General features: G+C 34.9%; 2 protein-coding genes across 2 annotated transcripts; both read left to right on the top strand.

Annotated features, from left to right (window-relative positions):
• Positions 1-19,415: 19,415 nt before the first annotated feature.
• Positions 19,416-21,021, top strand: LOC136222856 (F-box protein FBW2-like). Its single transcript, XM_066010553.1, has 2 exons — positions 19,416-19,771; positions 20,445-21,021. The coding sequence occupies exons 1-2, from the start codon at positions 19,416-19,418 to the stop codon at positions 21,019-21,021; spliced, it is 933 nt and encodes a 310-aa protein (XP_065866625.1).
• A 23,983-nt stretch (positions 21,022-45,004) lies between these two features.
• On the top strand, positions 45,005-46,230 carry LOC136222057 (beta-galactosidase 11-like). The gene is made up of 6 exons (XM_066009534.1): positions 45,005-45,265; positions 45,342-45,579; positions 45,657-45,751; positions 45,830-45,938; positions 46,013-46,092; positions 46,185-46,230. Exons 2-5 carry the CDS (start codon positions 45,382-45,384, stop codon positions 46,082-46,084), a joined length of 474 nt encoding a protein of 157 aa, XP_065865606.1. The 5' UTR covers positions 45,005-45,265; positions 45,342-45,381; the 3' UTR covers positions 46,085-46,092; positions 46,185-46,230.
• The last annotated feature ends 25,859 nt before the right edge of the window (positions 46,231-72,089 follow it).

The following is a 72,089-nucleotide window of genomic DNA, read 5'->3' as shown; positions in this document are numbered from 1 at the left end:
AAAAATCATTGTAATATTCAATTGGAAGCCCTGGGAATCTAACCCATGTCAGAATTCTATTCACCGAGCAATCATGTGGATTAAAATTAGGAACCCAAGGTGTTAACGCCAGAACCTGGTTCGAAATAATATAAGGACCCCCACTAATGACTGCATTATAATCCTCAGAGCTTGTAAATTTGATTACATAGTAATCCTTTTCAAGGTCTGTAATGCTAATTTTGCCTTTCTTTGCCCACTGTGCATGAATTCTTTGAGCGAAGTAATTAAAACTGATTCTCTTACCCAACACTGTAACAATTAGAGCAAGCTTCCAGTTGGCTCTCAGAACCCGCTTCTCTGCCGAGGAGAGACGAATCACCGGACAGAGCGGGTCATCATGAATATTGTCTTCTTCATCTGAGTCTGACCAGACCTCTTCTGACTCTTCTACCATAGTATCTTCCTCCAAATTAGGTTCATCCACCACCACACCCATCACTTTATCTCTCCATGAAAATTGTCCTCTTCCTAAATTGGAGTTAAAATTATTTGCTAATTTCTCGATATGGTTCATTGTCTCCATTAGGTTGTCATTAGAACTTAATTCAATCCTTGGATTATCCGGTTTATTCCTCTCCACCATTACATCTAACAAATGATTAGTAATATTATTTATCTTGCCCTCCTCAAAAATTGGGCCGTCACCATTATTCACCAATTCTTCACCTCCACTTTCCAACCTTACAGATGAAATTTTGCCTCCCTCCAACAGACCCTGGAAACCACCTCTCGCCACCACCGCAGGACCAGAACCAGAACTACCGAATCTCTCCATCACGCCCGCCGCGCCGCCAGCCAAGCTCCGTTCCTCACCTTCCATCACGCCCGTCGCACCGCCAGCCAAGCCGCGATTCATACCATCCGCCTCTTCTTTTCCACCATCCATCGCCCTCCCCTCACAATCACCTTTTCCAGCACCATCCACGATCACCCCAGCATCTCCGCCGCCCTGAGTCGCTGCGGCCGCAGCCCGCTTCTTCACCATCTCCAGGAACCCTAGACCACCGCACAAAACCCTAGATCGCCTCTCGCCGCACAGAAAGAGAGAGAAAACTTTAAAGTATACACTATTAATTTTTGTGAGTCAATAACAAAATAATTAAATATGCAAATAAAAGGAGTATTTTCAATATATTAGGAATTCGACCGAGACGAGAGCCCAGACATCCCAACTAGGTTGGCACCCTTGGGACTCGACTAACCCAATATTATTAAAAAATAATAAAAGAATACAAAGAGAGATAGAGAGAGTCTAAACGGAACGTAAATGGGAAACATTAAAAAGGTCCTCAAAAGTAAATTGTTTGCAGAAGTCTGGTGCAGATGGCCACTAGATGATTTCAGAGGCCATAACGAGCCAGACAGTCCGCGGATTGGTTTCCTTCTCTGTAGATGTGTGTAATAATGATTTCCATTGCCGAGCAGAGGTTGAGACATAACAGCCATTCATGTCGAAGTTCCCAAAGGATGTTGACCGATTTGGTACGTAGCAAATATATGGAGGTCGCAGAATCAGATTCTATCCATAGCAGGTGCCAATTCTTTTCCAGGCGAGTTCAATCGCGAATGTAATAGCCTTTAATTCTGTAAAAAGCGCATAAGAATTCGGGATTGGGAGTACAAAGCAACCCGTTGGAAATCCTCTTGGCATTCTGAAAATTCCTCCTGCACCCGCCGGTCCTGGCGAGCCCAAGGCCGAGCTGTCAGTGTTTACCTTAATCCAGCCCGTTGGTGGTGGTATCCGTCGAACGTGAATGTAGATTGGCTCAGGTGGGGGCCTCATCCTATCAACGAGAACAGGCCAGGCATTTCGTTCTCCTTGATTAGACCCCGCAAACGCGTTTTGGAATTTTGGATTGAAGGGAGTTCGCCCTTGAAGACGGCACCATTTCTGGTGTGCCAGATGAACCACGGGCAAGTGACGATGGCAATGTTCCATATTCTACCAAAGGTGCGTCTTACCACAAGGCTTTGGAGACTGCTGAAGAACTCGTTAACAGAGCTTGCAAGGGGTAGCGTGACATTAAATTCATCCGCTACCGAGTTCCATAGCGCTGAACTGTAAACACAATCAACAAACAGGTGAAAGATAGTTTCAGAATATTTTCTGCATAATTCACATCTTGAAACTAAAGCAAAGCCTCTAGATTGAAGAACGTCTTGTGTCGCCAATTCCCCATGAAGAAGTTTCCAGCAGAGGATAGAACGTAATTTTTATTCTAATTAAATCTAATTAATTTAGTTAATTTTTATTCATTCAAAATAACATCTCAAATTCATTTATTTTGGAATTGAAATTATGAGTATAACATACACGTAATTATATTTATTAAAGTAAAATTAATTTTACATATATCAAATCTACGCTAAATAAAAATATGAATTTTTGAAAATATTTTGAAAATATTATCGAATAATAAAATCGATTTTACTAATTCATATATGTAAAATAAAAGTTAATTAATATAATAATTTTTTTATAATTTATCAAATTTTTTGGTTCGAGACTCGTCAGACACCCTTTAAGTGGATTATCTTCCAATTAAAGTTTTTTTTGTACACTACAACTCAAAAAAGTCAAACTTGAGTAATGGAAATAAGAATTAATCACGCTTATCTTTAATGAAATATGGAATTTTGGTCTATTAAGTAAGAAATCAATAAACATTCCTTTAAGAATAAAACGTAAATTATATGGAAACAAAATTTAACACATTATAATTTGAGTGATTAATGTCAAATGTAAACAGTTGATTTACTCTATTAGGAATTAAATTGGTATAAACAAATTGACTACAAAAATTATACCAAATAAAATAAATTAACATAAGCTTAAATACCTTAATTAACATAATTGATTAAATAAATGTAACAAAGCCTAGTTGGCCAATCTAGAGGAGGAAAAGAGTTCGGGTCGTATGCCTAGTGTTTGCCACATGTGCGCTGCACATGTGCCTCTAAATGGGTCAATCAGAATCCTTCGTTGTCACTGATTAATATTTTATCAAATGTTAGAATTTAACTTAGGAATTAAAAAGTGGTGAAGCTCTTAGCCTAGTGGTTGAGAGCTTACTTATGTCTTGGAATGTCATGAGTTCGAATCCCATCCGGGTCTCGCATTGCGCAACCTTTAAAAAAAAACTTAGGAATTAAAAAGAGTAAAAAAAAACACTTTGGCTGTTCTCGAGACTCGAGTTAGCCAGTATTTGGTCAACGAAATGTGGAGGACATATGAGGTGGTTATTCTGGGAATCTCCGTTTGGAGGGAAGAGTTAGAAATCATACTTTTTTCATCTCTTCATTTATATATTTGGTTCTTTACCTTTTCGGGGGTGCCAACCTGGTTGGGATTCCCATTGGGCTAGGTCCGTATTTCAAAAAAAATAATAATTAATATCTATATAAATTAATAAAATTTAGTAGTCCCAACATTATTAATTGAGAGGTTTTACTATATATGAAAAACAAACTCTCTAAACCTAACATATTACTACATCACTAATCGATGACATGTCAATCCAAGATTTTTCCGTATTATTTCTCCCCCTAATAAAAGCGGAATGGTAAAATCACATTAACAAAAGTAAAAAAAATTAATGTTCTTTGTTAATTGTGTAAGATGTTTTAGTGGTTATACTGGTTTTTAATTGTCATTAAAATGAACTAGTTCGTCATGATTAATTCCTTTAAATGGAATAATATGCATTATGAATTCTATGAGGCATTTTAGTGGTTACCTAGTTTTAACTTTGTTTTAGGAAATATATTTTAAAAATTATACAAATGTTAACTCTTAAAAAATTAAAAATAAATGTTTTGAGTTTGGTAACATATATTTCTTGAAAAAATATTTAATACCTCTATAAAGATATACTTGAAAAAATATTTGTTCAAAAAATAATCTATTAAATATTTCGAATATTATATATGAAAAAATAATTGATTAAGTACTTTAAATATCTTTTTGTCCCAATTCCATAAATTTAACTCTTATACTATCCACACGACTAAATTTAGCCCCCCCATATATAAATTCATGGCTCTACCACTCCAATTATTGTTAACTTTTGAATGCAATCATAAAAAAAATACAGGCTAGTGAATGAAATTAAACAAGAACAAGTGCTTGTTCAATACAATTTGGGTAAAATACATTTTTCTTTACATTTTAATATTAACATTTTAATTTTTTATTATAAAAAAAAGATTAACAATTTATCAAAACTTACATAAAATTATGTATCCGATGGGTAAAAAGTCGGAAATTTAATGTCTGGAGTTTGGAACTCAAGATAAGAAGCAATTGATAGATAGTATACTTAAAGTGAAGTTCTCAAATCTCTTCTTTGTAGCTTGTTCTTTTGTTGTTAATGAGTTTTTTTTAATACATGAGGTCACTTTGTACTTGGCTAATAATCTAATTGCCCGCTGAAGTTTAAGAACTATTTTATTAACCCTAAATATATTTTTTATTTTATTTTTTCACATTATATGTTTGTGATATGTTACTAACCAATGACAAAATTCATGACCGATAACATAGTTTGATAAATTATTTTACAATTGATCCAACTTGTCAATGTGAAGAAAAAAATTACTCTTGGCTGTAAATGTAAATTGCACCACTTTAGACTTTACGAGTAAAATTGCTCACGGTGCCACACCTTAGTGTATATTAGTAAAAATGGGGATATATTTTTATCACCGCCGTGTTTGAACTGCATGTTTGAGATGGTTTAATATTATCAACCTCATGTCTCAATAGTAGATTAAAGTGTTAAATGACAAATGTCTATAAAAATTGCATTATTATGTCAGGCCTTTTAGTTGTTGGTTGTCATTTAAACCATAAACAACAAGCTAGGCCAATAAAACATAATACTTAGTAACCACTAGCCTATTTAACTCTTAACTTATTTATTATATATTAATATTAGTAACTCTGCCAATTAAAATATATTAAATAATTTTTTCTTAAGTACTAAATCAAAATAATAATTATTAAGCTTTGAACCAAACTCACGTTCCATTCCAAAATTAGAATATACAAGAATTACAAATAGATTAAACAAGACTAGTTTTACATGAAATGAATCTTGAAAACGAGCACATTCATCAAAAAAATCTTCTATTGCTCCTATCCCTTCCTATCTGATCATTCTATTGATTTCACATTTTACTCTTTTGTTTTTCTTGGTTTCTCCTTTGTTATCAGCCATGAAACTACTGTTGTCTCTTCTGTTTCGGTTCATCTTGATGTTGTGCTGCTTCGAATCATGAATGCAGCACATCATCAAGATGAACCCAAATAGAAGAGAAAACAATAGGTTCATGGCCGATAACCAAGGAGAAATCAGGAAAAATGAAAGAGTAAAATGTGAAATCAATAGAATGATAAGGTAGAATGAGATAGTAACAATAGAAGGTGTTTTTTTTAATGAATGTGCTTGATTTGGTCACAATACTATGTTTTTGGGTATATGCATAATAATAAAGGAAAAGTATAAAAATAAAGCACGTGGGTTGGGTCATTTTCAAATATAAACAGTGAAAAAGTTTGCAAACATGTAGCCTGAGGCTGATTCCGTTTAGGGATGGCAACAGGTAGGGTACCCACAAGTAATGTCAATCTGAAACCCTTACCCATTTATTTTTTAATTACCTATATCCATCGCATTACCTTAATGGGTATATGTTTTGTATCCTATAATAAACGGTTAAAAAGTTCGAAAAAATGTACCATCAGGCTGATTCCGTTTACGGATGGCAACAGGTAGGGTATCCAAGAGAAGTGCCAATCAGAAACCCTTACCCGTTTATTTTTTAATTATCCGTATCCATCACATTACCCTAATGGGTATATGTTTTGTATCCCATATATGTACTATTTAATTTACGGGTATCCACAGGTAGTCTTACTCGTTAAAAATCAATAAATAAAACAAAAATATTACAAATTTAATAAAGTATAAATTTAGTAAATCATCTATTTAAAAATTGAAGAAATTGAACTTTAATAAATGAGAATATAATGGTCTCACTCAATGGTTGAAGAACAAAATGTGTTTTTTTTTTTTAAAAATGCACACAATGCGCTTACAATTAAAGAAGAAAGAAAACCTCCTACAACCCGGATGTGATTCGAACCCATGACCTCCATAGTCATAGGTAAACTCTCTAAAAAATAATAATATTTTTTTATATATAAAAAAATGATGAGTACTGGGTACCGTATGGGGTATTTCCATACCCGTCCCATTATCCTAACGGGTATAGTATTTGTTGTCATCCCTAATTCAGTTACCAAACAAAGCCCAAATTGACTAACGGTATTAAAAAAGTGAAATGAAAGTCAAAGTCAAATGACAAAATAGTTATGGAGATACACATCTTCCTAAAATATGCCTAAACTCTCCAAAACTTTCCTTACTAAATTCTAAATCAATTATGGCAAAAAAAGGAAGCATCATTGAAAAGGACTTTAAAACCTTCCTTACTAAATTCCAAATCAATTATGGCAAGATAAGGCATCAACATTAAAGACTATGGAGACATTTTAGATGTTTTTTTTATGGAAATATGAGTCTCAAAACTCCTATAAATATGGACCATTAGTAGTAGCTCCAAACACCATTTTTACATTGCTTCTAGCTCATTTTCATTATCTCTAGCTTTCACTTTCATTGGTTCTTTGAAATTATTTTCTTTATTTCATTTCTAATTATTTTTTTAGTGTAGAAAGGGTTAAACTAATCCATAGTTTGGACCTTGCAAAACTAGACTTTGGTTTGTATTCACCTTGTTTTCTCAAGTAGTATATTGACTTTCTCAGTTTCTTTCATCTTCGTCTTCTTCAATTTCTATGATTTCAATTTTAATATATTTCAGCATGAGTTGCCCTAATTCTAGTCCAACAACTTTACATTTTTTAGCTTCATCATGAGCTAAATCCACATGGTCCAGGATGGAGGTAAACATAGCCTAACCAAATATGAATCTTTAATGAGTTCCAATATTATGTTGCAAGAAGTTAGCAAAACAATTAACTAAAAAATATTTCTTTATCTCTATTTGAGAAACCTAATCAAGTAATTGCATAGAGAAGTTGAATTGTGAAGCCTAACCAAGTAAACAATTCAACAAAATATTTTAGTTAATTATCTTCTGATAGGGGTATTTTATCCCTATCTTTTAGCGTGATTTGCGGGTTGATTTTAGAAGAAATAAATAAGTTTAATTACAAAAATAAAGTGTTTTGAATAAAATGACGAAATAATAATAAAATCCGTACTTTCGGTTAATTTTCCTTGTTTTTGATTAGTTTAGGAAATAAAAACATCAAGCTAACTCTTCTCTCAAAAGATACTATTTCAGGTACAAGGAAGAAGCAAAATCCATACCTATACGCGGGGCGTATCCTCATTTACGCGGGGCGTACTTCAAGCTACGCACGGCGTATATAAACCAAATCAAGCAATAAAATGCTAGGAGCTCAAACACGCGCGGCGTATATCACTATACGCGGGGCGTGGTCGAGAAAACAAGACCCGGATTAAGTCCACATGCAGAAAATTATTAAAGGAATGGGTCATTATGATCATGTTTTTCCATGATTTGCTCCATGCTTGAAGGAATGGGTCATTATGATCATGTTGCTCCATGATTTGCTCCATGCTTGTAGGAATGGGAAATATGCATAAAATCATGTTGCTCCATGCTTTGCTCCATGCTTGTACCTTATGAAATTACAATCTCACCCCTAGTTTGATGTATAAATAAGAGTGACTAGCACTCATTTACACACCTCTTTGGATAGACAAGTTTCATATTTTAAGTTCTTGCTATTTTAGTTTTAAATTCAGATTTTGTAGCAAAAACTCTCCCACCTTGAGAGCTTGTTCGTTCGTTCCGGCATTTCCTCGAAGTTCTGTTCCACCTTCGTTCACCAAGCTCGAGAGTTCCACCTCCAAGTCCTAAGAGACGGCCTTGAGTCCGGTTAGCTAGTTCCGAGGGTGAATTCTTCCATTTTCACTTGCTAATTAGCTTGTACTCTTCCTATGTACTAGGCTTGGTTGTATTCTATATTTTTATTCTCCATATTTATAATTTATGATTCACAATCTCTATTTCTTATATGTGTTGATACTTGCTACTTGTTTTGATATTCATAATTGATTATTGTGTAGGAGGACACGATTTCCGACGCCATTCGGGCTATCTTTAGGGGTTATATAGGTGTTGCCCTACCGGAAGTGACAAACCGGAAACCGTAGGAATTGACAAGCCACGGAACTTACGGGCCCTAATTTCTAATCCCGAGCATTAGACACGCCTTGACTAGGAACCACGTAGTCTAAGAACTTCACGGGCGGTCACACTACACGTAGTCGTCATTGCAAGAGTAAATCATTAACCGTATATATTTAGAATCATTGTTTATCATATTTATATCTTATCACCATTCATATCACTTCGTAGAGTTTTTGTGACGTAATTTCGTCTCACCTATAGTTAGGAGTAGTTTGTAGTTGGTTACCACATCAACCCCAAAGTATTCACCGCTTAGATAACGTATAAAACCGAGTCGTCTAATACTTGTAATTATAAATCCCGTGGATTCGATACCCGGTCTTAACCGGATTATTACTTGATACGACGGGGTACACTTGCCCCTAAGTATTCGTAGCGTCTAAGTAGAGTTAAGAGCAATTTATAAAGACCACATCCATAGACATAGCACATTCACCGCAATACACATTTAGTCGTCACTAGAGAAAAGCTTTACCTAGATCCTACGCGCCATCAAGTTTTTGGCGCCGTTGCCGGGGATTTATAATTTCTTGCAATATTAGACAAAAACGTTTTATTGTTAGTTTAAGCATTTGTAAATATTATTTTCTATTTTTGTGAATAATTTATCTCATCGTTACTAATGATTTTTTTTTTCATGATATGATGCCATATACTCGTCATTTGTGGGACGACCACAAGGATGACGGGTGTTCGCACCAACAATCCTCGCAATTCGATGTGGTAATCTCTATACTTAAAGATATTCAAGTGAGATTATCTAATAATGAGGCATATTGCAGGGATTTGGTAAATCAAGTCGCTAGATTGACGTCTCGTATCAATTCAACCGCGGACGAATCAATTAGAGATCCCAATCCGGGTGATCAAAATGCGGAGCTTGAGTTAATTGAGCTCTCTCAAGAGGAGTCCCCAAATTATGTAGGTTGTCTCAACGGCGGGGAACTGGAAATCCTAATCGATGAGCCGGTTGTGTGCGGGCCCATGGAAATGCACTCAAAACTAGAAGAGTTTGAGGTTCCTTCTACCTCGGAATATTTCACTCTTTTTGAACTACCTAAGAAGTCAAAAAGGGAGCAAACGAAACTCTTCAATAATTTTTGTAAATATAGTTTTTGGTTTTTGTTAAATTTCTTTGAAACTAACAACCCATTTTGTAGGTACGGATTGTTTATTCAAGAATTTGCATTTCTAACGCGAATGGAAGCATACACCTAAGAGGAAATTCTAAATCGAGCTCACCGACTATAAAGTAGCGCTTCTTGGGAGGCAACCCAAGCTCGAATAAAGTTTAATTTTATGTCTTTAATTTACTTTTAAGTTATTATTGTGTGCTTAATTATTTTTTCTTACATTTCATTAGGTGTTCGTGTAATTTTGTGTCAATTCGGTGGGACGATCTGGAAGAGAATCGTAAGTATTGACGTTGGCAAAAAAAAAACATTAAAAAAAAAATAATAATAAATAAATTTAAAAAAAAACAAAAATGAAAAAAATGAAAAAATTATTTTATTTTATTTTTATTTTATTTTTGGAATATATAATATATTTATGTTGATTTAAAAAAAAAAAAGTGCTGCTGGCCGCTGTGGCACGCGGGGCGCGCGCGGCAGCACGCCCCGCGCGCAAGCGCTGCCACAGCTCCAGGAGCTGTGGCACGCGGGGCGCCCGGCAGTACGCCCCGCGCGCAGCGTTGCCACAGCTCCAGGAGCTGCGGCACGCGGGGCGCGCGCGACAGTACGCCCCGTGCGCAGCGTTGCCACAGCTCCAGGAGTTGCGGCACGCGGGGCGCGCGCAGCAGCACGCCCCGTGCGCAGCGTTGCCACAGCTCCAGGAGCTGCGGCACGCGAGGCGCGCGCGGTAGCATGCCCCGCGCGCAAGCGCTGCCACAGCTCCAGGAGCTGCGGCACGCGGGGCGCGCGCGGCAGCACGCCCCGCGTGCAGGCCGCCCAGCGCTGGACACTGCCGCTGTGCGACGCCCGCCGGCCGCAACGAGTTGAAATTTTTTATTTTTTATTTTTTTTTTTCTTCTCTAATTTTATTTTAATAAATATATATATATAAAAAATCAAAAAATAAATTAATTAATAAATTAATAAAAATATTTAAATTAATAATCTTACACCCAATTTAAATTTTAAATTTTAAATTTTAAATAAATGCCAACCGAGTTCGAGAATTGATACCTCGAATACTTCACAAGTCATTACTTTCGGGAGCGGAACATGTCATATCCACCACCATCGGAAGATGTTTGAGGGAGTCTTCTCTACCTTAATCTTTTTCTTTACACCTTGTGCTTTAAATTTATTCCGCAATGTCGGAACTTATTGCATTTTTAAGTGTGAGGAGGGTTAGGGTAGATAACCCTCTATCTTTCAATTTAAATTCTATCTTTATTTTTGTTTTTGTTTTCGTTTCTTTTGCGACGTCCTTGGAATAGACGTCATTTTAATAACGCGGAGGGTCGTGCAACCCCGCACTCACCGTTTGTTTTGCACTAACAAAAACAAAAATAAAAATCAAATAAACAACAAAATAATTAAACTAATTTATCAATTCTTTAATTTTTCCCGACATACTACGTCCCTCGGAAATAAATTAAAGTTTCGTTATTTGTCCTTAAAATAAAAAGATGTCGACACAAAGGATCGGTTTTAGTAAGAAATTTTAGTCTTAATTTTGAAGTTTTAGAATTTATGCAAAGCCTAGATTCGTACCAAACAAAAACATTGAGTCCTAACCCATATGTCATCTTAATAATGAAACTTAAAAAGGCAATAAAAACGGGATGTTCGAGAGTCTAGCGAAGACTCGATAGTACACAATTTAAACCCGAATTTTTGTGAGGTATTTTTTAGCCTAAAAGAGTTCGTACGAGAACTCTATTTCTTTCACAACTTTTCGAGAGCTTTGACTCTCTCGACTCATAGAGTTTGCACCTAATGCCAGGTTTAGTACACTTATTTTCGTTAAATGGCAATAGATGATGAAACGAACTCACTTAGTCTAATTTCTTTCTTATTTTTCTTGTTTTCATTAACCTCTAGGAAACCCCCTTTGAGCCTATTAACCAGCTTTTTATTTTTAATACCCTTTTTAACATTTAACCCTTTTTCCTCTAGATTAAATACCGACAAAATCAAGTCGCACCCGAAATAAGCCAAGGGCCTTGACAAGTAAGCACCAAAAAGTCTCGGAATCGTTTTTGTGCCGCTCTCAAAACAAAAAGAAAAAGAAAAACACAATAAAGAGCAAAAAGGCATTCTCAAGCTCCACCCGAGCAATTTCGAGTATATTTTATGAACTCGCCAAGGTCGAAATAAAAATACGGTGCGATCATTAAAACGGTATTTAAACTCGAGTTCCCAAAAACTAACCACCAAAAAGCCACCCACATTACAACCCCCTCCAGGTTCTTTTTTAATATTGCCAAGACCATAACATAGGAGGAAAAACCCGGATGAAAATGCAAACTCAAAGTGATCTCGAGTAAGTGCAAAGAAGAGTGCTAAAACACCGACCCATCAAAGTTTGAGCGTAAAAGCGAAATCCCTTGGTGAGGTACTATCAGGTTCTCAAAAGATAATCAACCCCGTTAATATTGCCTATTAATTTTGATTATGGAGGTTTCCAACAAGTTTTGGTCACACGATTGTTTGCATAAGTACTTGCTGAAAACTTTGTATAAAACTTCAACTTTGAAATCACGCACTTGGTAAAACCAACCGTCGGTTTGTTTCTTAATAATCTCAATCCCTTGTCTTTCGATTTCTTTTACTTGAGGACAAGTAAAACTTTAAAGTCCTAGGAGGTTTGATAGGGGTATTTTACCCCTATCTTTTAGCGTGATTTACGGGTTGATTTTAGAAGAAATAAATAAGTTTAATTACAAAAATAAAGTGTTTTGAATAAAATGACGAAATAATAATAAACTCCGTACTTTCGGTTAATTTTCCTTGTTTTTGATTAGTTTAGGAAATAAAAATATCAAGCTAACTCTTCTCTCAAAAGATTGTATTTCAGGTACAAGGAAGAAGCAAAATCCATACCTATACGCGGGGTGTATCCTCATTTACGCGGGGCGTACTTCAAGCTATGCACGGAACTCCATTAAAAGGGTTTACGGCATTCTGACGTCTGAGTGTTTCTGGTGGATTAGCAGGCGCTCACAGTTGAATTTCTGGAATAGTGACTGGATCAATCAATATTGTATCTCGTTGTTTCCTCTGTGAGGCTGCTATTGAAAAACTTGATCATATTCTAGTCACCTGTTGCTTTGCAACCGAAATTTGGAGAGGGATTGGTTCTTTATTTGGTAGAGAAATCGCAACCACTAATTTATCAGATTTGATTCACAGCGCCTCCATCCAGCGGTTCAGCTCACAAGTGAGGGTCCTCTGGTCCGCAGCAATTATAAGTGCAGTTGGGATACTCTGGACTGCCAGAAACAAACGTTGCTTTGAAGAACAGCAGCCTAGCATCTTCTGGTGTCTTCGCAGGCTTTGACAAGCTATTCGAGAAGCAGCGAGCTTCAGACAAGGATCTTGCGGGAATTCTCTGGTTGAGAAGCAGCTGTTAGATCAACTTGGTATCGAAAATCAATCGGCGTCACTGTCCTAAAATCATCCCGGTCTGCTGGCAACCCCCGCCACTGCGATGGACAAAAATCAATACTGATGCATCCGTTGTGAATAGGCCAGGTCAAGCTGGTTGTGGAGGGATTTTCACAAGCTCGGAACTGAGGTTTCAAGGGGCGTTTGCTTTCGCCTTGGATCCAATCCGCCCGTATGTGGTAGAACTTACAGCTGCGATGGTTGCATTTGCCATAAAAACACCCGCATCAATAGGCACCCCATCTCAACTAAAATCACCCCAACACCCATAAACCGATCCAAAATCTATAAAAAAGAAAAAACTAAAAAAAAAAAAGACTATTCCTCTCTCTCATGCTCCATGAAGTCTGGTTCCTCTGCTCCTATGTGGTCCTCTCAAGGGTCAAACTTCGACCGAAGCGTCTCTCCTCCATAGCTACTCCCAACGGCAGTATCCCTAGTTTGGCGCATATGAAATCTCACCTCGAGTTGGCAGGGGCATACGCCCGCATCAACTTCTAACCTACACCAAGATGGTAACTTTAATCGGGGGCACGGCCCTACAATCAGATCAACATCCATCTCACTCCGGAAGCTTCTCCATTAACGAAGGCATCGGGCATGAACTCATCATCAAATGATTAGCATAGAAATGGCCCGTGAATATAAACCCTCTGTGCTATCCAGTATCATTCACAATCAAGAAAGAAAGAAAAAGAGAAGAAAAATTGAACAAAAAGGTTGGATTGAAAACCTCCAAAGAGGCGATCCAAGCAAAAGGAGAGATAGAGAAAATCAGTGAGATATAGAAAAGATGAATTGAAAACCCCTAGGGGCAGTTCATGCAAAAGGAGAGATAGAGAACATCGGAGAGATCCCGTTGAGTTAAAAACCCGAAAAGGGTAGCTCAGGCAAAAATTAGGGAAAAAATGAATACGTCAAACTCTGGTTAAAAGCGAGAGCCCCTTTGACACGAGCTCATCAAGACCAAATCCTTATCCTTACAACCCTTGGTTTCAAACTTAACCTCGCCCTCATCCTCGCACTCCTTGGGGACGGCCCGAAACATCATTTCTCGATCTGAAGCTACAAAAATCCTCCAAGCCTATGAAAAGGGAATCCATCCGAGCATTTGATCCACATGTACATAGTTCGCATACACACATGTCCATACATCCGCATAAAGCAAAACACATAAGCCACACTTATGCACATTCAAACACACGCACAGTCACCTACACACACACATAGGTGTTTACATGCATCCATAGACTAGGCTACATTCATCCATCTATATGCATCACTACACACCTGCGGTCGATTTAGAGACCAGGGTTGCTTTTGAGCCACCTGACTCGCGGTCGCAGATCGGAGTTGCTTTTGAGCCACCTGACTCGCGGTCGCAGATCGGAGTTGCTTTTGAGCCATCTGACTCGCGGTCGCAGACCGGAGTTGCTTTTGAGCCATTTGACTCACGGTCGCAGACCGGAGTTGCTTTTGAGCCATTTGACTCACGGTCGCAGACCGGAGTTGCTTTTGAGCCATCTGACTCACAGTCGCAGACCGGAGTTGCTTTTGAGCCATCTGACTCACGGTCGCAAACCGGAGTTGCTTTTGAGCCATCTGACTCACGGTCGCAGACCGGAGTTGCTTTTGAACCATCTGACTCACGGTCGCAGACCGGAGTTGCTTTTGAGCCATCTGACTCACGGTCGCAGACCGGAGTTGCTTTTGAGCCATCTGACTCACGGTCGCAGATCGGAGTTGCTTTTGAGCCATCTGACTCATGGTCGCAGACCGGAGTTGGTTTTGAGCCATATGGTATAAAAATGGAAATAAGGCGTGGTTGGACACCAATTTGGCTCGAAAGTGACTCAACTTACGTGGTGGGGATTATACGTAGTCGTACTAAGGAGGTTCCCTGGACCCTTCAGCAGGATTGGTCTTTCTGTCTGCATCATCTCAGCTCGACTGCCTTGGTTGCCTCTCATATCTACAGAGAAGGAAATAAGATTGCCGACTCTTTAGCTAATTATGGTAGAACAACAGACGCTCTTGTTTGGTGGGATGAGCTCCCCAGCTTTTGTTCTTCTGATTTCTTTTGCAACCTGGCAGGACGGCACACTTACCGTTTCGCCTAGGTGGTTTTGTGTATTTTTATCTTTTCTTTTCTCTTTAAACATCAAATCTTATTTTTTCTCCAACCCAATACATCATTTATTACACTAAAAATAATATTCTTCATTTTATTCCATTTTGCGTAACACTTTTATTAATGTTTTATTATTTTTTACATATATCATTATTATCATTAATAATCTATGATAAAAAAATTAATTCGAAAATTAATTAAAAAATAAGAAAATAATATTATTTAATTTTAAATAATTAACAATATATTTAACTATAAAATATAAAATATAAAAAGAAAAAATAAATAAATAATATTAATCTAAATTAAATAATTTATGAAATATAATTTGAATTAAAATAATAATAATATAATAAATATATATATATATATATATATATATATATATATATATTAAAACATTTATTTCCACCAAAATAAATTTTGGTGGAAACCAAAATCAACCATTTTTGGTATTCTATGCCATTTTGGCATAGAATTTTGGTGGTGGTTGGAGACCAACCACCACCAAAATGGCATCTCCAACCCTCATTTGGTGAGGGTTGGAGATGCTCTAAGAGGACCAAAAGACTTGATTTGATATTCCTCGAGAACTTCCTCTCTTTCTTTAACCTTTTTCCTTCTTTCTTGTCTAACAAAACATTCAACAAAACTAGAATGAATTCAAAAACTAACCCCATGAAATTTATTATAGTTCAAAACCCCTCTTCCTCTCTTTCAGATTCAACCGAAGTAAGTTTCTTTTTCTCTATAACCATCACTTTCTATTCCTCTTCTTGTTTTTATCTGATCATTTCTAATAAAAACAGGAAGGAGAATAGAAAGTGATGGATAGAGAAAAAGAAACTTACTTGGATTGAAACTGAGAGAGAGGGAAAGGGTTTTTGAACTATAATAACAATCTCACGTGGTTAGTTTTTGAATATGTTGTTGTTTTGTAGGGTGTTGTGTGTTAGACAAAAAAAAAAGAAAGATTAAAAGAAAGAGAAGAAGTTCTTCAAAAAGATGAAACTAAAAAATTCTTCAATATCTCAAATATGATATAAATAGACGTAATGGAGTTGTATATGTTATCAGACACTGTATTATTTTTTATGTTGTGAAATTCATACATGAACAGAAATAATTCGGCTGTTAAAGAACTAAGACAATGTTTATTATCTGTTGTAAATGACAAAAAAAAGTTGTACATATAGCACATTTAAATGAACATGTGATGACTCCGATGACATTAATAAAGCCTATCAAACTTGATGATATTCCAGTTGAAGTAGAGACCCCAAATCCGCACTACTACCATGTATGCATCTTCTTTCCATCTTTTTGCCTTAACTGCCCACAAACAATTAACTTCATATTCTTCTAAAAGAGCTTATATTGTATTTTTGCTTTAACTGCCCACAATCAATTAACTTCATATTCTTCTAAAAGAGCTTATATTGTATGTGATATATGATGCAGTTTGCCTTTTTCACTAGTAGATAAGTGGGAGCAATGGAAAAACTTACTTGGGTAACTGACCTGCACTATTTTTTCCTTTTTCACTTAATTTGAAATACATTATTTGGAGAACTTTTACTGTACATCTGGAGCAAGGATGGATCCAAAGGGGTCAGGAGTTTGGGTACCCATTGTTCATCGGAAATGCTAGAAAATTTCATGGATGTTGTGTACAGAGCTTTGATTGTTCCCAATGTTATAAAACTCGGACGGGTTGATTTAGCCAGTCGAACCAAGAATCGACATGAGTCCAGTCCGAGCTGAACTGGTTTGTTGAATAGTGACCCCAGTTATTTTGCTTATTTGTTAAAAGAAAATATTAAAAATGTTTATGAAACAAAAATAGCAAACTTTAATAAGAATTTGCACATTTAAACATAGATTGAGCAAAACATCCTCTAACACACCCAAACGCCTACAAGTAATGTCCTCAAAACGCAAACAGGCTTTAGATGTTGCAGATCCATTGAATGTATCAACACCAACGAACAAAGATGAGGCAATTGAACCACATTTTATTCATAACCAGCGGGAAATGCCTAACTGAAATCATCAAGAGAAACTTCACTTTACGGTTGTACTCACAAGGTTTGATCAATTTCTTGTCCGGTCTTTGAACGTCCCAAATCATCAACTTGGACATTAGATTCTCATAAAAATATTGGCTGATTTCACGTCTCTGATGAATGATTGCTTTAGCGTACCCATATGAAGCTAGTGAAAGCATAGTGATACCAAGCTGGTCTCCTCAACATTGTTGTGAAAACGCTTCTATATGTGCCATATGAACCTTTCTTGCTTTTGTTTTTGCACGTGTCAATGAGTCAGTTTGGACATTGTCATTCATTTGAGCCTATACTGCTTTCTGGTGGCAATAAAAGACATATGGGCTAGCTCATTATCGTTCATTTATCTCCACATATTTCTTTTCAAGTATTAAAGTATCCAAGGCATATCCGCTAACTCATTATCTGATGGTGGACCGAATTTACACATTCTGATTTGAAGTGATGAGGAAAAGAAACAAGAGGGTTCATTTCTTGGAAATATGGATTAATCTATATTATGAGGTACAGAGTTGACCAACTAGAAGCATATAATTGTGGTTGGTTGCGTGCTATAATATTTCATTACCTTCATAGGGTATGCTAAAGCAGTCATTCATCATAACATGAAACTAGCAAATATTTTTCTAGATGACAATCTAATGTCCAAAGTTGATGATTTCGGACATTCAAAGACCTGACCAGAAATTGATCAAACCATGTGTGTACAACAGTGAAGGGAAGTTTCTTTTGATGATTTCAGCTAGCGGTTTCTCAAAAGGGGCACCCTTTGATTCAGACTCTTGCAACGTCTCTACCAGATTTTGGGGAATAACATCTTTATCATTTATGCTAGAAGGCATTCCGTGTTGATTATGAAAAAATTGTGTTTCAACTGCCTGAGCTTTGTTCGTTGGTGTTGATACATTGGATGGATCTGCAGCATCTAATTCATGTTCGCCAAATGATGTATTTCAAATCAAGTGAAGAAAAATAATTAATAGGCGGGTTCGGATCAATTTATTCTTTATTGATTAATCCCATAGATATATAGTAGCATCAATTCAATCTAAAATCAAATTTGGTTGGACACTTTAATTAGGGGTAATTCGAGATCAAAATAATTAGGTCGAAAAAAGTGTCAATTTCAAAATTAGCATTTCTTTTAGGGTTTCGTTCCACTAATCCCATGAGAAACGGACCAACAGTCAAAACACACAGCAAGGTTGTGGCCCCAACCCTCTTTTGGCCAAATTTGCCCGTTTAGGACCATAAAAATCTGATTTAGTTATTTTCAGGGGCTTTTTATTGTTTTTTTTTCTACGAATTATTTTTCACTTTTTTGACCAAATTGATGAATTTCAACCATTAACCTTAGTTATTGACCTAATTAATTAATTAATGGTTGAATTTAATATATAAGCTCGTCAATTTTAATATTAGAGAACTTAATATACCGAAAAAATTAAAACTAAAACACCCAAAAAAACCCTAAAACGTGTATTTGCCGTCACTACAACAGATAAACTTCAATGGTCGGATATTTTTTTAGTCAATTAAACCTTTCTATTTTTAAATTCAACCCCTAAACTATAACTTAAAAGTCATATTAGATTTTTCCTTTTAAAACCGCAAATTAGGTCATCAATCTATATATTAAAACTCAATTAGGTTTCTAATTATTTAAAATCATCGACTAGGTTCCTAACATATGTTATGTTATTTAAATCCCTCTTATAATTGAAATAAATTTTAGTTGGCTATTTTATATTTTCAGTTCAAGTCGATCAATATTTTATGATATTTTAGATTTGGATTACCAATTAAGTTTTAATAAAAACATATTCCGATAAATCGAACCAAAATCATTGTTATACCTAGTAATTTTAAAAAAATGTGTATATATCATCGACTAGGTTTATGTGATTACTAGAGTTGAACTGATGACTGAAAATATCATAAAATAATAATAAAAATCTTATCGAAAATATAAAATAACTGAACTACCAACTAAAATTAAAATATAAAATACAGGGTTAGAGAACTATTTAACTTTTAAAGCAATATGTTGAGTATCTAATTGATTTTAAACTTATAATAGGGATCTAAGCCAACAAAAAAAAGTTTTAAGAATTAATATAAAATTTACCCCTTAATAATCACAAAAATATCCAAAATACCCTTGACAGGGTTGTAGTACGTGTATAAAAAGGAGGGGAGGAATAGAAAGAGGCTCCTCAAGACAAAAGTTGTTTCTGAATTTCAGTTGTAATGGCAAATTTGGGTGTGCAGAAAGAAAATAATGTTAAAATGTCCAAAAGGTCATCATCTTCGTCAACCCGGTGGGAGGATCTGAATCCAGATATACTAGCTTTCATACTCGTCCGAATCTCGATTGAAGAAAGGGTAGGACTGGTTTCATTAGTCTGCAAAAATTGGTTAGCATGTGTTTCAGGACCTTATTGTTGGTCTGAAATCAACATCCAGGACTGGTGCCAGAAACAGGACCGTTCTATAGAAGATGTTGATAGGGTGGCCATTAAGCTTATGAAGTGCAATAGAGGTTCATTTGGGTTGCTCTCTGCTACCAAGCTTGGAAATCGTGGCTTCCTTTACGCTGCTAACTGGTAATTGATTAAAAATATTTTCCTATTTTCTGTGCTGTTTGAATGTTTAAAAATGGTTTCTTTGATTTGAGATATCTTTATTGATATTATGATTGTCAAGAAAAATCCATTTGAATTTCAAAGATTGCCAATGAATTGTTCATTTGCTTTAATGTTGAAAAAGAATAGATTTAAACTAATTTTGGGAAATTTTAGACTTTCCTTATGTTTCATCTTTGAATTAAAGTTATTCCCTAATAAGGAAAAATTAGATTTTTACTTTATAGATTCTTTTCTTTCTCTTGAACATCAACATTTGATTTACATACATGAATCTATTTATATGTTTTATGTTTTCTGTATCTGTAGGGGGAAAACATAAAGGTACTGAAAATTCCAATGAGTGAAGTGTTGAAAATTAACATTTGTCTAATAAGGAAAAATTAGATTCTTTTCTTTCTCTTGAACATCAAAATTTTATTTACATACATGAATCTATCTATATGTTTTATGTTTTCTATATATGTAGGGGGGAAATCTAAAGATGATGAAAATTCTAATGAATGAAGTGCTGAAAATTAACATTTGTCTCTAATAAGGAAAAAATAGATTTTGACTTTGTATATTCATTTCTTTCTCTTAACATAAACATTTGATTTACTTACATGAATCTATCTGTTTTTCGTATTTGTAGGGGCACAAACTTGAAGGTGCTAAAAATTCCAATGAGTGAAGTGACAGACAAAATGGTGGAAAGACATACTAATTCACTAGTGAATTTAAGTGTTTTAGACATCAGTTTTTGTTTGAATATCACTAGCAAAGGGATTGCAGAATTTGGGAACAATTGTAAAGCCCTAATTGATTTGAGAAGAAATTGGAGATATGCCATTTTTAAGAAAGTTGATAATAGTGAGGCTATGGCGATAGCAAATACAATGTCAGGTCTAAAGAAACTTGAGATGTGTTGTGGGTCTTTTACAAAATTGGGTCTTCAAGCCATACTTACTAACTGCACAGGCCTTTCTCAGCTCAACATTGAAGGGTGTTGGAATGTGATACTCAAAGCTGATGTTTTCGATAAGTGTGTGAATCATGAGTTTTTCTATGACCCTTTAGTTGATGCTTACAGTGACGAGGACGATGATGATGAATTTACAACCGACGACGAGGACAATGATGAAGAATTTACAACCGACGGTGAGGACGATGATGAAGAATTTACAACCGACCATGAGGACGATGATCAAGAATTTACAGATTCTGAATAGTCAGAGAATTAATTTTATCAGCTATAGAGATGGAGTTTGTTGGATTGTAGAATTGAAAATGCATTTGGAAGAGAGGTTTTAGAATATAACTTAGAAACCATGAATTGAGTGCTTCAAATGTTGTATTTGCATGATGAATATAATACAAAAAATGGTTGAATCTTTGCTTAATCTTACTATGTTTATATATATATATATATATATATATATATATATATAGGTGAATTAGATAAAAATAACAACTGAATTAAAGATATTAGGGTTAATATACTTAATAAAAAAATATGTTGTTCAACTTACCAAGATCGGACTAACAAAAAAAAACACTTTTCATTGTCTAAAACAAAAAGAAGTTTTTGTAAAAAGTGTTTATTTATAACAAGCACTTATGCATTTTTATGTGGTTTTTAGTATATTTTTTGTGTTAATCATGCATTTTATGATAATGTTTTAGCATTTTCAAGTTGGTTTGTGTTTATTTTTTATGTTTTGAGAGCTTATGCGTGTTTCTCCTTGTTTTATGTACTATTTGGGATAAAAATGACGAGGAGATTGCTTCAAACCATGTAGAGACTTTCTTAATCTGCACACCTTTCCAGACTCCCTTGAGCAACAAAGCCAGACGGTTGCTCCATATAAACCTCTTCATTCAGGTCACCATGCAAGAAAGCATTTTTAATGTCCAGTTGATGAAGCTCCCAATTGTAAGTGGCAGCTAAAGAAATTAACAGACGGACAGAAGTGACTTTGGCAACAGGAGAGAAAGTATCAAAATAATCAAGACCATAAGTCTGAGCATAGCCTTTAGGAACCAAGCGGGCCTTCACTCGAGCAACACTACCATCAGGATTCATCTTAACAGTCCACATCCACCGAGCACCAATTTTCTTCCTATCTTTTACTAAGTCCACAAGGTCCCAAGTGTGATTTTGTTCGAGTGCCTTTAGTTCTTCTTTCATTGCCTCTAGCCAATCAGGATGATCCATAGCCTCTGAAATGGATTTTGAAACTGCAATGGAATCTAAGGTAGCTACAAAACACTTGGAAGGGGGTGATAAGGCATTATAAGAAACAAAGGAGGAGATAGGGTAAGCGCAAGACCTTGTACCTTTCCGAAGGGCAATAGGGAGATCAAGACTGGGTTCGGATTAAAGTGGAGGATCTAGAGCCGAAACAGATGAGGTATCATTGGTGTCTGGTCCTAGAGTAGATGTCGTAACCGCAGGCTGCACATGCCTAGAATAAACGTGACGAATAGGAGGACGAGGGACAACTTATTCACTTACAATATGGACCAAAAAATCATCATCAGATATATCAGCAGGAATAGAGAGTGAAGGGGAAGATGGATGGAAGAAAGACGTATTCTCAGAGAACGTGACATCAGCCGACACAAGATAGCGCCCCAAGGATGGAGAGTAACAACGGTACCCTTTCTGACTTCGAGAATATCCCAAAAAGACACACTTGAGAGATTTGGGGTCAATTTTTGAGACTTGAGGACGAATATCGTGTACAAAACAAGTACACCCAAAAATAAGGCGCTTCTATCTCGAATGACCCGTTGCATTAAGAACTTCATTTGGACGGGCAACATTGACTCCAAAAAACTTGTTACGGTAGCTTAGAATACATGTTGTCGTCCGGTGAAGGAAGGAGGATTAGGGATAAGAGATCTCAAACTTCTGAATCTTGCTTTGTTAGGGAAAATGGCTTGGGGAATTCTGTAAGAGGATTCGAGGTGCTTTGATTTGTTACGGTCACGTTTCATCTCCTCCGCGGGTTTGGGGAAGGAGTATATCTCAAATTCATCAATATGGGGCTCCGTTAGATTGGTCTATGCTATCTTATGAAAGCAATGTTTGTGGTGGATTGGTAGGAGCACAAGTTGAATTTCTGGAATGGAGATTGGATTACTCCATCAATCAACGAACAGTTGAACATCCCTCAAAAGCAACGACATAAGTCGAAGGAGCTTGTAAGTTCTTACCTGATCGACAATAGATGGGAGGATTTACCGAGGCTGCCGACTGAGATTGAGAGTCGGGTTCTAGGAACTAGACGAGGCATGGAAGATGGGGATGCCTGCATTTGGAAGCCGGTGGCTTCTGGTCAATTCTCGACCAAGTTGTTTCATGATTGGCTCGGACCAGATCTGTTAAAGCCGGATTGGTGCCGTATGGTTTGGAAATATTATATTTTACCATCGCACTCTTTAATCTGTTGGAAGGAGATTATGGGAGCCTTACCAACTCATGACAGGCTGATAAGAAGAGGCTGTCAAATTGTTTCGAGATGCTGTTTTTGTGCGGAGGAGTCTGAAACCGCTGAGCACCTTTTCATCACTTGCATATACTCGGTCCAGTTCTGGAGAGGCGTGTGCAACATGTTTGGTCGAACGGTTTACGCTAACGGTATTGTGATGGACCTGATACTAGACGCGGCTCAGTAGAGGTTCAGTCCATAAATAGCTGTGCTGTGGAACTCTGCAATCGTTAATGGTGTTTGGGTTCTTTGGTACACACGAAACCAAATCATCTTTGAGGGAGAAAAGCCAAACATCACGTTAGTTTTCCGTCGGCTTTGGAGCTTGGTCCGTGAGTCGGGAGGGTTGTCGAATGGCTCGATGTGGAACTCCACAGTGGAATGCAAAATCCTTGACGAGCTTGGTCTCCGGAGGAACCATCACCGTGCGCATAGAATTATACCGGTTCGTTGGCATAACCCTCATTCGGGGTGGTGGAAGGTTAACACTGACACGTCAGTAGCAGGTTCTCCAATTACAGTCGGTTGCGGGGGAATTTTCAAAACCAAGCACGGGGCCTTTGCGGGAGCCTTTGCTTTTCAACTGGACTGTCACCATTCCTATATTGCGGAACTGTCTGCTGCAATTACTGCTATTAACATGGCTTTTGCGCGAGGTTGGAACAATCTCTGGGTGGAGAGCGACTCAAGCTATGTGGTGCAAACTTTGAAATCCTGGACTTTATCGGTGTCGTGGATGCTAAAGCAAGATTGGCTGCAATGCCTCCAAAATATGGCTTCCATGACGATCGTTTTTTCTCATATATACAAGGAAGGGAACCAGGTTGCAGACATTCTTGCGGATTATGGTAGACTCTCGGCTAAATATGAATGGTGAAACGAGCTTCCTCACTTTTGCAATTCGGCTTTCTTTAGCAATTTAGGAGGCTGCACTGTTTTTCGATTTTGATAATTGTTATTTAACTCGTTATTTAATTATCACATAGGACTTTATAAATATCAATTATATCTTAAATATTTATTTTGGTACTAACACAATTACAAACAATTTGCCGAAATGCTAGTATTTAAATCTGTCAGATATAAGTTAATCACAAAAAACTGCATAAAATGCTTACTGTGTTTTTAAAAAAAGATATAAACAAGCCGTCAAAATACACATAACTAATTTATTTTATCAACAAGCTTCTTTAGAAAATTCGATGTGATAATCGAATAACTGTCCAATGAATCAGTTCAAATTTTCTGTTTTATAGGAGTAAAATTGGATTTGCTTGGCAGCATTAGATGTAAAATTACATCATTCCATAAGTTAGAAGTAAATTTGAACAGGGGAAAATTTGGACCGTATCCCTTAAATTATCTACATCTATAATTGTATTAGAACTTACAATATAATATAGTGTTTAAGTGAAAACAATTAATTTTTTAAAAGAAATAATTAAAATTTAATTAAAGAAAACAATTGAAGTTGATCAAGACTTTAATTAATTTAAGAAAATATAAAATAACCGTAATTATATTAATATTTTTCTTTTTTTTTTGAGAAAAGTAATTATATTAATATTTAGTATAGTATAACTTATTATAGTATAATGGTGTTTTTTTAGTACAATATAATAATAGTGTTTTCTTTAATACAATATTAAAACTTAGTATCAAAAAAATTCAGCTAACCATAATTGCATTAAAACTTATTGCAGGAAGCAATTTAAGTGATAAGAAGAACAACATCCGCTCAAAGTAATATTTTTTTTTTCTAATTAAGTCATTAATTTTTTTTTCTGTTGGAAGTGAGGCATAATGCACATAGTTCTATGTTGTATTTATAATCCTATATTTTAGTAATGTGATATTTTCAAGTGACTTTAATAAATTTACACATTTTTCAAAGATACCCATGGATGGGTCGAACTCCAATTAATTTTATTTTTTTAAATTTATAATCATAATCAATGTATCTTCCACATGATTGTTTTTCATTTGTGACTAATACATGACATTGAGTTCCCTTGCAAATCGTTCATACCATCATTTCGGCACCATGAATGATTTTATTATGGTCAAAAGCAAAACTTTAATAATTTTATGGCTTAATATATCGTCAGCTCTCTGAACTTGTCCATAATAGTAGATTGGCTCTCTGAACTTTGCAAGTACGAATTGGACAAAACAATTCAAAAAATTCACCAATTTATAAATTTGCTTTTGGCTACTAAAATTAGGTGTAAAATTGCACCATTTTAGACGTTATGGGTAAAAATTACTCCTGACCCAAAATATTAAGGGTATTTTTGCTCCTTAACCCTATTAACTCTAGTTCCTCGTTATTTCGATCTCTCAATCCTGCAACACTAATTATAGGTTGAAAGGTAGGGGATGAAAAACATTACCTCACAAATAGATGAAGATGTATTTTTAGAATTTAGGTTTAATAAGTTTTCGTATTTAGTTGTTACAGAATAAGCAAAGTTTAGGGAGATGGTGTGACATTTGCAAATTTCAGGGAGCTAATAAATTTTTATAGACAAGTTTAGGGAGCTGGTGATACGAAATAAGCAAGTTTAGGGAACTGGTGAGACACTTACAAAGTTCAGAGAGCCAATCTACTATTATGGACACGTTCAGGGAGCTGGTGATGTATTAGGCCTAATTTTATTGACCTATTTTAAAGCTTAGTAACCAAACGATATAAGCTCAAAAAAAAAGCGAAAAGACTAGTTAGACTTACCACATATCATTTGCTTAAATATAACAAGAATCTATACTATATACTAAATTTGTAGTTAGTAGTACTGATGTATCATCTCTTGAAGATATCTATGGCCCGACATGTCATTTTCTTAAAATACTGTAACTCTTCTTCTTCATAACTTTTCTCCTTAGCTTTGCATAAGGATGGTGATAAACCGTTCCCAACTAATTACCCACGTTCTCAATCTACGCATTCTTTATCTATTCAGAATACACGTTTTATTGGTACCTGCTTTTCTTATTCTTCATTTGCACTTTGTTTTCTTCATTTTCTGTCTTACTTCTTCTCAAATTTGATTTCATTTATTATCGATCTGTGTTTTCTAACGGTTCAAATATGTCATCTTCATCTTTGTGAGCCGGGCGTAATTCCAAGAGACGTTTCTTCAAAGAAGCTCGGATCTAGTAACATTCACCTACCCCCACTGTATATATGGAATCTACACAATTATTTAAAATACATAAAATTAATATGATTATTTTTGTTTTTATATGTAACTTCTTAAACAAATTCAGTAAGTAACACCATTTTTCCTAAAAAATGAAATATTATATTAAAACACTTTTAATTAATCAATTTAACAAAAGCTAGATATAAACAACTTATATGTGTGTGACTTTCTTGGTTCATCTTTAACTGGCATTAGAGGCATAATAATAACACTTATTAATTATGTTAGGAATCCAAGTGTATCCTATATAAGCTTAGCTTATATATACTTATAGTCCTCTAAAGGTCATGATCTTCAGCTAACACACTGCGCCATGACGTCCCAATTAAAGAATGAAGTTACTTGAAGTAAATTCATAATTAAACTAATTATGAACCATGATCATAATTTCCATGCACTAAAGTCCTTTCATTAAAAATCTCGATCTTGACTAGAGTCACAAAGTTGTCAAGCTCTAATTGTCAAGATACTAAGAAATATTGATTAAGTCTTTGATAAAATAAGACTCTTATCAAAGAGCCATTCTTTGATACTTATCTCATCAGATGAGTCTTATTGTCCTGGCCAGGAACTCATTCCATCAAAAAACCAATCAATAACTATCTTAGGATTTATCTCTATTTATCTAGAGTAATGAATACTCTATTAGTAAACTCTTGTTACACTACTCAACTAACTATAGAGATTCACTGCCGGATTACCAGAATTAAGATCCAGTACAACTGTATTTATTATCGTCAACTATATTTAATATATTAAATTGTATTTAATATAAGAAGTTTTATTTATTGAGAAGGTAGACTAGTGTTCCATATTAATCCTACTTTTTGTGTGTATATATATTGTGTGTATTCTAATTTTCTATCTAAGGAGACCAACATTCTATACAAATTCTTCTATAACTTGATTGGTATCAATTTGAGTGTATACATAAACACTAAGATAACTGAGTAAAGTAAATGGCAAAAACAAGAAAAAAGCTTGTTGTTGGGAAGATGAAAAAGTTGGAAACAAGTTTCGAGTGTCCTGTTTGCGGTCATCCTAACTCAGTTCAGTGTGTCATCAATAAGATAATGAAAAAGGCAGAAGCTTTTTGTTGTGTCTGCAAAGAAAGCTACACCACTGGCTGCACCAATTTAAGTGAACCTATCACATTTATAGCGAATGGATTGATGAGTGCCAGGGAGCAGATCAATAGACTATTATTTGATTTCTCAATTTTCATCTTCTTCTTAATTAGGTTTTTCTCTTCATTTTTTTTATCTGTAATGATGCTATTCATGAGGAGACGAGGTTTTCCTACTCTATATATTTATCCTTACAATTGTTATGAAGCTATTACCGATATAATTAAGAAGAAAAATATTAATTGGAATGTTTTAAGGGTATTTTTTTGCATTGAAATCTTTTTCTTTTCCACCCAATGGTTATGCTTTCGCATAATGGAGGTCAATCAACAAATAATGGAATAATGCAATATTAAATAAAGATGATGGATTGATATCTTAATATTTTTGTTTTATAATCTAAATAATATCATTTATCAATCACCTCCCTAACTCTCATATATGAACAAATTGGTTATACCCGAGCCAAAGATTTTACCATTTTTAAGGGAATTGGAGTTACATGTCTCCTCTATTTCTATTTAAAAAGTTTGTGTCTACATGCCCCTTTGCAAAATTGTGACCCTTGATAAAAAACTTATCTTAAAATGCATGATTAATAGGATAAAATATACTAAAAACCACATGAAAATGCAAGATAACATTCTCCCATTCTTCTACAAAAGTTGAGTACTCAGACCCTTCCCAATGGAGCTTCTAAGATTGGATGACTTTAAATTTTACTTGAAGAAATTGGCCTTCCTTGTGCCACCTAGATTTTTTTGTGACAACCTATATGCTACCCACCAGACGGTCATTCTGATTTTTCATCAACGCACCAAACACATTGAGGTTGACTTCTTTTTTGTAGGAGATTGAGTCTCATAGTGTCTCATCGAGGTTCATGATGTTCATATGGCTGATTAAGCTGTTGTTGTGGTTACCAAACCTAAGCATTTGTTTGGGAGTTTGGAAGGTTAGAGTTAAAGAAGGCTATGGAAAGGAAAGGGAAGTGATAAAAATGAAAGTTAAAAATTAACCTGGTTTGAGAGTTTATAGAATGTAAATTTGGTTAAAGTTTAACTTTGTTTGAGAGTTTAAATATATAGAGGAAGAAAGTTTAATTTACTCTATAGAGATACAAAATTTTAATGATCTTTAGGTTACTTCCATTAACCCCCAATTTGGAAGCCCTTGTTTGGGAGAGGGTTAATGGAAGTAAATGGGAGTAACAAAAGGTTAAACATCAAGTTAACCTTGTTTGAAAGTTGTTTTTTTAGAGTAAATGAAGCTTAATGGAAGTTAAAAGTTTACTCCATCAAAACATTTAACTTCCACTAACCTTCCTTTACTCTAAAAAAAACTACAAAACAAGATTAATGTGATATTTAACCTTCCATTACCCTCATTTACCTCCATTAACTCCTTCCCAAACAATAGTTAAGGATCGTTTTCACTTGCTACGAAACTAGTGAGCATTTATGCCAAATCGGCTCAACTTGAGGAAGGGAGATAAACAACAATTGTATTAAACGACAAATGTATTTATTATGGTCAACTATATTTAATATATTAAATTGTATTTAATATAAGAAGTTTTATTTATTGAGAAGGTAGACTAGTGTTCCATATTAATCCTACTTTTTATGTGTATATATATTGTGTGTATTCTAATTTTCTATCTAAGGAGGCCAACCTTTTATACAAATTCTTCTATAACTATTGGTATCAATTTGAGTGTATACATAAACACTAAGATAACTGAGTAAAGTAAATGGCAAAAACAAGAAAAAAGCATGTTGTTGGGAAGATGAAAAAGTTGGAAACAAGTTTCGATTGTCCTGTTTGCGGTCATCCTAACTCAGTTCAGTGTGTCATCAATAAGATAATGAAAAAGGCAGAAGCTTTTTGTTGTGTCTGCAAAGAAAGCTACACCACTGGCTGCACCAATTTAACTGAACCTATCGACATTTATAGCGAATGGATTGATGAGTGCCAGGGAGCAGATCAATAGACTATTATTTTTTTTTTCAATTTTCATCTTCTTCTTAATTAGGTTTTTCTCTTCATTTTTTTTTTATCTGTAATGATGCTATTCATGAGGAGACGAGGTTTTTCTACTCTATATATTTATCCTTACAATTGTTATGAAGCTATTACCGATATAATTAAGAACAAAAATATTAATTGGAATGTTTTAAGGGTATTTTTTTGCATTGAAATCTTTTTCTTTTCCACCCAATGGTTATGCTTTCGCATAATGGAGCTCAATCAACAAATAATGAAATAATACAATATTAAATAAACATGATGGATTGATATCTTAATATTTTTGTTTTGTAATCTAAATAATATCTTTTATTAATCAACTTAATATTGAAGTCTTTATAATTTTTGTTACGAAAGAATGATGAACTAAACTTGATTTACTTAATGGGGGATGTTTGGTTGCTCCTTTTCATGCTCCTTTTACCTTTTCACTTTAAAAGGGAGAGTTTTAAGTTTTGTTGCAAAAATTTTGAATAAAATTATATATTAATTTTAATACCAACAAACACCTCCTTTCATGAAAAGTCATGTCGGTCGTGAACAGTCGTGTCTGTCCGTGTACAGTCGTGTTTGTTCGTGAAAAGATATATCATTTTAGTTCTATTTATATATAATGGATTGGTTTGGCAAGGAAATGTGAGCAACAATTTTTAAATTCATTGGCAGATGATTATTCAAATCTGCAGAACAAATGAATATATTTTTTAATATTTGAATAGGTGCATAGTTACATGTTGTATGTATGTGAATATTTTTTTATTGTTTGCATCCCTCACTTATGATTTCGATATATATGTTTAGAGGATATCATATATCTGAGTAATATTTATTTATATGTGTTCAAATATATAAAATAGTTAATGCGTACATGAGTGTTTTTTTTTGTCCTAAATTTCAATTAGGTACCTGCGGATATTCATGGGTGTTTTTGTGATCAACCTATAACTCTATTCCAATGACAGCCTTTACACACGAGGCATACAGGAATACCTTGACGAACAGAGTATAATTGAAATATTATATTGTGACATATTGGAGTACAACTTAATATTATATATATATATATATATATATATATATATATATATATATATATATAGTTGATAGTTTTTGTTAAATTATTTGTTATGTATCTGTTTGTTTAAACAGATTATAATTTTCTGATCTAACTTGGTTTGTTTGGTAAGTCAGGAAGAGAAAGTTGTTAATTAGTGACTTGTTTCTGTTTGTTTAAACAAATTAATGGCTTTTTAGCATGTGTTGGTAAATGTACCTTAATTGAAGATGGATCCGGTTTTAAGAACACGGTCACTTCAGAGGCTTTAAGCCTATTTGTATCAGTGGTAACATGTAAGCCACAAAGTCTAAGAAAATTCATTTGTATGAATTTTAAAGACTTTGTGATATAAGAAAATATCATTTTTTAGAGATGATGATGATATATGAAAATTCCATATTTGATATTCTCGCGCATAAGGGTGGATTTACATTACAAATGTGAAATGTCATAAATTGACAAATCTGAGTAGTGATGTTATCTAACCGAGTTAGACGCTGGTAGATGAACATTAGTTGTCTAGATTTAATTTATGAAAGTCACTAAAAATGTAAAAATCAAATCGCCTTAAAATAAGTACGTCTCAATGATGAAATCGAAGAAAAATATCATATCAATTGGTGAATATGCGGTATAAAAAGCTTCCGAATGATGAACTCGGGTAGAAAAGCTTCCGTGTGATAACACCATTAGTCAATTGATCTCAACGAGTGTCATTCTAACTGATTTTGTAGAATTAAAGGATAACACAGCGGATCCGCTAACCTAGAGGTTAAACCGAGATCAAATTGAAAAATCATCGAAAGGAATTGGTCTAGGTTCAAAGGGACAACCTAATTGCATAAACCTTGTGCGTTCACTGTGGGGGTTAAACCCTCGTCCATTCCTAGATGTAAACAGTGACACCAACGGGAAAAGGTTAAGCTATATGCTTTTAATGATACATTGTGCGTCAGTATTCTGAGCAAATAAATCACCTATGTCAGAGTGAAGTGGGGTCGCTTCGATGGAGACTAGTGTGGGGCCTAGTTCTCTTAAACTCTCTCAGAACTAGGCGATGTTCATGACCATAACGAACATAACCATGAGAACCATATCGTGTTATGTTGGTATCTGTGTGGGGTATATCATCGTTTACACAAACGGAAGAATAGTTCAAAGACATCGCGTCTACTAGTCAGCCAGTAAAGTAAATATACTTTGACAAGGGAAGGTTCAAGGCACATTAGCTACCTATCCTATGCAGATATCTTCTATAGAAAGTTATGTGGGGGATTGTTGGAAAATTTTGAATAAAATTATATATTAATTTTAATACCAACAAACACCTCCTTTCATGAAAAGTCATGTCGGTCGTATTTGTACGTGAATAGTCGTGTCTGTCCGTGTACAGTCGTGTTTGTTCGTGAAAACATATATCCTTTTAGTTCTATTTATATAGAATGGATTGTCAAATTCACATACGGTTAGAAAAAATATTCTCTGGAATTTTTCCTACTTATCAGTCTGTTCATAATGTCTTGTTTTCCTACTGCGGTGATAACTAGGCTACACACGGTTTGAGTTCGCTTGCGTAATCTGTTGTATTCTGAGACACGATCGTCAATAGCGACGACATCTGTCTTAAGGAAACTGCTAATACAGGCCTCAGATTTGTCTAATTCGTTCCTTTTAATTTTCAGTTTTACTGTTTGTATGTTTTTCTGTGTTTGATTTGTTTTTTTGGTTAATCACATCTAACATTTTTAAGACAGACGTAATTGTTTGTCTAACATTCTTAAGACAGAATTATGTTTGTCTAACAAGTGTTTGGTTAGTGTCCTCGTGTTTGCCTTTTACATCTGAAAAGCAGCATTAGGTGTTTGGTTAGTGATCTCATGTTTGTCTTTTACACCCGAAAAGCAGCCTTTTATAAAAGCAGAGAATCTCTGCTTTTTGAAAAAGCACCCTTTTCCAACAGCGAACAGCAAACCGTAGCAAATAGCAAGAGCAAACCGTAACAGCAAACAGCAAACCGTAACAGCAAACAGCAACAGCAAACAGTAGGTAAAACAAACAGGCCCAAAATCTTTAATAAATTATGCAGCCAAGTCTTAGAAGACTACACGGTAAAGAACAAATTTTTGACTCAGAATGTCAAAAAAGCCACATAGTCATTGAATTTAGAGGATAACTGCTTCCTGGATCAGTTTGGTGAAAGACAATGGGACCAAACTCTCTTCTCTTGCGTGTTCCTCAAAAAAGAAAATAAATTATCATGTTGAGAATGAAGCTGGATTAGATTTCATGTAGATAAGTTTGAGGCCATGAATCGAAATTGGACTATGGTCAAATTAGAATCGAAATATTTGCGTACTTATTTATTTATTGAAGTTTGTTTAACTGTCACATAGGTGCTTCCAAACAAGTATATCAATAAATTGTAGCAGTTTCATACACTTTTTGTTATTATATTAAGAATACAGTACATATTTTAGACAGATTAACTTATATGTGGAAGATTTAGTTTTAAGATTTTAACAAATTTTTTATAATTTTGTTAGTAATAAACTAAATTTCTTAAACATAATTGATATTTATAAGGTCATTGTTAGTTAAATACCGGTCAAGCAAGTTTTTTCTAAAATGCCATAAACAGTGGCCAATACATGATTACTCGGTTAGGGGGCCGATTTTACCAGTGCGCTTGCAAAAAATTTTTTTGCTAAATCGAACTTGGTCAAATTGAGATTTCGTTTAATAGTCTTAACATGTAAAAAGTAAATTGGATTTAGGGAGGCCTGAACATGTAAAAAACTTAAAAATTTTGATTTCAGAGGGCCTACCAGGCCAAAAAAATTTAACAATTTGGATTTAAGGAGACATAACATGCCAAAAAAATTAAAAATTTGGATTTAGAGAGGCCTAACAGACCCAAAAAAAAATTAGAATGTAAATCTAGAGAGTACCTAATAGGCCCAAAATATTAAAAATTTTGAATTTTGGACATGGCTAACACGTAATGGACCATTTTAGTTTGAAGTTGCATTTTATCTGCTATTGATATTTACTATCTATCTAACATGTAGATTCTTCCTCTTCTATGAAATAAGTCTTATGATTAGTTTCCTTGCTAATACAGCATACTGTTCCTGGTTCCAATGTAGTCAGTTAATTTATGTACTCCACAATTCCAAGAGCTCTTATTATTTTGAATCAGTGAAATGCCTCCGTACTTACTGCCACACTGATCTTTGGTTTAAAGAGCTGCATGATAATGCAGTTGTTGTTAGTTATCTGCACTGTTTTCAATCTACTTATACTTATTCTTTCTTATTGCAGGCTTCTTTCAGAGTACTTAGGAGTACAGATAATGCTAGGAATTGTTTGCAAGACTTACGAAGGTGTTAAAGCTCTTGAAACTTATGACAAGGAAGGCCATATAAATAGTGATTCTGGAATTAGAGGCTTTGGTACTACTATCAGACGGACTCTGGATGATCGATTTCTTGTCATTTGTCTCGAAAATTTAAGGCATGTATATCTTTCTTTTCTTTATTGCTGTTTGGAATTCAGCTCTTGAATTACAAACTTTTTTTCCCTTGTAGACCTTACTGTGGTGAATTTGTGGATGATGACCCTCAAAGAAGGCTTGATCTTCTACGGCCGAAATTGCCTAATGGCGAGTGCCCACCTGGATTTATTGGTTTCGCTGTTAACATGAATTTGTTGTATGTATCTGATGTCTATGGCCTCAGAGAGACTCTATTTACAGCCTCTTTTCTTGCCTGCAAGTTTACAAAAGTAGGGAGGAGATGCTACTTGCTCTCCCACTTATAAGTGATGGAGCAATTTCACTGGATGGAGGGATTATTAAGCCTAATGGTTTCTTTTCCTTGGAGAATTGGTAAGTATTTTGCTTTCATTATTGACATGAAATTGTCTACCAATCTGATCTAATGGTGAATTTCATTGGTTTACAACATCTCCTTTTATGGTATTTCGGAATTTGCTTTCTGCATGTAGGTAGTTTAAATGCACTAAGAAAGAAATGTCTTTCTGAATCGTGATAGATTGTAGAATTATGTATGTGCTATAATTCAATTATAATATATAGGCCACCTATAGGGTTCATAGCATTAACCTCTGACCTTCCAAATTCAACTCATGATATTTGGTGCATGGATTTTTCTTCGCCCAATTTTTGTACAACTATCATACAAAAGAAAAGAAATACGTATTTTGTCTAAAATGGTCGATTCAAAGGGTCAGCATTGGCGCAACGGTAAACATTGTTGTTGTTGTGTGACCGAGAGGTCACGGGTTCAAGTCTTAGGAGCGGCCTCTTGCCAAAAAAATTGGCAGGGGAAGGCTTGCCCCTAGTAGATCCTTGTGATGGGATCCCTCTCCGAACCCTAGCTTAGCGGGGACGCGTAGTGCACCGGACCGCCCTTTATGTTTCATGCGATGCATCTGGCTAGTAAATAACATATTTTGGCATACCCTATGTTTAGAGTTACATGTGTGTGTGAGCGCGTGTTGTGTGTGTATTTCTCATTTGGTACCTTGTTGAATAGGATGATATTAGACATATATATATATATATATATATATGTGTGTGTGTGTGGATAGATTGGTGACTTCTTTTGATAGGTATAAAAAAAATTTGGGTTATTCATATTTTAGGGGAAATGCTGCCGGATTTTAGGTTGATTTTGTATAGTAAATTTTAGAGTTCGGGCGTGACAATTTAAATGGTATCAGAGCCTAGGTTTTAGATTCTGCAGACTCGGAATAACATGTCATTTGGGGTGGGAAGAGTCATTGCATAAGTTTTAAGTCATAAGTCATTTTTATCAAATTCATAAATGCATAGTCATGCATGAAACAAGCATTTTCATTTGCATATAATTACCCAGAATAAATGATGAGTTGACATGGTACACTATTGATTGTATAGGTTATCAATATCTATTAGGTGTATATACAATATTCTAATAACATATTGTGTTGGTTATTTTATAGGAAAATGCCACCCCGAACTAGAGCAAGGGGTCGTCGTACCACTAGAGGAAGAGCAAGGACTGGTAGGTTAGGGAATTTTGGCCAACCTCGTAGGAATCCCCGAGTTGAACCTCTAGAAGAAGAGGTAGATGAACATGAGATAGAAAATGAGTTAGTTGATGATGCTGCCTCATTGGAAAATGCACAACCAGAAAATCGTGTTCCTAGTCCGTAACATAGACAACCAAATCCTACAGTTGGTGCACCTGTGGCTCCTCAAGTGGATGTGAATCTCGTAGCCACTATTACTCAGGCGGTTGTGACTGCTATGCAAGCTTGCAACAACAACAACAACAATATGAAAAATAAGCCTTGGGACATTGTGAAACATTGTCGTCAGTTGGGAGCTATTGATTTTGGGGGTTCTGCAGATTTTGAGGAAGGAGATGATTGGTTGAAGAAACTAACAAAGGCTTATGGGCTTTTATCTAATATTTCTGATTGGGATAAAGCGGGCTATGCTCGAATGTTCCTTACTGGAGTAGCAGAGAATTGGTATGATCGAGTACAGGGTCTTTATGGTGGTAATTGGACTTGGAATGACTTTGTGAATGAATTTAACAAAGCATTTGTGCATGAAGACTATAAAAGGGAAAAGAAAAATCTGTTTTTCACCCTGAAGCAAGAAAGAATGTCAGTGACAGAGTATGTGGACAAGTTTGAAGATTGCTACAAATTTGTTTCTCACTTGATTACTAATGACAAGGAAAAATGTGAGAGGTTTCACATCGGTCTGAATGTGCAATTTCGTTTACAAGTTCCATTCCGTGGTGGAGATACCTTTTTGTCACTTGTAGCTGAAGCCAAAAGAGTTGAGAAGTTGTTTAAGGAAAGGGGAGAAGGTCTACAAATGAGTCAGGGTTCAGTAAGAAAGCCAGTTACTAGCTCGAGTGAGATTCAAAAATCGAGGCAAGGTGGAGAACAAAGGTCTTATCAACAAAATAGACCTCAATGTGCTACATGTGGTAGGTACCATAGTGGAGAATGTTTCATCTCAACCCAAGCCAAATGCACCATTAGGGAGACCTACCACTCAATCTCAGGCGTTTGCCATGACCCAACAAGAAGCTTTGGCCTCTCCTGAAGTAGTCACGGGTACATTATCTATCCTTGGTAGAGATGCTTATATTCTTATTGATGCAGGAGCTACACATTCTTTTATGTCACATACATTTTCCATGAATATTGATAAACAACTAGAGCTTTTGGATGTGGTTTTGGTAGTTTGTACTCCAGTTGGAGATTCTATGTTGTGTGAGCATGTGTATAGAGATTGCAATGTTAAGATAGGGGACCATGAATTATTGGCAGATTTAGTACCTTTGGCCATTCGAGAATTTGATGTCATTTTGGGAATGGATTGGTTAGCTCGCCACCATGCCGTTGTAGATTGTTATGAGAAATTCGTAGTTTTCCGTCCGCCAGGGAATCCTAAACTCACTTTCCATGGGGAACGACGAGTTCTTCCATCAAGTGTGATATCTGCTATAAAAGCAATAAGGCTACTTAGGAAGCACTGCCAAGCATACTTGGCTTATGTCATTGACAAAAAGCAAGAAGGGCCAAAGTTGGAAAATATTCCAATTGTTCAAGAATTTCCTGATGTGTTACCAAATGATCTTCCTGGTCTTCTTCCACATAGAGAAATTGAATTCTCTATTGACGTACAACTAGGAATTGCTCCTATCTCTCAAGCTCCGTATCGAATGGCTCTAGCAGAATTGAAAGAATTGAAGGTACAATTGCAAGAGCTACTAGATAAGGGTTTTATTCGGCCTAGTGTTTCACCCTAGGGAGCTCCGGTGTTGTTTGTGAAGAAGACAGATGGGTCTATGAGATTGTGCATCGATTACCGCCAACTAAACAAAGTTACAATTCGAAATAAATACCCATTACCTCGTATTGATGACTTGTTTGATCAGTTGCAAGGTGCCAAAGTGTTCTCCAAGACAGATTTAAGATCGGGGTATCATCAGTTGAAGATTAAGGAGATAGATATATCAAAGATAGCCTTTCGAACCCGGTATGGACATTTCGAATTCCTTGTTATGCCATTCGGACTTACAAATGCTCCTACTGCTTTCATGGATCTAATGCATCGAGTGTTCAAGCCTTACCTAGATTCACTTTGTGATTGTATTTATCGATGACATTCTGGTTTACTCCAAAAGTAAGGAAGAACATGAGGACCATCTAAGACTGGTGTTGCAAACCTTGAGAGCCAAGCAGTTGTACGCGAAACTCAGCAAATGTGAATTTTGGTTAGACCAAGTGATCTTCTTAGGCCATGTCATTTCAGCGGAGGGAGTTTTTGTTGATCCTAACAAGGTTGAAGCAGTTGTTAAATGGGAACCACCAACTAGTCCTACAGAAGTGCGAAGTTTCTTGGGTTTAGCGGGTTATTATCGTCGTTTTGTGAAGGATTTTTCCATCATTGCAGCCCCCCTGACTAAATTGTTGAGAAAGAATGTCAAGTTTGAATGGAGTGATGAATGTCAAGAAAGCTTTGAAAAGCTTAAAGCTTGTTTAACTTCAGCCCCTGTTCTTACTCTTCCGACTAGTAATTGTGGATATGTGGTGTATAGTGATGCTTCAAGAAAAGGATTGGGATGTGTTCTGATGCAAAATGGGAAAGTAGTGGCATATGCTTCAAGGCAACTTCGGCCTCATGAAATGAATTATCCAACACATGACCTAGAGCTTGCAGCTGTGGTTTTTGCCTTGTGATCTGTGAAAATCTAACAGGTTTGAAGTACTTGCTCTCATAGAAAGAATTGAACCTCGGGCAAAGAAGATGGGTGGATTTGTTGAAAGATTATGATCTCACAATTGAATACCATCCGGGTAAAGCTAATGTTGTGGCTGATGCTCTTAGTCGAAAGTCTTATGGAAAATTGGCATATGTGAAGACAATACGGCTTCCTTTGTTAATAGATTTGCGTGCCTTAGGTGTGGAGTTGGAGATGAATCATTCTGGAGCATTGATAGCAACACTCAGAGTAAGGCCTGTTTTGGTGGATAGGATACGAGAAGCTCAACTACAAGATGAGAAGTTTGACAAAATTGTTAAAAAGGTGAAAGGTGGTGACCGCACTGATTATTCTCTTCGTGATGATGGGACACTAATGAAGGGTGAGAGATTATGTGTACCCAATGTGGAAGCATTAAAAAGAGAGATCATGGAAGAAGCTCATTGTTCAGCTTATGCTTTACATCCTGGAAGTACTAAGATGTATCGAACTCTGAGGGAGAATTATTGGTGGCAAGGAATGAAGAAAGATATAGCAGAGTTTGTGGCCAAATGTTTGGTGTGTCAACAAGTCAAAGAAGAACACCAGCGTCCATCAGGTCTTCTTCAACCACTCCGTATTCCTGAATGGAAATGGGAACACATGACCATGGAGTCATAGTTGATAGATTGACCAAATCAGCCCACTTTTTACCCATTAGGATGGACTACTCCCTGGATAAACTTGCAGAATTTTATGTTAGTGAGATTGTCAGATTACATGGCATTCCTATTTCCATTGTGTCTGATAGGGATCCTCGCTTTACATCCCAGTTTTGGCATAGTTTGCATCGTGCCATGGGGACTAAATTAAAGTTTAGTACTTCTTTTCACCCGCAAACAGATGGACAGTCAGAACGTACCATTCAGACCTTAGAGGACATGTTAAGGGCTTGTGTTATGGAGTTCAAGGGTAGTTGGGACAGTCATTTGCCGTTGATGGAGTTTGCCTATAATAATAGTTTCCATAGCAGTTTGGGGATGGCTCCTTATGAGGCGTTGTATGGAAGAAAGTGTAGAACACCGGTATGTTGGGATAAAGCTGTGGAAAGGAAACTAATTGGTCCTGAGATCATGCAGTTAACTGTTGATAAAGTCCAGATAATCCGAAACAGGTTGAAAGTGGCTCAAGTCCGGCAAAAGAGTTAAAGTTTTTCTAAAGATTTCACCTTGGAAAGGAGTGTTGCGCTTCGGGAAACGAGGGAAATTAAGCCCAAGATTTATTGGTCCATATGAAGTTCTAGAAAGAATTGGACCAGTGGCATATCAATTGGCTTTACCACCCGAGTTATCTTAAGGAATAAGGTTATACCATTGGTAAAAGTCTTGTGGAGAAACCATTCTAGAGAAGAGGCAACTTGGGAGAGAGAGCAAGACATGCGTTCGAAGTACCCACATCTTATTCCACCATTGGAGATGTAAATCTCGGGACGAGATTTACTTTTACGGGGGAAGAGTTATAACATCTGGGCTCTTAATGTAAATAAATAAAATTTGGGAGATAAAAAAAAAATAATAATAATAAAGAGAGGAGGGAACAACTCTTACACCTCACTTTAGTGGCAACACATGTGTTAAGCCTATAATAGAATACTTTTCCGAGTTGCTATCATGATAAGGATTTGATTCCCCCTTCTAATATCATCTAAGGTTGAACCTATCATGTCCTCCCTGCATCTGAAGTGAGAGCAAATGTTGTTGAAAGGTATATAACATCTGGGCTCTTAATATAAATAAATAAAATTTGGGGGATAAAAAAAAATAAATAAATAATAATAAAGAGAGGTGGGAACAACTCCTACACCTCACTCGTGTCGGCGAGGAGAGTTTCCAGCAGTCACCGGATTCACGCCGGCGTCACTCCGGCGACCGGCGAGTTTCTCCGGCGAAGGTATTTTCGGCCGAAATTATTTTTACCACGCTCTATATATTATTTTGAGAAAGATTAATTCTTGACTTTTTGTTAGATTCTCAACAGATTAATTACTATGAATTTTTCAAGTTTATAGTTTAGGAATTTAATATAGAAATTCATATTTAGGTAACCTCAGGATTAGGTGAAGTTAGATAATATATGAGGTTAAGAAAATTGAGGACTTAAGCATACATTTTAGCATTTTTTTGGTGAATTAGAATTATAAGTGGGTAATTAATTTAAATTGTCACGCCCGAACTCTAAAATTTACTATACAAAATCAACCTAAAATTCGGCCGGATATACCTTCGCCGGAGAAACTCACCGGTCGCCGGAGTGTCGCCGGCGTGAATCCCTGCTGGAAACTCTCCTCGTCGACACGAGTTCAATGGTGGTGGTTTCGTAGCTTAACTCCTTACGGTTTGTCCGAATCGAGCCTTTGAAGGTTGAAATCCATAATACCCAAAACTTGAAATTTAGCTCTAAATTTCAGAAATTGATAGATGTTTTGGCTTGTTTGGGAGGAATTAGTAAGTGCAAAGTGAAGAATAAACTGATTGTGAGGAAGATTGACTGATTGTGAGGAAGATTGATGGAGATAAGGATGAAATATGATGGTGGTAATGGAAGAGAGGAAAGAAAGATCTAGATAAATGATAAATGAAGAGAGAATAAGAAATGATAAAAATGGAGAGTGAAGAGTGAGGTGTAGGAGCTGTTCCCTCCTCTCTTTATTATTATTTATTTATTTTTTTTTTATCCCCCAAATTTTATTTATTTATATTAAGAGCCCAGATGTTATATACCTTTCAACAGCATTTGCTCTCACTTCAGATGCAGGGAGGACATGATAGGTTCAACCTTAGATGATATTAGAAGGGGGAATCAAATCCTTATCAGGATAGCAACTCGGAAAAGTCTTCTATTCCGTTATCATTTTTGAATGGCCTACGAATTTCTTTTCATGAAAAAGGCAGCTTATTCAGTTACCAGGAGCAATTGGTTTTGTGAAGTCAATGGTTTGAAACCATCCTTTTCGATCAACTCTTTATCCTATTTTATAAAAGTAAAACAAGTACCAATTTAGGCTCAACGTTCAAAATAGTAACAATATAGGCTTAACACATGTGTTGCCACTAAAGTGTTGCAATATATAGGATTAAATTCGATCTATTGCAACATTGTTAAAAAAGTGTTGCCAAAGATATGTTAAACTAACTTTACTATGGTATTTTCGAACACTATTTATAAAGTGTTGCAAGAGAAATGCAAAAAATTGAAACACTTTATTATGTAGTATGTTTTGTATATGAGGAAAAAAATGGATAAGGTGCAAAAATACCTCTAATGTTTACGGTCAGAAACAATTTTACTCCTAACGTCTAAAATTGTGCAATTTTACCCTTAATATTGGTAGTCAAGAGAAATTTTATCCATAACATTTACAAATTTGGTCAATGTCAGACATTATTATAAATGACACACTACAAGAAAATTAGGTTTCAGTGAGAAAAAAATAACGAGAATAATACAATAATCTCATTAGAAGCATATTTTCAACAATTTCAATGAGAATACATTATGGCCTTGCTTGGCAATTAGTTGTTAGCTGATAACTGATTACATTAGCTGTTAGCTGATTATCTTTTGGTTAGCTGATTTGACTAGCGAATTATGTAAATTTGTTTGGTAAAATTTAGCTGATTACTAATAGCTGTTTGTGTAAAATGACAAATAAAGACATGATAAAAATATTTATTTGGAATTAAAGAGTATTAATTAGGGGTAAAAATGTCCATAAAAAGAGATGAGACAATTGAAAAAGTTCATAAAATGAGCTTTTTCAAAATTAACTTTTTGGACCCAATAAACTCTTTGAAACTTCTCTTTACCAAACACCAATATTAATGGTTTGACTAGTCAAAATTTCTAAAGTATCTCAAACCTGGAAAAAAATCTTCTGTCCCGAATTCCCTGTCCCATTCCCTGTCCCCATTCAATTTTTGACACGTGTCCCTTTAACTACACTTTAACCAAAGTTAAGTATATCTAACCATAGTTAGTAGCAATAAAGTAAGATAAAAGGGACACGTGTCAAAAATTGAATGGGGGACAGGGAATGGGACAGGGAATTCGGGACAGAATAGTATTATTTTACCTTAATATTAATTACACTTTTTTTATGGTCAATGAATCTCTCCAAATAGTTTTCCCCATAATATTTAACTTTCCCGCTTTACTTTCCCCTGATTTCATGGTTCCCTAACTTTTCCGCTTTACTTTTCCCTAATTTTTCGTGGTTCCCTCCATCCTTTCTTATTCCCAATTTCCTTTCTCATTCCCAATTTCTTATTCCCAATCTAGCGTCTCAGCCGCACTACCCTCCCCATTGGAGCTTCGAGGAACCCGAACCTCTTCATCAACCTACTTTCTGGCGGCTTCCACAATGTCAAAACCATTCATATGGTTTTCAATTTCCTTTCAAACCCCGTTGGTAAGCCTCACAATTCCATCTCTTTCTTTGTTTAACACAATTAGTTTGATAAGAAAATTTTGCATTATCTCTTCGACATCATATTGAAACCCGTCCAATTTTATGTTGTTACTGTGTATCTAGTGATAATACCCGTTGCGAGAAATTGAAGCATTTGTTGTTAATTACCAAAGAATTTCTTTGTTTAGGGTTGTATGTGGTGATTTTCCATGATATACTGTTCAGTAGTTTAATCGTTGGAAAGGAGGGAGAAGGGAGGGAGAAGGTTGTTCCAATGAAGCCCAACCTCTATGATCTGAAATGAGTGCGGAAATATCCCTTTTGTCAATTAGGATCTTTACATAAAAATTGCCCAGAGGTTAGCAAGGTCAAAAAAATAGGGAAAGAGCTTATTACCCTCACTGAAATACGGAATCAAGGCAAAGAGTAAAATTGCCCTCTACTCGTTTGATTATTCTCATTATTCTTATTGTTGTGATTATGAGGGACTTGCCTTTCCCATCATCTGTCTCACTTCCAAACCAAAGGAATGAGTTGGCGAAGGAGGGGCTTTAGGAAAGGAGTTTCATTCGGCAGGAACCCGGAAAGTAGCCATACCTTTAAAGGTAGCATAGGTAGCAGTGGAAAACCAAACAAATGCTTCACGCAAATAGTTTGAAAGAAGTTCTAAGCTCAATAAGCAGATAAGGCATCAAGTCTTGGAGAAGAAGACCCTAGTAAATTGCTAAACCATATTTGCAATTGCTCGCCTATTATGAACTTGACTTGTGCTCTAAACCTGATAGTTGAGAAACTGCCTTCCCCTCTTCCCATTCTATTCTTCCTTACTTTCTTCTATCTACTGGAATCGACGAGGAAAAGAAAGTTATGACTTTGCTGCAGATTCAATTTCAACCGATTTTTCCCCTATCACACTAACTATATTCTATAGTGAATCTGACACCTACAATATAGGGAATATATGAGTTGTTTATCATGGAAAAAATGTGCCATTTGTAGTGAGGAAGATTATTAAATTAATAGGCATGGGAATCAATTACAGGATTTGGGATGACAAAATGAATGAACTAGTTGTTTTTATATGGTAGTTCTCCTCTTCCGTTCTCTATAATATAGGTACTAGTAAGGACGTGAAAGGATAAACATGATTGAAGCTGCTAGAAGTGAAAATCTTCAGGATTTTCAGTTTCAATCAGCAGAAGTGAAAATCTAGGGAAAAGAATGTCTAGGATCTGAATTTTATGATTTACTCATTTCTACATTTTGGTTGAAGGGATTTCTTGTTATATAACTAACTGCTGCAGTCCCAAAGCTACATCCTCCTCCATGTGCAAACAAAGTCAAACAGGCAATTGTAGGGCAATTAGCATTCCTTGGGGCAGGTTTTGTGCTAATGATAATAGGAGTATGAGGTGTTAAGCCGTGTTATTTAGCATTTGGTTTAGACCAATTTAACCCAAACACAAAATCTAGAAGAAAAGGTAGAAATAGCTTTTTCACTTGGTACTTCAATTGGTATCTTTAACACTAATTGTGTATATACAAGCCAATGTTAGGGGGTCTTTTCCGCAGTGGACGCAATGAAGCATGTATGTGTGCCTTAACTCATTTGGTCCTCATCCTGTTAGCTCTTACTCGCTGGACTTGCTTTGCAGGTATTTTTATTCATGGTTTCATTTGTTCTTGAATGTAGTAGAAAGATCAGTTTTAAGTTGTTTCTACTTACAATTTTGAGCATGCCTCTTACAGTTTTGCTATTATTTTACAATCTGAAGTGTTTCTACTTACAAGCTGTTTCTACGTACAATTTTAAGCATGCCTCCTGTAGATTTTCAATTTGAAGTGTTCTGTAGATTTTTAGAAGTGTTTCTGTAGATTTTCAATAATAGTAGCCAAGCCACTGAGCTTCAGTGTTTTATGTTATCTTTTAGAAGCAAGTGGGGACAGATTGTAAAATTATTTAAAATTATCTCTCATGATGCTTAACACATGCAATGTCGTTTAACAAAAGTTAGGATACTATTGCCCATGCCTGTAGAGAAAGCAACAGAGTCACCAACACAGTCTTGGGGATTCAAAAGGGTTTGCATTTTTCTAGTGTCAATCATAAGATTTAAGAGGAGGTGTAGTAAGGATTGAAGAGCTGATTCTTCCTTCCCCTCCTTTATCTTATAAATTTAGTTGGACTTGACCATATGTTATAATGCACAGGATGTTTATGGTTTAGGTACCTTGATGGAATTGGTTCGACTTATTGCTCTTTCATTTGCTGATGATGGAAAACGTGTCAACGTAATTAGAAGTCAATGACACAATTCAAGGTGCATTATTCTTTTGTATTTTGTGGATTAAATAAGTGTGATGAAATTAATTGAATTGGGTTGGGTTGGGATGCAGTACTACATGGAAAGGTATATGAAGATGATAATAAAAAAAGATGAAAGAAGAGAAGTTATTTGCACCACAAGGAGGGCCAATAATATTAGCACAGGTGGAAAATGAGTACAATAATCTGGAAAATGTATTTAAAGGAGGAGGAACTAGATATATTGATTGGGCAGCTAAATTGGGTGTCCGCCTCAAAACTGGAGTTCCATGGATTATGTGCAAGCAGAATGATGCTCCTGATCCTCTGGTATTTTTATTTCTTTCAATTCAACCCACAAACTATATATATATATATTATAATTTTGATTCAAAATGAATGTGCAGATTAATACATGCAATGGAAGGCAATATGGGGATACTTTTGCAGGCCCCAACAGACCCAACAAACCTTCTCTATGGACTGAGAACTGGACTTCACAGTTAGTATTATTTAATTTAGTGAATTAATAGATGATTTGCTTGGATCAAAGAAATTAAAATAAGATTGATAAATGCAGGCATAGATATTCATTTGGAGAGCCACCTTCCCACAGGCCACATGAGGATCTTGCATATTCTGTTGCTCGATGGTTCTCTAAGAATGGAACTCTAACCAACTATTATATGGTATCAACTAATAATCATATTTACTTTTAAATAATTTATATACTGATATTGTTTCATAAATCATGCTTCTACAGTATCACGGAGGAACAAACTTCGGCAGAACGACTGCATCTTTACAACTCGTTACTATGATGATGCTCTCTTGATGAATTTGGTATATATATATATATATATATATATTGAAATTAAATTTTTAATATATTTTTATGTATATATTTAGAGCTGAGTTTGGTTAATATTTTGCAGGATTGAAGAGGGAACCAAAGTGGAGCCACCTGAAGCATTTGCATAGTGCTCTAAAGTTGTGCTCTGCTATTTGGTAATCCATATTAATTAGAGATAAATGGAAGAGAAAATAAAATAAGAAGTGGATCAAAAAGTGAGGAAGAGCTTGACAGTGATCATAAAGTTAATCCCAATCTCAACATTGATATTGAGGATATATATGGTGGTATTTGAAATGAAAACGAGAAAGCTACTAAGTTTGAAGAATAGGTTAATTACATTATGACTTCATTAAGGATTTATTATGCTATTATTTAAATTAAAAAAATTCTTTTGATTTTTTTTGTGTTGCACCTCTTAAAGACTATTGTGCATATATTATGGTTTACATTAAAAAATTGTTAAATTTTCAAAGAAAAAGTGTTGCTATGAACATAATATGAAAGAGTTGCTAAAAAAGTGTTAAATTAAAAAATGTTGCAAATTATATACGAAAGAGTTGCTTAAAACAAAAAAAATGTTAAATTAAAAAGTGTTACAATTCTATATAAAAAAGTTGCATCTAAAAAATAATGTTGCAAAAAAACCTGTTGCAAGAAAGTTTAAAAGTGTTGCCTTATATTTTATTCGGTAATAGTGTTACCAAATCTATGAATTGGCAACACTTCCATTTCAGTTGCCATTGGGTAGGAAAGTGTTGCCACTAATACGGTAGCAACACTTGTATCAGTGTTGCTAAAAATCTGAAAAACTGTTGCCAAATACATCTTTGGCAACAAGCGAAAAAGCAACACCTTTTTTTGACAAAACATGTTGCCTAAACATTTTTAGCAACACAATAACGACTTTAGCCAACACTTGTTCCGTGTTGCAACAGACCATATATGGTGTAGTGAACATAATATCAATTTAGGCTTAACGTTTATAAAATATATACAATTTAAGCTAAACATCATAATTAAATTAATTATATTATATTCTTTCCCTATTAACTTTTTATGTTATATTTTTATTTAGTTCTATATTTTTATTTATTATAATACAATTAATTAGTATTTTTACCCTTTAAGATCTTATATTTGTTTTTCATCAATGATTCCATGACTATTAAATTTCATTTCTCATGTAATATATGCAAACTAAAAGTAATTAAATATCCACAATATTTCGAAATATTGTGGATATTCAATTTATTAGTCATGAAATCATTGATGAAAAACAAATATTTAAGCTTTTGCTTGTCCTCAAGCAAATTAAATCCGAAAACAAAGCTAGAAGACCAAGCACTCAAATAAATCAACAATGAGACATGATTCATTTCAAGTAACAATGTAGAAGATCATAATTTCGAGCCGTCCGAAAGATGATAAACACCCTGAGTAATTAAACGATTTTTGAATTTATACTTTTGGCCATTAGTGAGACATTTTTCAAATAGTTGATACCTAATGAACTCGTTAAACACCTCACATAGGATTCACTCTTTACGCTCAAGTGTTCCGGGTAAGGTGTTTCCTCTCAATTTTCCAACACAAGTGATAACTATCGTGGGCTTGCACGATCATCCAACCTCTAACACTATGCCTCCTTACTAGGATCTGATCAAAAAGGGCTTAATTGGGTTGTAATGAAGGGTTAAGGTTTGGTGTGATTATGATGGAAATGAGGCTTAAGCATCTTATTAAGTTTCTAAAACGTTAAGTCACTATTCGGTAGTTGAGAGCATTTATTTATTTATTTCTTTTCTTTTCTTCCCCTTTTTTTCTCAAAAATTTTGAATAAGCTTTTTTGTTTCAGAATGTGAGAATTGTATTCCTAGGAGGTAATGTGTGTGAGTCAAAGAATGTATATGTTTTTGCTTTGCTGCTCTTTTTTTTAGACTCATATTTATCTATTAGAAACTCATAGATTCTGGGATTTTTGGATAGAAAGTGATGGAATAGGGTTATATTGTGGTGGCAAAAGAAGGGCAAGGCTCAAAATGGTGAACAAGGGAAAATGATTTCGGGTAGGCTATTGGTTTATGTGGTGGCGAAATGAAAAAAGGCCTTAATCATATCAAATTCTTAGTTCGATGCGTGTGGTTTCGGTTAGTATTTGATGCAAGCCCTATAGTTAAAAACAAGTGTGGATCCCACATCAAAGAAAAATAATCTAGCTATTTAATGTGCTCGTGGCTCAAAGTATCTCTCCATGGGTGCGTTTGTGTGCTACAAGTTCAAGTGTTTCAACTATGGGTAAATGTCTAAAAATGAGTATTTTTTTTTTGACAACTCTAAAAATGAGTATTTATTCAAAAAGAGATATTCAAGTTTTTATTCATGACCCGACGATTCAATTTTAGAATTTTAGAATTGTCAAATGAATGTTTATCCTATCACAAGTTAATGTTATTCAAGGCTTGGTTTTATACTTACGTATAAAGATCGATCCCACAGAGATTCTGGACAAGCATTAGCTATCTACGGGTTGTTGAAGTCTAAACGATTAATTTGAAAAGGTTGGTTTTGAATAGCGATAAAAACTTTTGTTGTTAAAAACTATGTTGTAAAACACTAGGGAGTCTGGTTCACTTTCTAAGTTTGAGTCAAATCAAAGCTATTGAAATAAAACACTGAATAGAAATTCGTGATTTTAAGATGGTGATTTCTAAAAGAAACTTGGTGCTAAGACCTTAGATCACCTCGTTCTATTCCTTGACTCTTATTTACCTAACCGGGCCAATAGTTACTTAAACACGACTTCTTTTCGGGTATTTTAACTAAATAGACTTCTAACTTTGACTCAAAACATTAGCAAGATTCCCCTCATCCCTAGTTGGGAAGAATTAGTGATTGGTCATTGTGGAAGTAATACTTGAAATGAATTGAAAGAAAGTGAAACTTAGTGAAAGTAAGAGCTGGAATACAAAAGATGAAGAAATTCTTACTGAAAACTAAAAATCAACTAAAAAACTTGGAAGGAAATAACTTAGAAACATCAATTTGAACTTAGAAACTACTTAAAACAAACTAAAACAAAGGAAAGACAATTGTCCAAAGCTTGGCTACAATGAATATGAAAAGTGTGTCCATTTCCTCATACATCTCATGTCTATTTATAGGCTAATCTTTGCTCAATTCAAGATGATAATCTGAATTTGATGATTGGTAGCCTCCAAAGTACTGAATTGGTTCATTAAATGTCCTTGAGAAGTCAAATTGAGGAAGAGTATGGGCTTGCATAGAAAGGAGGCGCCGCGAATTGCAACTTGCTGAAATTCTCAGGTCTCGCCGAGACCTAAGGAGGTCTCATCGAGACCTGTGCCTGATGGCTGCGGATAATGTGAATTTTGCTAGGCCTCGTCGAGACCTAGGGAGGTCTCACTGAGACCTCTCTCTGATCTAATTAGGTCTCGCCGAGACCTATGTAAAAATACCCAAAAACTGTTTTGCTCATCATTTCTTCATCCCTTCTCAGAATGCGTCCCTGTTTTGTCTTGTACCTCACTAGAACAATTGTCAATCTTGTGGGGTGTGTGAGAGTGTGGAAAAAATGCTAGAAAAACTCGTGAATTAAATTAAAAACACATGATAGTGTGTGAAAATGTGAAATGAAGTGAAATTTTACAAAATTAACACTAAAGCATTAAAATCGCATACACAATGAACGAAAATATGACTCAAAATCATAGTGAAAATGGATGATTCATTTCAAGTAACAATGTAGAAGATCATAATTTCGAGCTGTCTGAAAGATGATAAACACCTTGAGTAATTAAATGATTTTTGAATTTATACTTTTGGCCATTAGTGAGACATTTTTCAAATAGTTGATACTTAATGAACTCGTTAAACACCTCACATAGGATTCACTCTTTACGTTCAAGTGTTCGGAGTAAGGTGTTTTCTCTCAATTTTCCAACACAAGTGATAACGATTGTGGCTTTGCATGGTCATCCAACCTCTACCACTATGCCTCCTTACTAGGATTTGATCAAAAGGGCTTAATTGGGTTGTAATGAAGGGTTAAGGTTGGGTGTGATTAGGATGGAAATGAGGCTTAAGAATGTTATTGAGTTTCTAAAACGTTAAGTCACTATTGGGTAGTTGAGAGCATTTATTTTTTTCTTTCTTTTCTTTTCTTCCCCCTTTTTTCTCAAAAATTTTGAATAAGATTTTTTTCGGAATGTGAGAATTGTATTCCTAGGGGGGTAATGTGTGTGAGCCAAAGAATGTATATGTTTTTGCTTTGATGCTCTCTTTTTTAGACTCATATTTATCTATTAGAAACTCATAGATTCTGGGATTTTTGGATAAAAAGTGATGGAATAGGGTTATATTGTGGTGGCAAAAGAAGGGCAAGGCTCAAAATGGTGAACATGGGAAAATGATTTCCGGTAGGCTATTGGTTTATGTGGTTGCGAAATGAAAAAAAGGCCTTAATCATATCAAATTCCTAGTTCGATGCGTGTGGTTTCGGTTAGTATTTGATGCAAGCCCTATAGTTAAAAACAAGTGTGGATCCCACATCAAAGAAAAATAATCGAGCTATTTAATGTGCTCGTGGCTCAAAGTATCTCTCCATTGGTTCGTTTGTGTGCTACAAGTTCAAGTGTTTCAACTATGGGTAAATGTCTAAAAATGAGTATTTATTCAAAAAGAGTTATTCAAGTTTTTATTCATGACCCGACGATTCAATTTTAGAATTTTAGAATTGTCAAATGAATGTTTATCCTATCACAAGTTAATGCTATTCAAGACTTGGTTTTAAAGTTTGTTTCAGGAACTAATTGATACTTTAGGACATTAATACTTGGGTTGGGGTTGTGTTTCCAAAACATTGAAAAAAAAACTAGAAACAATTACACACCTCCATTTCCTATCTTTTACCCCTCCAAGTAATACAGTATACTTACGTATAAAGATCGATCCCACAGAGATTCTGGACAAGCATTAGCTATCTACGGGTTGTTGAAGTCTAAACGATTAATTTGAAAAGGTTGGTTTTGAATAGCGATAAAAACTTTTGTTGTTAAAAACTATGTTGTAAAACACTAGGAGTCTGGTTCACTTTCTAAGTTTGAGTCAAATCAAAGCTATTGAAATAAAACACCGAAGAGAAATTCGTGATTTTAAGATGGTGATTTCTAAAAGAAACTTGGTGTTAAGACCTTAGATCACCTCGTTCTATTCCTTGACTCCTATTTACCTAACCGGGCCAATAGTTACTTAAATACGACAAGGAAGCATTAAGTAAATGAGAAATCCTAACATTAAAGTGTTAGAAACCACATCGACTTGCTATCGAGTCTAAAAACGTAGTTTTCCACCAATCTCTTGATACTATGGTGAGTAAAAAGCGATTGACGGAAATATGAGTTAAGCTTACGTTCCTAGTTCTTAAACACGACTTCTTTTCGGGTATTTTAACTAAATCGACTTCTTACTTTGACTCAAAACATTAGCAAGATTCCCCTCTTCCCTAGTTGGGAAGAATTAGTGCTTGGTCATTGTGGAAGTAATACTTGAAATGAATTGAAACAAAGTGAAACTTAGTGAAACTAAGAGCTGGAATACAAAAGATGAAGAAATTCTTACTCAAAACTAAAAATCAACTTACAAACTTGAATGGAAATAACTTAGAAACATCAATTTGAACTTAAAAACTACTTAAAACAAACTAAAACAAAGGAAAAACAATTGCCCAAAGCTTGGCTACAATGAATATGAAAAGTGTGTCCATTTCCTCATACATCTCATGTCTATTTATAGGCTAATCTTTGCTCAATTCAAGATGATAATCTGAATTTGATGATTGGTAGGCTCCAAAGTACTGAATTGGTGCATTAAATGTCCTTGAGAAGTCAAATTGAGGAAGAGTATGGGCTTGCATAGAGAGGAGGAGCAGCCAATTGCAACTTGCTGAAATAGGTCTCGCCGAGACCTAGGGAGGTCTCGCGGAGACCTCTCTCTGATCTAATTAGGTCTCGTCGAGACCTATGTAAAAATACCCAAAAACTGTTTTGCTCGTCATTTCTTCGTCCCTTCTCTGAATGCGTCCCCATTTTGTCATGTAGCTCACTATAACAATTGTCAATCTTGTGGGGTGTGTGAAAGTTCAAAAACTATGATTCTTTTATCATTAAATTCCTTTATATAAAAACTCAGAAACTATAGTAAGGTTATATATAAAGCCTTATTGTGTATCTTGTAAACTAAATCTCAATCTAATCACTTTCTTTTTATTTCCTTTTCTAGTTGAGATCTTGTTATGATATTGTTATGGTATCTTAGTCTTTCTCTTTTGTTTTTGCATTCTTTAAACTTCATTCATGTTTCTTGTCTACCATCTTTTTCTTAAAAGACCTCTTATATTCCAGCATTCAGAGGAGAAAACATGGCAATAACAGTAACAATCTGAATCAAGGAGGCAATCATCATTGAGGGGGTAATGAGAATCGCAAATTTATAGACAACTATGGCAGTTCAGAACTGAGAAAAAAAACTTTAATTTGGTACAGGAAAAGAAATGGTGAAGAAAGAGGAAGAAATTTTTTGACAAGATGTGAGTGCATCAGCAGATCTACCCGGCTTCAAGAAGAACAAAAAAGGATATTCTATTCTTGATTGCAGAACTTCGCCGGTGAAAAATGGAACCCAATTGAAAGTTGATGTTGTACCGGTTACAACAGAAACAAAAAGCTCAAGGACATCATACCAGAACCGTTTTGTAGTATGTGTATCCTTCTGGTTTGATGCCCGTATTCAGGTTCACATTTCCCAATCCATTAAATATGAGTTAGCTGAAGTATATATATGATTTCCTATCTTTCAAATCTAATTAATTCTTATAGGGGAACAATACATGCGTTGATTCCAAATATGGCTTTTGTTGGTAACCTTCATACATAGGAACTGCCTAGCATATGCCTAGCAAGACTTGTTGACACTAAACCTGAAGTTTCAAAGAAGTCAACTTGATTCTTTAATACAGTACAAGCTATACTAAATCAAAGAAAGGTAAGCCAATCAAGCCATATCCATTACACAATTCAGACTCAGGAGATGCTAGACTTCTGTACAAAGTATCACATAACTGCAGACGTGGAAGTGATAAGAATGGATGAAATCAACAGAGATATGGATAGGCTTTCCAAATCTGACGTCAAATACCGGTTTGTTATTGATGGCTACAACAGACAGCTTCCCAATGATTCTCAAAGACAGGCCAAGATAGACAAGGAAAATAGCTATATATAATGGTCATTATTTGAAAGCTCAATAGAGTGATCATGTCTTGGGAGCAATGAATGAGCTACTTTCTTCGTTTGTACCTTAATGAAGATTGAACAGATTAAATGCATTTCAAACAATTAATGCTAACCAAAAGACTGGTATATTTGATTTCTTTGAATATCCTAGAAAAACTGATGTACATTATTTAACAGGTCAAGGATACCCACATTATCAAAAATCAGAATTGCTAATTTGCATATGCTGCAGAAAATATAAGATGCAATAAATAAAAGTTAAGACTTCAATTCTATAAAGTGGTGATGGTTGTAATGTGAACAAAATTTGTGGACTTGTAAATCTTCGTCAGCAGTAGGATAGGAGAAAGTATTAGAGCCATAAAGCAACAGAGGGAAGAGAAGCATTCATTGAGAGAAATACAATTCTAGAACCTGTAAACATGTATTTAACGTGCAAGAATTATGTAAAGAAATTATTTGTACATAAATTATTTCAGAATTATTAAAATTGATATGAACTGAAGAATAATGCATCAATATCTACATTCAATTCTTAAGCATTTAGAGTTATATAACAAAACATAGTGTTTCTCCTATTTGATGAAATCTAGAATTCTGTCATTTGAAATTCTTGACAATCCAAGTAAATACTAACCTAAGGTCCAATTGATTCTACAACTATGAATCACTTGATGTTAGGAGATGGAAAACATGAGCAAACTATTCCATAATATGAAGAACTAATAGTTAATGTGTTCAATCTCGTTAATTAACAGCCAGTAATCTGCATTTTATTTTTGTAAGAGACAAACTATGCTCCAAATTAGGATACAGAACCTTTGCTTATTCACCCCATAAAATCTTAGGCACCACAGAATACACGCAGTGTCGTAATCAATGGTATACCTATCAAAACTTATAATGAAATGAACAAAATAAAACTATATACATCACTCTTTGTTGTGAACACAACAAATCTCTTTACATCACTCTTTCCATTTGTACTAAGACAAGAAAAAAAAAATGTAATTTAAGAAAGAGATGTTGTTTGACATGTAAATGTCATTGTAAAATCTTCGAGTTTATTGATATTTTATTCAATTTTTCTAAACCATTTTGTAAGAAAACCATGGAATTATGCCTCCAAATAAAAAAATTATATTTTAGAATTACATATTAATGTTCGATTAGGATTTAATTTCTCATTTAACCCAAAAAAAAAAGAGATTCCAGACTAAGGCTCTGTTCTTTATCGCTGAATAAAACTCAACTGAACTGAACTGAACTGAATTTAACTGAATACTACTGAATACTGAACTGAATTTAACTGAATACTACTGAATACTGAACTTAACTGAATGGTACTGAACTTAACTAAATGCTACCCAACTTAACCGAACTTAACAATAATGATGATATTAGACTTTAAAATAATTTTCATGATAATATTCGACATTAATGAACTTATAATAATAATAATGGTTCTAATAAATTTAATAATATCAATAATAAATAAATATATTATTAAAGATAAAACTAAATTGAATATCAAATAAAAGCCCGAGATGATAAAATCTTGGCTCGATAAAAGCCTATGAAATTAAATAAAAATAAGTCTAATTTAAGTTAAAAATACAAATTACATACAAACACAAATTTATATATAATTTAAAGCCTATGAAATTAAATACAAATCTTCATATGAATACAAACTCTTAACTTTTTATTTTAATTAAGGGTTAAAGTGCAAAAGAAGGGCAAAGCTCAAAATGGTGAACAGCGGAAAATGATTTCGGGTAGGCTATTGGTTTATGTGGTGGCGAAATGAAAGAAGGACTTAATCATATCAAATTCCTAGTTCGGTGCGTGTGGTTTCGGTTAGTATTTGATGCAAGCCCTATAGTTAAAAACAAGCGTGGATCCCACATCAAAGAAAAATAATCGAACTATTTAATGTGCTCGTGGCTCAAAGTATCTCTCCATGGGTGCGTTTGTGTGCTACAAATTCAAGTGTTTCAACTATGAAGGTTTATCCTATCACAAGTTAATGCTATTCAAGGCTTGGTTTAAAGTTTGTTTCGGGAGCTAATTGATACTTTAGGACATTAATACTTGGGTTGGGGTCGTGTTGCCAAAACATTGAAAAAAAAACTAGACACAATTACACGCCTCCATTTCCTATCTTTTACCCCTCCAAGTAATACAGTATACTTACGTATAAAGATCAATCCCACAGATATTCTGGACAAGCATTAGCTATCTACTTGGTTTTGAATAGCGATAAAAACTTTTATTGTTAAAAACAATAGGGAGTCGGGTTCACTTTCTAAGTTTGAGTCAAATCAAACCTATTGAAATAAAACACCAATAGAAATTTGTGATTTTAAGATGGTGATTTCTAAAAGAAACTTGGTGCTAAGACCTTAGATCACCTCGTTCTATTCCTTCACTCCTATTTACCTAACCGGGCCAATGGTTACTTAAATACAACAAGGAAGCCTTAAGTAAATGAGAATTCCTAACATTAAAGTGTTAGAAACCACATCGACTTGCTATTGAGTCTAAAAACGTGAGAAACAAAGTGAAATTTAGTGAAAGTAAGAGATCAAACACAAAAGATGAAGAAATTCTTACTCAAAACTCAAAATCAACTTACAAACTTGAATGGAAATAACTTAGAAACATGAATTTGAACTTAGAAACTACTTAAAACAAACTAAAACAAAAGGAAAGACAATTGCCCAAAGCTTGGCTACAATGAATATAAAAAGTGTTGATTTCATCATACATCTCATGTCTATTTATAGGCCAATCTTTGCTCAATTCAAGATGATAATTTGAATTTGATGATTGGTAGCCTCCAAAGTACTGAATTGGTGCATTAAATGTCCTTGAGAAGTCAAATTGAGCAAGAGTATAGGCTTGTATAGAAAGGAGGAGCCGCCAATTGCAACTTGCTGAAATGTGTTAGTTTTGGTGAGTTTTTCAAAATGAGTTAGAAAAGAAAACTAACACCTTAAAAAGTGCTAGTTTTATAATTGTCCCTTTTTATTACTACCTAAATTTTTCCAAAAAAGTATGATATGAATTTTTTTTCTATAATATATATTTAATTTGTTTATATTAATTAAATTAAGCAAAAAGCGACCTCAAATTATAATAGAGACTAGGTCTCCATGTCAAATTGAAGATCTCTAATACACATTTTGATATGTCTTGATATGTATATTAAATCAATAAAAAAATGTTTGATGATGTGGACAACACATATTAGGTAGGCAAGGAATATCCTCCCGTTGATATGAATGACTCATTAATAAAATTTCCGGCTTACATCGGTGTTCAAAATTAAATAGATTATTAAACTCATCCAAACTGAACTAAGGTTTTAGCAAGGTCTGATTTGGTTCAAAACTGAACTGAAAAATACCAAACCAAGAGTAAAGGGATTTCTACAACCAAATCAATTGAACTACAAATCGATTTTGTCTGGTTTGAACAGAACCAAATCTATCCGGTTTTTAGACATAGACAAGTAAAATCTAGCAGCAAATACTTTAGAAAATTAAATATATAGACGCAAGGAATCACAAGATAGAAAAGATTAATTTATATTAATGTTGGATTTTAATATGCTGTAATAAAAAAAACATCAATTAATAACAATAACCATCAATCAACCCATGATTTGAGTGATATGCTATTTTCAAATTTGCTTTCGTCCACCTCCTCTTGCCGCACAATGCACTAATGGTGTAAAATTTGAAGATGAATCTTCTCTGGTAAGTTGCTGCTCCTCAGAAAAAAGCAAGCCAGTGAGATGCTCAAACTTGATTGACTCTAATCCAGCCTCAATTGCACGGACAAATGGACGATAGGTGGTTCCCAGTCCATCTAATGTCGCTTCAACAAGGTCATCCTCTGAAATTGGATGTTAGATTGCGGTTAATTGATCATGATCAATTTTGCAGTTTGCAAATAATCTTAAAGTGAATCATTATCACGGCAGAGAGTGTGCAATCAGTGCTTAAATTCACGTACTTGTGACCGCGATCCAGTAGAATAAGCTTTGAGCAACTTATTCTAGGCTTCTATGCTTGTGGCTACGCCAACCACTTGAGGAAGAACCCCTGAAGCCAAGGAGGCAATGATCCAGCAGAGAACTTGTTGATCCTTACTTTCCCAGATCTTGAAAACCGGATTTACAACACCTGTAGGCACTTCCCAGATCCTTACTATGGCTGCATCAATATGATGTTCGAGCCCTGACTTTTAATTAACGGTCTGATTTGTGTTTTCCAGAGAAGGTAGTTTGTGGAGGCGAGCTTGTGCCGCTGGCTGCCATTGAGATCGTAAAGCAAAGAAAAATAAGAGTTTTAGGGTTTTGAGAAATTGATCTCAATGATGAATTAACTCTTTATTGTCATTTTGTTAATGATGAACCAACAGATCCGATCCAGAAGAAGCAAGCAATGAAAGATGAAAAATGGAGAAAAGCCATGGAAGTGGAGATTCATTCGATCGAGAAAAATAAAGTTGACATCACTTCCGACCGCTCAAAAACCCATTGGAGTTAAATGAGTGTTCAAAGCAAGATGCAAACTGTGAAATTATCCGACATAAAGAAAAATTGGTGGTGAAAAGGTTCAGTCAACTATCTAAAATTCACTATAATGAAGTTTTTGCTCCTGATGCTAGAATATAGAGTATCGGACTTGTAATTTCTGTAGCTGCTCAACACAGGTCGAGAATCCATCAAATGGACGTGAAATCCGCATTTCTCAATGGATATCTGGAAGAGGAAATTTATATCCAGCAACAACCAGGGTATGTTGTGAAAAGTCAAGAAAATGAAGTGATAAAATTTATATCCATGAAATGGACTTGTAATCTCCCCGTTTTTTTTTGGCATAATTTTTCGGATTTTTGGTATATTTTTTGGTATTTTTTTTTGGAATGACAAAATATTTATTTTTACCATATTGGATATTATATAAAGGTTAAAACTAGTGGAAATTGTTTTTCCTTTACCAAAAATTAATAGAAATCATATTAAAATTTTTGGAAAAATTATTTGAGTGTGCTTAGCAGGTACTCATTTTTCGTTTATTATTGCTTAGTTAGCAATAATGGGAATCGTGCTTGCTGCCATAGTTCCGAAAACTGAAGATGATTTTGAGATTCTGGATGGTTTTCTAACATGGCTGGAAAAGTGCAAGATGGGCACTAGTTCAAGATGGGACGATGCCGATGCCAGTAGACATCACCTACTCAAGGTCCACACCTTGATGCAATGTGTTGTGTCATATGATGGTCTTTCAATCTTTTCGAGTAGTATTCCCCATTCTTTGGCAATGAGAAAGTCTTTATCCGCGTTCTGAAACTCCACAAGTTGTATGTTGACAGCTACTGTGAATCCCCAGTGCACTATAATAAATCCATCCGCATCTTTTTGAGAAAGCTGAATGAAGAAGGAGTTACTCTCCCAATGGGTGAGAGATGCATGCGACTAAGGTCAAACAAGCTTATTTGGACACCGTGTTATGCCAGAAGGAGATCATTTAAGTTCCCGGATAGATGGAGGAAGAAGATCTTGTACGAACTTCCCTCCTTCACACATGTCCAATTACTATTGGATATTCAAACAAAATATGGTTACTTTGTTTTAAACAAAGTAACCATAGAATAACTCTTGTATATGTGACTGTGTAAACAAATTTTGAAAGTAACATCATTTTTCCTAAAAATTGAATTATTATAGTTTTATTTATTTACAATTTAGAGAAAAGACAATATTGTATAGAATGTTTCTGACCGAGCTGTTTTTCGGTTTGAGTAAATTTTTTGACTATTTTGTATGATTTCTTACTACCCTTTCCTTTCTGATCATTCTATTGATTTCACATTTTACTCTTTCATTTTTCCTGATTTCTCCTTGGTTATCAGGCATGAAACTATTGTTTTCTCTTCTATTTCGTTTCATCTTGATGATGTGCTGCATTCATGATTTGAGGCAGCAGAAGAAGTTTTATCCTTTGCCTTTGTTTACCAGCTCCTATATATAGGACTGGAACCAAAACCAAGGAGCTGGTAAACCAACGCAAACGAGAAAACTTACTTCTTGTGCTGCTTCAAATCATGAATGAAGCACATCATCAAAATGAACTGAAATAGAAGAGAAAACAGTAGTTTCATGGCTGATAACCAAGGAGAAATCAGGAAAAATGAAAGAGTAAAATGTGAAATCAATATAATGATCACACAGGAAACACTACAACAAATCATTACTTGCACCACGAACCATGCCACGTGAATTCAAAATTCATGGCATATTTTCATTTAGCCACCTGAAAAATAGATTCTACTACATATTTAAGATCACTTGATATATTTATGCCACATGTAATTTTTTTTATGGCAAAGATACACTTATGCCACGAATCGTGGCATAAAATTAGTTTTGCTATAAGTAATTCATTTCGGGGAAAAAAAATATTTATTCTAAAATTAATTTATAACATATTAATTTATTTTTTTTCTGGCGGGCAGCCAAATTTTTTGATTTGCCTCCATATGAAAGAAAGAAAAATCGATTTGCCTCCAACAAATCCCCATTGTTCACTCCGACTCTCAACAAACCCTTTCCCCACTCTCTACCAAATTCGTTGTTGTTAACTCCCACGCTCAACAGAGTGGTTTCTCTTATCAAATCAGCCAGCAAATCGCATCAGTTCTAGTTGAATTGATTTGGCCGTCTTCGTGTTCTATTGATATCGCAGTTGGGATCGATGTGGTTGGAAGAAGATTAGGTTTGCCTCCTTTCTCATCTGCACTCATAGTGTTAAGTTAACATAGTTTTATAATAAGGTATTATAGAAACAAACAGTCATGGCCCTCATGGAAAAATTGTTATGACAAGAAGTCAACTTTTGATTCTCTAGTTACCAATGATAGGATATAATTTTTGGTATTCTCTATCTGTATTGATGCAGATTTTAACTTGACTTACATAATCGTTTCCAAACCCAACATGTTTTATCCTCAACAATGGATGAAATCCTTTCCCAAATGCAAAATCAGAACAAGAACTGCAGATTGTTAGTCCTATTAGAAATTGCAGATATCCCTATGTCACGTTTTATCCTTAACCGGAAATTGGCGGGTTGATTTTGTGTGGTTAGGCGAGCTGAAATTTGTTTGGGTTGGGCTCTCTATAGGCTTGTTAATGGAATTAAAAATGAGTTATGGAACCTTATTACGGTGCATCATTCGTATCGCCCATGTCGTGCGGGTGCGCTCCTAACCCGATGGTTAATCGATTGCACCCCTGCGCATGAGAGAGTCTTTTCCCTAGTAGTTGGTTAAAGGCTTGTAAAGCCCATTTACTTATAATCCAGTTAAGTTTCTTCTTTCTTTCCTATGTGGGATGTGAATGCTTAATTTCATTTTATCTTCTTCCAAACCATTTGAAGTCGTTCACTTTGAGCATCAATTTCTCATTCATCATTTGTCTGTTTTGAGTTTATAATATATTTCAATTTATTCTTAACTTAATTTATTCGTTATATATTTAAGACTCAAATTAACAAAAATATAATAAACCCAAAATTTGTTTATAATTTATTTTGGATATATATAATGTATAAAAATAATTTCAAAATAATTTTATATATTTAATATATATAAATATTATTTATTTATTATGTCATCCGGTTTGACCAATCCGAGCCATCAATTCGGTTTGATGTCCTGTCCGGTTCTGATAACATTGCTAGAGATTGCTTTATGGGTTGACTACAATCCCAAAATTAGAAGAAACAAATCTGCCTAAAAACTCAAAAATCTTCCTTACTAAATTCTAACTCAATTATGGCAAGAAAAGAAAGCATCCTTGAAGGTTATGGAGATATAAATCTGCCAAAAAAAGACTTCAAAACCTTCCTTACTCAATTCCAAATCAAATATGGCGAGATAAGACAGTAATGTTAAAGAATATGAGGACAATTTAGGTGGGTTTTATGTAAATATATGTCCCAAAACTCTTATAAATAGGGACCTTTGCTAGTTAGTTCCAGACACCATTTTTACATCGTTTCTAGCTTATTCTCATTCACTTTACCTTTCAATTTCATTCGTGCTTAGAAATTATTTTCTTTATTTCAGTTCTAGTTCTCTTTTAGTGTAGCAATGGTAAACTAATCCATAGTTTAGACCTTGCAAAGCTAGATTATGGTTTGTGTTTACCTTGTATCCTCGAGTATTATTATATTGACGTTCTTATTTTATTTCCTCTTTATCATCTTCCATTTCTAAGATTTCAATTTTAATATATTTGATCATGAGTTCCCTAATTCCATTTCTATGAAGCTTACATGTTTTAGCTCAATCATGAGCTAAATCCACATGGGTTAGGATGAAGGTGAACTTAGCCTAATCAAATATGAATCTTTAGTGAGTTTTAATATTGTGTTTTAAGAAGTTAGCATAAGAATAAAATGAAAACCATTCATTTTTCTCTATTTGAAAATACACTTTTACCTTTGTAAAATTTACCTTATTTCCGGTAATCACTTATAGCTCCCATCAATTTCTCTCTAACCCCAACTTGTTATCTTCTTTCAAAATACAAGGAGATATATATTTATATAATTAACCAAATCTCAATAAGTTAAAAATTGTGTACCCTAGCTACATAAAAAAACAATGAATGCCTAAACAAAGGTAGTTTATGCATGCTTCTATTAATATCAATTTCAGATACCTAATGTAAAATCCTCTTGTGAATTGGCACTTAAACAATTGAAAATTTGATAAACAATTAACTAACTTGTGTTATATACTGGGAGGAATCCAGCATGGGGGCAGTGGGGCAGTTGCCCCCGCTGACATTTGTATTTTTTAAAAAATCCAGGTATTAATTTTGAAGTTTGAGTGCTTTGCCCCCCTTCATCAATGGAGGTTTAGGGTTTACTGTTTTATAATTAAAGATGAAGAATGATTTTAAATTTAATATTTTATTTTTATTTTTTTTAATTCTGTTTTAAAGTAAAACAACGTCGTTTTATTTAATTAGAACTATATCGTTTTATTTACAACAAAAATAAAAAAATAAAAAGTAAATATTTAAATGTAAAACTAAATAGGTTCTAAAACAAACCATCGGTCTCTCTTACTCTCTTTAATCTATTTAGTTTTTCTTCCTCAATTCCTCTTTCTTCTTAAGCCTACATTGAAATCCCTAATCCTAAGTAACATTAAATCAAAATCGACAGCCAATCCCTCCGTAATTGGATCGTTGGTCCAGCACTCCATCTCTGATATTTGCCTCTCTGATTTGGTATTTTTTGCACCTACTTGAATTTTGATTTGATATTTCTGCTACTATTTTACTTGAACTTGAGCTTTATCCTTGGTTTCTATAATTATTATTGTTTGGATAAAAATTATTTTAGTCGTGTTGTTTGCCCCATGGGGGAGAAATCCTGGATTCGCCCCTGGTTATATATATTTTTAAGAACACCTTAAACAAAACATAGTTGTCAAATCCAGACTCAAGAATAGTGACTCATGAATCAAATTGTAACATTCTGTTCAAATTCATAATATTATAAAAAAAACTATTGTTGCACCAAGTCGAAGTGAAGATGTTTCCTAAATGGGATGGGATGGAATTGTGTATTGAAATTGAAAAATCATGTTCATCTGTTTTGGTTTGTTAAATAATTGTATTAATCTTATTTCTTATTCTTTAAATTTGTTATTGGTTCTTTTTCCACTAATTTGTGATAAGATAGATTCATCGCGGTATAGATCCTACTCAAAATAGTGTTGAATCGACATGAATCATACCATTCCAATTGTGAATAGTAAGATTATATGATAATTTAGATTCGCCCACTAGATTTGGCTCCAAATATAGCTCAATCGACTTGAATAGTGAATCATAAGATTCTAAAAATAGTGAAACAAAGTGACGTTTTACTTGAATTTCACTTTTAGAGAAAGTCCTGAATATTAAGCTTTTGTTTTGTCAAGAGGGGCTTAATGTTACCATACACAAACAATTAGGTGCCTCAGGTTGTCCGGAAACCAAATTACACTTGTGACCTTTACTTATTATTAATATTCTTAAAGAAAGTATTTTGATAGTAGCTCATTTCTGATACAGTTTCTTGGTTTTTAAGGAAGTAGTAGCAATACATATATTAAGTTCTACTAGAGAAAAAGTAAGTTGATAAAGAAGGAAAAAGAACAAGTTGATGCTCGGAAGGATTGGGGTATAGAGACACCAATGAAGCATGTCTAGCCAAACCACATACTGTGTATTATAAAAGGAGACTAGCAGGCAACGTTCTTTTGTAATACACAATATGTGGTTACCAAGGATATACTTTATCGGTGTCTCTCGAACCCACTTCTTTTAGGCAAAAAGTTGTTCCTTTTCCTTCTTCATCTGCTTACTTCTTCTCTAGTAGAACTGAATATCTGTCTGGATAGTACTTCTTTGAAAACAAAGAAACCCTATCAGAAATGACATGCTATCAATATAATTTCTTTAAGAATATTAAAAATAATAATAATAAGTAGAGACTACAAGTGTAGTTTGTAACATCATGACCAAAACCAAACATCAAATTAGGGACATCTCTGCAAAAGACTTTAGCTGCCCCCTTGTTTCCAACGGAGACTTATTTTTGGGTCAATTTAAGAATTATGAAAAGTTAAGTCTAAATTTGGAGGGTTCCTCTTTCTCATTTGGCCTACCTTCTCTCATCTTCTCCTTCCCTCTCAAATCCCTACCTGTTATTACTGCCATTCTTTACAATTTAATATCCTCTTCATTGTATCTGCATTTTTCTTCTTCAACTAGTAACCTATTGCGTTTTCTGATCTATTTCATTCTGTTTCTCTTTTCAATTTAGTTGCATACCCTAATTAAGAAACGAATTGCATTTGGATCTCTTACCAGATCTATTTCATTCTCTTTCTCTTTTCAATTTAAACCTTTAGAAATGAAAATAAACGAACTCCAACTTTTTCTCCATTTTTTTTCTTTATTAAATTCTTCAGTCTACTACTCCGTCCGTGAAGAGAAACGTCTGCCCCTCCTATCCTTGAGAATAGAGACACCATATTTATCCCTCTTGGGAATAAGTCTTTCAGTACAGATAAAGGGTACGCAACTGTATCAATCAGAAATAAGTTTTCAATTTTAAAACCATATGTTAGGTTGAAGAACAAGAGCATTAGCCGTAAATGAAACCTATAGATCGTATTTGTAAACTTTTAAACTATAAAAACGTCTTTGCAAATGGGTAGATCTTACTGGGAATAAGTTACTACGCCATTTATATCTATCCATTGGACTAATCCCACATACCCTTGTGTGGTTCCTTGGAAAACTAATAAACATTTCTATCTCATCTGACTCAAGTAGTGCAACTTTGTTCCTCCCAACATATACCAGATTGTATTTCCTGCATTGATCAATAACAAACTTCTTGACACTGAAAAGAAGTTCTCCTTCATAAGCCTCAACAACTTGATCAATCTTCTCCATCAATTTTTTGCTCTTGTAACTGTTTTCAGGCACTCGTGTCCCATGAAAGCTACCATTTATAGTCAGTGGAGGCATTAGAACAATGAGAAACCTGTTATGAATTTGAAGATTGTGAATGTATCCCTTTTTCTTTGTTACAATACTAATATTTTTTGTATCAACAAATTATGTCTTCACTTCATATAAGAAACTTGACATTGTTTGTCAAACTCCTTTAAGAGTAAGTGCCACATTCTCATAATAAAAATATTGTAGCCTGATTGCCACTTCTGAAAGTGTTCTACGGTTCACGAAGCTGAATCAGTTGGTAGTACGAATGTGATCATCAGATTTGGGAGTCGTACCATCTCATCATCTCTATGTACTAGCTTCAACTTTTTCTTCTACCCTCATATAATTTGAAGGCTATTTTATTAATTTTATGTTTTAGAAATAACATATATCCATGCAGCGTAGCCTGTGATTTTTTTGTTGAATTTGACGGCCAAGAATCAAACACTCTAAGGAGAAGAAGAAACTGAAGCTAATACATGGAGATGATGAGCTAATACGACTCCCAAATCTGATGATCGCATCCGTACTACCAACTGATTCAACTATCGTGAAGCATATAACACTTTCAGAAGTGGCAATCAGGCTACCGCATTTTTATTACGAGAATGTGGCACTTGCTCTTACAATAGTTTGACAAATAATGTCAGGTTTCTTATAAGTAAGGTCATAATTTGTTGATTCAAAAGATATTAGTGATGCAGTAAGGGATAGGGGATAAATTCACAATGTTCCAATTATTTGTGAGTAAATTGTTATTTATATTTGTGAAGTTTGCTCACAAATAACTCTGTAATTGTGTACATAAACAAGTTCACGAGCAAAGTTCGTGAACAAATAAACAAGATGCTGACAAATAGTTCATCTATTACTCATTTATTATGTTTGTTAATGAACTCATCTAATATCAAATGAAATAATATTAAGTTTAGATATTTGTGAACTAACACCCTTGGCGCAACCGTAAACATTGTTGTCGTGTGACCAAGAGGTCACGGGTTTGAGTCTTAGGAGCGGCCTCTTGCCAAATAAATTGACATATACCGTTTATTTTAATGTCTTTTTGTTGCTGTTTAGATGACATTTTTAAAAATTAAAATGACACTTTTTGCCTTCTTCTTCATTTGAATTTTTGGTTTTTACCTGAATACTGAAACATACTAAAATATGAAGATGAAATTCTGAATATCAATGGTTTTAATTTTATTGGAGACGAATACTCATAATATGTTTACATTTATGCTTATAACGTCAATCCATATCTTGAATAACCAATACATTTCTGAATTAAAACACAAAAAAATAACCAATAATCTTCCATAAGGTCAATCCATATCTTGGAGTAATAATTAGGCCTATAATCCCACAGGTCTTCGTATCTGCAAAAGCCAAGCAAGTCATTAATATTACACACAATCCTAAACTCAATAATTACAGACCCTTCCCCTTTCACGGCCTTTCACTTACCATAATCATATCACTATAAATATATGCATCATACATGTTCAGAATCCATACCTTCAACAACCAGAAAACTTACGATGTAACAATGGATCCCCTTGTTGAAACTCCACAAGAGATAATTGTTGACTTGGAGAAATTGTACATAGAGAACCCAGAGTGGCTTCTGGCCATTGATGGTACGTAATGTCAATCCATAGTTGTTCTGTAACTCTTCATGGTTTCTTCTGTGTATTTCTAATGGTTATTCTTGGATGATAATGCACATGTCCTCTCAATGGTAACTTCTTCAAATGGTGGATCAGAATGAAAGGCCCCCAATACACCCCATATGAAAGGGGTGTATTTGAAATCAGAATCAGCTACCCTCCGGATTTTTCAAACAGTCCTGCAAGAGTAAATATTAACTCAGATCATTAAGATACATGAAACATACACTAATAAGTCTCTTCCATATCTAATCAGACCCTTGCACATTTTTCACTACACCCCGGTCTAAGAAGTGTAGCACGTCGCTGAGTAAGGAACGCCCTCACCATATTTATATTATGGTTCATATTATAAGATGTGGCTAAGTTTTACACTGGTCGCCACAAACCAACCGCAACCCTCCTCCTTTGTGCGGGCTTGGGATCGGCTGTAAATGCCACCAAGTGACCCTCACAGGCAAAGTTAAATGAATGACTAGTATGATAAAAAAAGCGCACGGGATAAACTGATCCGTCAGAGCATAAGGCGATGTATATTCAACTGGGTATTTGATAAGCGTACAAGCAAGATATTTAGACATTTGTTCTTGCCATATCTCTATGGTCAAAAAACTTAATCGCTATACGAAAACCATATACTCTAACATTTAGCACCAAATCGGCACAGTGAATCAACAAACAAATATTCTCTTATTATAATCGTTTTCTATCTAGCACAACGAACTAATATCTCTATCGAATCTTATGCCAAACATCTTAGGCGCAACTCTAATTAGATTATCCTTCTCTCAAAGCAACAATCAAACAACATACAATATTAATGGTCGATTAATATAAACTAGATGCACAACCTAAGAATACTTCAAGAATAAATACCCCAGTCGAACATCAAACCTACCTTTTTCTGTCGTGAGTGTTTATCCCATGCATAAGGATCTACTCACTCTTCATGATATGAAAATCATGAAGAATGAGTAGATCTCACAAAGTCATACTAATCTAGTAATGAAAGAGTTTAACACCTCCAATAAAAAGAATGGAAATGAAAAATACTAATATGTTAAAATACAATTGTTTTGAAATTAGGGAGGCGTCCTAAAAGTGTGTTTCCCTAAAGACCAAAAGGAGTCTTAAATAGTATGCCTTCTAGAAGGCCAAAATGCGCTTGATGATAAGCAAATGGTAAACAAGCAGCACATCCTGTCCCGTACAAAAAATAACAGAAATTGTTCATTAGGTGGAACCACTTAAATGGTGCCATCGTCCTCTGTTACATCATTATAATTCTCTTTTGTCCATTGCCTTTTTACAACATCTTGATATTAGCTAGCTTTGTCCAAAAAGCTCTCTCTCTTAGTAGATTTGTCATTCATCATGCCTGCAAGAATAAGATATAGGGAAATTTACATATAATTCATTTTAAAAATCTGTCTACAATTATATCAAGTAATGATTTTAAATTATGTCAAACTAGTAAAATCAGTACTTTTAATATATTTTAAAGATAAAAATTTATAAATTAGAAGTCTAAAATATATTTTCTAAGGTTTGTGATTTATGAATTGGGATCTAGAATATTTAAATTATGGTGTAAAATCATAATATATAAAAAATAATGACATATTAAGAACTAAGTTTGGTGATATGATAATATGATATTCATGTATTTGACCCGAAGATATAACATAATAAGCCCACTATTTCAATCTATTTATTACAATGGTTAGTTACATAAAAGTCAAGAGTGACTTAAATTATTATAAGTTTATCATACATAGAAAAGATATTGATCCCATAAGGAAAACTTTGATAAATAAAAACTTATATTTGATTAAATTCATTTTCTCGAGGTTAATAGAAAAATCGTTAAATCGTTTAAATGGATATGAATTTATAGAAATTATGTTTAGGTTAAAGTAGAATTCAAGGCTTATTTACACTAAGCAAGAAAACAACTTATAACTTTGATCTGATTATTAAGATGTAATAACCTGTCGATTAATTCAATTTATTAGACTTTGAACTACACACAATCTTTCCTCGATCGGCCTAAGCCTGAAAACCTTAATCAAATTTAGTGTTTATATTCGATTAATCGAGTTCTCGCAAATAACCAAATATAAATCCAAATTTGCTTAAGTGTTCAATAAAGTTTTCATGGAAAATAAGATTTGTTTAAAAAGGTTTTTATGAAAACACCAAATAAATTACTTTAAGAATATTGTTGGATCAGACTTAAAATAGCAACAGTAAAAAAATAATTTTATTGAAAAGATAATTCATTAGTTTGACATGAAAAGTTAACAGAGAAGAAGAAGCTTGGATAGCATTTTAACTAATTGAGTTCGACATTGTTAATGCTTTCCTCAACTTGGTAGACTTGTCGGACCCTGGGGCACCTCCTACATTGGTTCCTCTCGCTGAATCCATGAAATAGTACCGGGTCTTGGTCGCTAACAAAGTATAACATTGTGATATTCAAGGCTAGAACATTCTTATAACCAAAAGGGGGAAAAATTGATAATTTTAGCTATGCTAGATTTGTAGAAGTAGACGTTTTCTCCGGCACAACTACATTTGTGTGGTCGGGGGGTTTCACGAGGAGAGGAGCAAGGATTTGTGGTTCATGTGCGGGCATTAGGTTGCACAATTATATAAAAGGTGACAGGAAAAATCTCATGGTCAGAGTATATCCAGTTTTGGCTTTACTTATAATTGGATTCTTATATATAGGACATGCCTGAATTTCCAATGTGGTTACAATGGAAAGGGAAGGATTTTTTGAGCAAGTGCTTTTAAGAGATCAGAGAGCGATAGATAGTGAAGGAGTTTCTTGATCATCATTTTGTTGATGTCAAACAGATGAGTATGAGTTCTGCTCCAAGCTATTGTTGGATCAGGATTTCTCTGATTCCATAGATGGATTAGAAAGTCCTAATCAAGATTTTCAAATTGAAGATTTATCAAATTTGAAGTTTCCAAATCAGAATTATCCAACTGAAAGGATGAAGGGAGAGATTGGATGTGGTGTTGAATGGAGTTTGAATTGGGGTGAAGAATTCATTATTGAGGAAGATGAGAAATCAATGGAAGACATAGATGATATAAACATCTGCATTCATAACCTCAAATTCAATTGTCAATTATTAAGAGCTTGAACTTGATTAAGATTGTTAATGAATTTTAGTGAAAAGCAGAGCATGATTAATGAAAACAATTTTAGTATTTGTGATCTTGTATTAGATGTAATCTCATTTTATAGAGAATATATGTAGTATGAGTAGAACTCTAATTCCCTTTCCTCTTCACCCTTGTCCTCTGAAACCATTTTGGCAAACTAAGCAATTCTTTCAAACTATTTCTGACAAGTAAGTCCACCTTAGAAGGCTTTTACGCCCACATAAATGCATACATTGACAACCATGTTTCTTTCTCGGATGTCATCTTTCTTCTAGTCTCCTGCTCGTACATTAACAAGGGAAAATTGTCCTTCAAAGAGCCAAGTCAGTATACTTTCCTTCTTTCATAACCGGGTCTGTAACAGCGGATTCTCTTCCTCCAAGCAGGAAAAGTATAGCGCAGAAAATAAGTAATCAGGAAAGTTAGTCAGCTTGGTCAATTCCTTTGAATCACGAAATCTGACTTGGATCTCGGGTGACGGAATAAGGCGGCCAGAAGCGACGAGCAGTCGCGGTCGAAGCTTAGCGAAGTCCACTTCTGGAGAGGAATTTCTTCTAAGCCCTAAGAAATAAGCGGGAAGGAGAGGTATGAAAGGATTGAACCAGAGCCGAGGGTGCACACTGACTTCTTAACTTCCAGACGAATTAAAAAAGTCTCGCCCAGCGGCTGGCGCCTCCTCACTTTCTAGGAAGACCAAAACGGAGGTCTCTCCCAAAGCTGAGGTATCATTTTTAACATATATTTTTTACAAGAGGAATATTCTCACTCACGTCATATTATTGTGTTGAGTTTTTTTATGTGCAAAATTTTGACAAAATTTTGACAATAGCCTAAACCCTAAACCCTTCACTGCTCCTCCCTAACAATAGCCTGTAGAATAAACTAACAAAAAATACATAATAAGCATAGCATTCATATATATAAACATATCATTCATTTAATATCATATGCAAACAAGAGATCACTGGGACATCATGATGGTCGAGGCGTTATTAGTGCTTCATTGCATTCATGACTTGGATCATGTCAGGGATTTGGGAAGCAAAGATCTGACAGAAAAGAGACAAATAAATGGAAAAAGAACACAAAGAAAGGGGATCTAGGAAGATTTGGTCCTCAAAGTACCGAATGTAAGGCGCCCCAAAAATGTTTATAAGGAAGATGTACCGCTCGAAGGTGGTAGTTAGTGAGCCGAGGGTGCACCACTCCATAGCACCAGCTATGCCCGCAGGAGGACCTCTTAAACTGCCAAACATAGCATGACCTCCACAAGATCAGTCTCCGACCCTATCTACCTCTTCTTCCATCGAGGTTAAAAAAGGGAATGCACTCAAGTCACTAATAATAAGGTAAAAGATATGTGTATGTATAATGTAGGTACCACTCACTATATTAGTGGCAACAAAAGGAAGGACTGTGAAAGGCTCTACAATGGGAGCTATGATCCTAGGCCGAGCAGGGAGAAGTCTCCTACGGGAGGCAGGATAAGCACCACCGTCCACACTAGAGATCTCCGTGCCAATCCGGTAGATACCAAGATTGATCCCTCCCACAAGCCCGAATAGCAACAACATATCCCAAGGAAGCGACATCATATGATGTGGATCTTTAGGCTTCTGGGAAGGATGATCTTGGTCTCTACCGGTTTAGTGTGAAAATCTCCATTGTGGAGGGTGCTTATCATGCCTTCTGTAGGAGCCTTCTCCATACTCGATAGAGGATCATGGCTCCCATTCCAGAACCTTTCGTTGTTGGTCCTTCAGTTGCCGCTAATAGGATGAGTGGTATTGCATTAATCAGACACATACACATATATTTTACCTCATTAGAGCATCCCTTTTTTTTTTCCTCGGGTGAAGATGAGGAAGACAAGGCCGTTCACAGGCTGATCTGGTGGAGGTTGTGGTATGTCTTGCAGTTCAAGAGGTCCTCCTGCAGGAATGGGTGGTGCTCCGAAGAGTTGCGCCCTAGGCTCACTAGTTACCACCTTCGAGTGACACATGTCCCATATGAACATTTTAGGGGTTCCCTACACTTGTTACTTTGAGGGAGACCCAACCTACGAGGTTGAGTTTTCTCCTCCCAGCACCACTCATGTAAGTATTAACTTTCCTCTCTCTCTAGACCATTGTTCTTCACATTTGTTTTCTGCTATTTGTCTCATTTCTGGCTAAATGTACACTGAAAAGTTTTTCGAGTTGGGGATGCATCCTCAAAGATTTTCACATCCT

The sequence above is a fragment of the Euphorbia lathyris genome, chromosome 3 (assembly GCF_963576675.1).
Source record: "Euphorbia lathyris chromosome 3, ddEupLath1.1, whole genome shotgun sequence".
NCBI classification, from domain to species: domain Eukaryota; kingdom Viridiplantae; phylum Streptophyta; class Magnoliopsida; order Malpighiales; family Euphorbiaceae; genus Euphorbia; species Euphorbia lathyris.
Note: the sequence above shows the minus strand (reverse complement) of the source record. Positions and strands in the feature narration are given on the sequence as shown.

Excerpts from the sequence above, each read along its gene's own strand:
- LOC136222856 (XM_066010553.1), top strand. The coding sequence starts at position 19,416 with ATGGCAAATTTGGGTGTGCAGAAAGAAAATAATGTTAAAATGTCCAAA. Across the intron at positions 19,772-20,444 it reads TTCCTTTACGCTGCTAACTG|GGGCACAAACTTGAAGGTGC; the intron begins GTAATTGATTAA and ends TCGTATTTGTAG.
- LOC136222057 (XM_066009534.1), top strand. The coding sequence starts at position 45,382 with ATGAAAGAAGAGAAGTTATTTGCACCACAAGGAGGGCCAATAATATTA. Across the intron at positions 45,580-45,656 it reads ATGATGCTCCTGATCCTCTG|ATTAATACATGCAATGGAAG; the intron begins GTATTTTTATTT and ends ATGAATGTGCAG. Across the intron at positions 45,752-45,829 it reads ACTGAGAACTGGACTTCACA|GCATAGATATTCATTTGGAG; the intron begins GTTAGTATTATT and ends TGATAAATGCAG.